The following is a 72,089-nucleotide window of genomic DNA, read 5'->3' on the forward strand; positions in this document are numbered from 1 at the left end:
GCTACGGGCCCTTATTGTATTAAAAAAGTTCCAGGCCAGCAGGTGGAAAGAGACTCCCAAACGCAGTCAGGTTGTACATTTTATTTCCCTGTATTCTTCATTTTAAATAGTATCTCATAAATAAACTCTGTTTTGATTATTTAGTTAAGAGGCTTCTTAATCTTTTGCTTATCAATTTGAGAGCAGTGTGGTGGAACTTTATAGATGGCCCATATTAAGTTAATAGCAGTCAGATAGCCAAACAGTCAACAGCCCCCAGATTAGTCCTCTAGCCAAATTAGCCCCCAAGATTAGGCTAGTCATTTACAATATTTCTACAATATGAAGGCATTTTTTGGTTCACAAAACCTCTGTCAGTGAGCACAGGCTTGGATCAATTTTACCATAATAGAGAGAAAAGAACACTGCCACTGGGAACAAAGGATGTGGGTTTGAATCTTGCCTTTGACCTTTACCTGTGTAATCTCAGGCAAGTCATTTTAGGCCTGAATTTTCCTCATTCATAACCTGAGGTGGGGAACAGATCTAGATAATTTCTTAGATTTTTTTATTTTTAAAATCACATGACTTTATGGTTTGCTGAGCCAGTTTCCTTGTGTACAAAAGGAGAATAATAATATCTACACTATTCATCTTGTAGAGTTATGAAAGACTAAGATTACATATGTGAAGACACCTTATTGCAAGATAAATGTAAGCCGTCATTACTGTCATCATCATGACAATTGTAGATCATTGATCATGACAAATGATTAATCATCATTATCATTTCAAGGACATCTATTTTAGAAAATTTTGATTTTTTTGAAGGCAATTGGGGTGTTAGAGACATTTAGCAGGATTATTCTAGCTGTAAGGGTTATTCTAGCACTCCTATATGACTTGCTAAATTTCTCCATTGCCTTGACATGTCCTCCTTAGCTGAGATGCCATCCACTCATGGAAAGAATGAGAGAGGATGCTCTTTGCCAGGCTGGTCCTGTAAAGCAGCACTTTGAAGTTCAGGGCTTGCATGTTAAGCAAATCTTGCCCATCATTTTCAGGGCCTCTTTGACCTCCTTATTTCTCAGGCTATAGATCAGGGGGTTCAGCATGGGGATGATGATGCCATAAAACACAGAGGCGATTTTATCATTCTCCTGGGATTCACTGGAAGAAGGCTGTAAATACATGTAAGAAAGAGTCCCATAGAAAATGGTGACAGCCATCAGGTGGGAGGCACAAGTGGAGAAGGCTTTGTGTCTCCCTGAAGCAGAATGCATCTTCAAGATGGCGGCCAAGATGTAAACATAGGAGAAGAACACCACCATCACAGTGCTTATCAGGTTGAAGCCCACACAGACAATTAACAACATGATGTTGATATCAATTCTGGAACAGGAAAGGGCCAGGAGTGGGGGCACATCACAGAAAAAGTGATTAATGATGTTGGAATGACAGAAGAACAGAGAAAAGGTAAAACCTGTGTGGATGGAGGCATTTAGGGACCCCATAACATAAGACCCAGCAACGAGCTGGATACATGCCCTCTGAGACATGACCACTGGGTAGTGGAGGGGGTTACAAATGGCCACATAACGGTCTATGGCCATGGCTGCAAGAAGGTAACAATCAATGGTAGCAAATGTAGCATAAACCAACAATTGGATCAGACATCCTGAGAATGAGATAGACTTGTGGGACACCAGGAAGTTTTGCAACATCTTTGGAGTGATGGCAGAGGTGTAACAGAGGTCAACAAAAGCCAAATGTTGGAGAAAAAAGTACATGGGAGTGTGAAGGTGGGAGTCAATCTTGATGATCAGAATCATACCAACATTGCCCACTACAGATGTGACATAGACAAACAGAAACACAAGGAACAGGGCATACTGCAGGTCCTGTCGTATTGCAAATCCCAGCAGGATGAATTCAGTTACTGTGGTGCTGTTTCCCTGGGTCATGACTATAGCACATATATCATCTATGGAATAGAGGTACAGAGAAAGACACCTAGAAAAGAGATAAGCTTGTTGTGACCCAGGACTAGGGATGAATGAATATTGAGTTTCAAGATTTTTAGGCGATTCACATTCTAAGTTTTGATTTGCAAGGCTAGTGTCTATAATAAACAGTTTATTTTACCCCAAATAATATGTCTTTGATTTGGATAAAGCACCATCCCAAGGGTACTTGAGCTATGTCTGAATTGAAGGGTTCCTATAGGCGTAATTGACAAATGTTGAATCACAGTATTTTCTATGTTATTTTAATTCTTTTATGTTTTTTACCTTTTTATTAAAGTGATTAATGAAACATAAAAAATAACTATATCAGAGAGTGGGATACACAATTGAAAGTTTGAAAGAAACACAAACATCTGTAAATATACCTTTCCCTCCACCGTTTAACTCCTTTCATTCACTACTCAATCTAAACCCAGTTCTAGCTCTGGAATAAGTAGAACGATTTTAAAAGAACATCCTTATTTGGAGTCAGAATCACTTTGGGACTGATTCTAGTCTGCTGTTGTTTAGGACTGCAGGACAGCTGTATATCAAAAGCCTTTTTAAGTGACTTCCTTCTTTTTTTTTCTAGTCTTTTTTTTTAAAGTGAGGCAATTGGGGTTAAGTGACTTGCCTAGGGTCACACAGCTAGTAAGTGTTAAGTGTCTGAGGCTGGATGTGAACTCAGGTCCTCCTGACTCCAGGGCCGGTGCTTTATCCACTGTGTCACCTAGCTCCCCCAAGTGACTTCCTTCTAAACCTTCACATTTCCACTTATGTAATTTCTCATGCCTCAATTGCTCAGGCTGAGAGATCAGATCCTAAGCTAGGGCAGCCTAGAGAAACTTTGGCTCATTTGTTGGATTATCCCCTCTCAATGGAGCGAACTCACTTTTCTTAGTAGCTAAGTTCAATTTTGGAATAAGACAAAATTTTTTTGGTGTCAATTTTGGGCAATAAGGTTTGGGAAGAGATCCCTTGGGGGCTATATACCTTTGTGGGTTAAAAACAAGATGAGATTACAAAACAGAACAACGAGACATATGGACTTGTGGTTAGAAACTTGGCTCTAAAAACCCACCTAGTGAGGAGTTCATACATGCATGGTTCAGACAATGGTGTCATGGGATGTAGTATTGGGGGATGAGACTGTGGCCGTCCAGGGAACTGATCAGAAGGGGTGCTTGATCTCTTATCCAACTTGATCATGACTACATTTATTAATGCAGTGCCTGCTATGACAAAGCAGAGAATAGGCAGCTATGGAGGATATGGAGAGCCTACCTCAGAGTCAAAATAGACCTTGGTTGAAGGCTTACCTTTGATTCATACTGGCTTCTCAGGGCTCTAGGTAATTCTCTATGACTATAGGCTGCAAAACGGGTGCTGCCCTGCATCTATAGAGGGATTTTCTTCACTTGTAAGTTCCCTATATTAATAAAATTGTAAGTCTCTGTCCCAGCCCCACCAATAAAAAAGCACACGGCATATGCTGGGCAAAAAGACAAAAAAAAGTGAAACAGTTTCTCCCCTCCAGGAGGTCCCATTCTACTAGCAATATGTATAGATATATAAGTACAATCTGGGTGTGAAGAGAAGAAATGAGAGATCATAGAGTCATAGGCTCAGCAATCTGGAGCTAGAAAGGGCATCAGATGCCAACAAGTCCAACCCCATCATTTTGTAGACAAGAAAACCAAGGGCCAGAAAACGGCAGTGTTTTACCCAAAGTCACAAAGTAGCAAGCATCAGATCAGACAAAAGATATGTAAGGGCTATCTATAAAAATATGTGACATAACCTTACTGATTCAGTGCACAACCATTTTTTTTTCCTCTTTGGGAAGAGTCTTGACCTGTAATATAATATGTAGAGAGGAAAATTCACCTGCCTTCATGTAGACTGACAACTTTTCTACAATCTTTAGTCTTAGAGAGTTGTTTCAGGCTCCTGAGAGGCCGCAGCACATTGTGGGAAGAGAACTGGTCATCCCCAAGTCAGGAAGACTTGAATCCAAATCTTGCCTTTGAAATATACTGGCTGTATGATCCTGAATCTGCTATACAATAGATGCCTAATAAATGTTCATTGAATTAATTTGACCTACCTTATATATCAAAACATTTGTAGAACCATTAAACAGCACTGTTGATTACTGGGAAATGCTTAGTGAAAAGGTGGGCCAATTAAAGATGTAGCTGAAGTCAGGGAACCACAGGATGTTCTGGAAGAACACTAGGAAAAGAGAAAATGGAATGTTCAAGATAAATGGCATTGTAGAGAACATCTAATCTAAATGTTTCATCTTAGCAAAGATCAAAGGACCCCAGCCTGGCAGAGGCACCTTGCCCCTAGTTGCCCAATGAGTTAGACGTAGAAGTGACAGTAGAAGCTAGGTAACATAGTCTTCTATCCAGTCTTCTTTTACCTAGACCCTGATGCCTGCATCCATATGCAGATGGCGAAAAGAGAAAAGCATTTTTGCATTTAGCAGAAGCTTCTATAAACAGCAGTTTTCTAGCACTCTTTTCGGAGATGCCTATGGAAGCAAATGCTTCACCTCTTTCATTTTAGAATCCATCTGGTCCTTTATCTGAAGGCTAGTAAGTTGCTTGACAATAGCAGAAGGGTTAATGACTCACTCCATCATCAGGGCCTCCGAATCTCTTTTTGGCTTGGTTTTGGTGAGATGAGACTCTGGGCAGCCTCAAAACCAGCCTTTTAGCTCCTGGAATGTACTAACCTAGGGACAATAGGGATTGAATGCTTCCTTGGTTTTCCAGGGCTCTCACTTGAGATTCTCCTGCTTTCACCAAATCCAGGCTGACAGGTGCACTAAGACAGCATCCTTGCATGTACAAAGGATGGAGCTATACATAAGCCAAGCCTATGGAACTGGGACCCATTCTCCTGGGCCTCTCTAGCCCTAGGGACTGTGGAGAAAAATCCTCATTGGCTGCTCTTGGGCTGTTTCAGAACTGGGCTTCCCAGAGGAGTGTTTCTATTGCTTTTCAATGCTCTTCTCTGGGATTTAGTTTGAGTAATAATTATAATGAGAGGCAGCATGTTATAGCAGAGAAAGAGCCAACTAGTGGGCCAGGAATACTTGGGTTCAAGATCTACCACCTACATATCTTTTCTGTCTAATTCTGTGCAAGCCACATGACCTCTCAGTGTTCCAGACAGGTCTCTACAACTCTAAGTTGAAGGAAAGGTGGTAACTTACATTGATAAAAGGAGCACCCTTATCCTTACCTGGGAGTTTGCTACACCAATGAAATCACCAGTCTTGTACTTATTGCAATAATTATAATACTATTGTTCAGTCATTTCAGTCATGTCCAACTCTTTGTGATCCCATTTGGGGTTTTCTTGGCAAAGATACTGGAGTGGTTTGCTATTTTATTCAGCTCATTTGACAGATGAGAAACTGAGGCATACAGGGTGAAGTGACTTGCCCAGGATCACACAGCTAGTAAGTCTCTGAGGTCAGATTTGAACTCAGGAAGATGAGGCTTCTTGACTCCAGGCCCAGCACTCTATGCACTGTGCCACCTAGCTGACCCAATAATTATAATAATTCTATAAAATATAAATAATTCTATATTGTTTTAAGGATAATTGAAGGAGATAGCACAAAAGTTACATCGATCTTATAGAAGAAGAAAGTGATGCACAGAGAGGTTGTGATTTACCCTTGGTCACACAGCTAGAAGCCATCAAAAGTGTGATTTGAACCCTGAGTTCCTGGATCCAAGACCATCATTCTTTGTATGGCATCACATTTCCTCTCATTAAACCACACAGTATTGGCATCAATACAATTTATAGACTGTAATAGAAATATCAATGCCCCAGGTGAACATAATTTAGTGAAAAGAACACTTGATTTCAACGAAGAAGGACTGAGTTCAAAGCTTAGCTCTTCTACTTTACACTCATGTGACCTTGGACAAGTCATTTCCTCTTTGAACTTCAGTTTCTCATTAGTGAGATGAAAGGGCTTTTATGAGAATGAGGTTCAGGATTTTAAGGAACAGAAGGAAAAGTGTCACATGCCAATTGATTTAAATGTGAGGTATAGTTATAGCATATCTACTTAATTAGTAGACATACACCAGAAGAGAACAAAAGTCCAAATGACAGAGCTCATTGTCATTCTGGGCCCTCAGCTGGGCTTAGTTTTTGGAAATAAAGTTATGTGTATGACTACAGCCTGGGCATCTGGCTCTATCTAGGCAAAAGACTACATTCCTGGTATGGGAAGCAGCCTTGGCAAAGGTCTGGAGGAAAGAAATGGAATGTTGCATTCACAGTATAACAAGTAGGTAATTCAGAGGGATTCCAAAGGAGAACCCCAAGTGGAGATTTCAGTGAATCCAGAGAAAGGGCAAATTGTTTTCTTTTTCCTTTCTTCCAAGGCACAATGATAAGCTCTTTTGGTAACCAGAACAGATGCTGATGATATGGAAAAAGAGACTGCCCTCCAAGAGATAGTAACAGTCTAATAACAGGGTTACACCAGGGAGGTAAATAAGCAGAATCCAAGATATATGGCAGTGGCAAAGATAAGCTATATAATACTCTAAGAAAATTAGAGGGCAGAGTAAGGGAGAACTGGATTCCCATGCTTGGGAAGGTGGTAATTCTGTCCTCTGGAAGTTTGCTTTATTCTTTTCTTCATTTATCCTGGCTCTGGCTCTTAGCTATTAACCTTGGGCAAGTCATAGTACTCAGCACCTGCAAAATGGGCACTGTAGCACTTGTACTATCTACCTCATAGGTTAACATGAGAAAGTGCTTTGCATGCCATAGACAAGTCTAAATTTCTTTTGTTCTTACATGCTTAATAAAGCCCTCTTGAGCAAAGTCTCACCTTTGTTGGGCTGAGGTGAAGGAGGAATACAGGGAATGTTAGCGTGGGACTATTAATAGCTGATGGCAGCAATAGTGACATATAGTAGGGCCGCAAGATCAAATGTAGCAGAGGTGGGAGTTTTTTGGTTTTTTTTTTTGTTTGTTTGTTTTCTTAGAGTGTACCTGTGATTGTATCAGCAAAGGGAATTCCTTAGTATGGAAACTCCCTCTACTGACTCATATGGATAATTCATTTGTAAGGTATTCAGTTGAATTGAAAAAATTTCTCTCTCTCTCTCTGTCTCTGTCTCTCTGTCTCTCTCTTATCTGTCCCAACACACACACACACACACACACACACACACACACACACATACACACACACACACACACATACACACACAATCCTGCTATACTCTAAGCACTGTTGGTGGCCTTGCATAAATAAAAGCAACAATGAAACAGCCTCCAGTTTCAAGTAGCTTAAATTTTATTGGAGAGAGTGTTTCTATAAGTGTGTAACTGTTACCTGTATGGTTAGCAACATTGATATAATTTCACACATGGGGATTAGTCACTGGGGGAGTTATTTTTAGGAGTGTGGGCTCTGGAGTTGAAGGTAGGTGGAGAGATCTTCCATTTTAGTCTCAAATCACATGAGTAGACTAATCCTAGTTATATCTCACATTGACTAACACCACTTAAATAAGCAGAGAAAAATACACTTTTGACATCACAGTGGTGCTGAGAATGTCCTTCAATCTTGTCTTCAAAGAGTTGGTAAGAATTTAACAAACTTTTAATAACCTTCTCCTATTGCAAAAGCATTGGATTAAGTACAATTGAAACAATTCCTGCCCTTAAAGAGCTTACATTTTATTGGAGGGCATAGGATATAAATAGAGACATAAATACAAGATAATTTTAGGAAAGACAATACTGATAATCCAAGGAGACAGGGAAGGGTTCTTAAGGGAGGTGAGACCTGAGTTGAGCCTTGAAGGATAAAACTATTTGACATACGTTTTCAACAATCAGACTCAACAAAATATTTATTAGGAACTTACTAGGCAGAAGGCAATGGGGATGCATAGACAAAGTGAAAAAATGGTTCTCCTCAAGGAGCTTAGATTCTCTTGGGAGGATACAGTCTATGGATAGACTAGTAGATACATGTGAAGTTGCAGACAGAAAGAACACCAAACATTAGGAAGAATGAAAAGCGGATTCCCACAGGAGAATTTGAGAGGCTGAGGTGATAAGGCTGTATAGATCCTTTGTCGTGTGACCCTGTATCTGAGCTAAGCCTTAGCTGGGTCAAGTCTTTCCAATGGTTCCAGCCCTTGCCAATTGTATGGGCTGACAAAGCATGAACACTGGCATTGTAGCCCAGGGAATTTGAGACAGAACTACATGTCTTGGAGATGATGAATTAAAAAGATTTTGTAAGGGGAATAGAGGAAACCATGTTGATTTCCACATGTTGATTTCCAACTACCTTTAAAAAATTTTTTTTTATTAATTTTTTTTTTGCAGGGCAATGGGAGTTAAGTGACTTGCCCAAGGTCACACAGCTAGTAAGTGTCAAGTGTCTGAGGCCGGATTTGAACTCAGGAACTCCTGAATCCAGGGCCAGTGCTTTATCCACTGCGCCACCTAGCCACCCCTCCAACTACCTTCTAAAAACCTTTCTCAAGCTATTGGGCCAGTTGGCATCTGGGGCTTGTGGGCCCAAGAGGCAGTGTGTCATGATGGAAAGAGCTTTGGATAGACATGGAACCAAAAGAAACCTGTTTTCGCCTCTTGCTTCCTACATTTGTGTAAGTATAACCAGCTTACTTCTTTTCTCTGTGTGTGTGTGTGTGTGTTTGTTTTTGTGGGGCAATGAGGGTTAAGTGACTTGCCCAGGGTCACACAGCTAGTAACTGTCAAGTGTCTGAGGTCAGATTTGAACTCAGGTCCTCCTGAATCCAGGGCCAGTGTTCTATCCACTGTACCACCTAGCTGTCCCCACACCACCTAGCTGCCCCCCAACTTACTTCTTTTCTCTGGGTCTCTGGTTGCTCAGATGTGAAATGCAGCTCTTAACACCAAGGTGCCTAAGTGCTTTACCAAGTGTATATAAATATCAGCTCTTTACCAAAGAATGAGAAGACTTGATTTTTCATCCCAAACAGACATGCCATAAATAGTTAGGTTCTTCTTCCTCTAAGCAATAACTCTCCCTGTTTTCCTATCTACTAACATAGTGCATTGGATCGAGTGCTGCTACCTCGATGACTAACCTCTCTGAGCCTCAGTTTCTTCATTTGCAAAATGTACATGATCATACTTGCACACATTTCTTCACAAGACTGTTGTGGGGAAAGAAAACCCTTTACACACCTCAAATACGAATTTTTATCACTTGCCTAAATGTATCTCCTTGGTCAATTCTCTGCTTTTCTGGAATGCTTTACCTTCCCTTGTATTCCCTTTCAAAGTCAATGGCCCAGACTGGGCCTGTTGAAAAGACGAAATCTTGATGTGCAGAAAACAGAATCCCACATTCCTTTCTCCCTTCTGACACTAACCAGTCTTTTCTTCCCTCTATTTCTTATTTTGAATGATAGCCCTGCAGGGCAAGGTTTGCTCCTTCTGTGTCTGTGGCCTGGACAGCAAGTTGGCATGGTCAGAGTGCTCTAATATTCAAGGACAATAAAGCAATGAAAATACCTTCCCCATCCCCCAGCCCATGCCCAAGATCCAACTGCATCTCAAGTGTAGTAGGCATTCACCCAGAGATCACCAGACTTCTTCAGTGACCTAGAAGAAACCAAAGCAAAGAGAGGTCATCTCAACCTGGGCACTCAAATTGGAAAGTAGCTATTTCACATGGGTTTGGACCATGGGCTTCCTTATTTTATTTTATTTATTTTATTATATTTTTAATTTAATTTAATTTTATTTGCATTGACTGATTTTTATTTGAAATATAAGAAAATAGCAAACCCCTCTAATATCTTTGCCAAGAAAACTGCAAATGGGGTCAATGAAGAATCAGACAGGACAGAAAAATGACTAAACAAAATGATAATGATAAAAATAACTAACATTTATATAGCACTTACCATGTACCAGGCACTATGCTAAGTACTTTATTATCCTAGTTGATTCTTACAACAACCCTGGGTGGTAGGTAGGTGCTATTATTATTATTCCCATTTTACAAATGAGGAAACTGAGTCAAGCAATGGTTAAGTGACCTGCCCAAGGTCTGGAACTGGATTTGAACTCAGGTCTTCCTGTCTTCCTGACCCTAGACTTGATACTCTATCCACTAGAAAACAAATTAAATGAAGCATCCTTGATATTGCAGTTGCATGGAGATTTTAAAAAGCATATTTTTTATTCACTAGATAGGGAAATGTATGATGTTCTAGACATTTGACTGTCCAACCAAACTGGACTTTTCTTGGATTCTCAAACATGCATGGACTTCCTTATTGTTTGCTGTCTTTCTTGCTCTCTCTCTCTCTCTCTGTCTCTATCTTTCCCTTTCTCTCTTTCTCCTTCTTTCTCTATTTATCTATCTTTCCCACTTCTAGTGTAAATTGTGTTTGTCCACTAAATAGCATAAGTCATGATCCACATAGCCATTCATGAACAGCCCCTGTTTACTTACATCAATGAAGACTTCAGGGGAGAAAAATCCAGGAGCTTAGCAGTCACTGACAGCTCCACTCATTCTGATCTATTCCATCCACCTTGAGACTGCTCAACATATCTATAGGCTAGAATGATTGATTATATACTAGCCCTTTTCCTAGTATCTTGCTCTCCCATATGTCCTAGAAATCTGCAGCCCTTGATGGAAATCCAAGTTTAGTTAGCTCAGTCTTCTGTCCTGCCCTTGTTTGACAAGAGTGCCTCCAGGGAATCACCTTCGCCTTCTTTCGTGTCTACACCACACAGAGTCCTATTCTTCCCCTTAGCCTGAAGGTGCCCAACCTTCAGGGATCAGCCCAAGGTCTGACTTCCATGTGGTGATCATTCTAATGCCTTCTTTTTGTTGATTCCTGTTTGTCCTGTATGTAGCTTGTTTGCACATAGTCCTTTGCATATCATTGTCTTCCCCGTTAGGCTGTGAGCTTCTTAAAAGTTACAGACTTTCTATGTGTCACCAGTGATCAGCACAGTGCCTGGCATGATAGTAAATACTTTATAAATATGTTATTGCCTGCCTGCCTGACGAAGCCTTTCTCTGCATTTTCAGGCTCTAATGATTTTACAGAATAATGGAACAGGGAGTGACCTCAGAGGCCATCTAGTCTAGTCCAGGGTTCTTAAGATGTGGGTTGCAACCTCAAATGGGGTCATGTAACTGAATGTGAGGGCTGCAAAAAATTTGGCAAGAATAAAAGGTTATGTATACCTATTTTATATACCTATATGCCCAGGATCATATAAACATTTCTCAGGTGAAAAGGAGTCAGGGGTGGAAAAAGTTTAAGAAGCCCTGGTCTAGACCATATTTGAAAAGGAATTTCTTTTACAAAATGGTTCTCTGGCCATTATCATTTGAATGACTCCAAAGAGGGAGGAAGCCACTACATTATGATATAGCCTATTCTACTTCTGGATAAGCCTGATTATTAATATATTTTTCATATATCAAACCTTTTTTGCCTCTCTACCTATTCAACTTATGGCTCCCAGTTCTTTCCTCTTGGGCCAAAAAAGTCAAATCGAAACCCTCTTTCAAATTCTTGATGTAAACTAACACTAGAAGACAGAAACAATAGGATTTGGCAACTGATTGAATATATTGATTAAGAATCAGGAGTTGAGGATGATGCCAGTGTTGTAAACTGTGATGATGGTGCCCTCTAGAAAAATAGAGAAGTTCATAACAGGGGTTGATTTTTTTCTTCTTCTGAGATTGGGTAGAAGTTGCTGAGTTTTTGTTTGGACAAGTAGAGTTTAAGATCTCTATAGAACATCCAATTCAAACACGAATAGGCCATTGGTAAGGCTGTGGACTGGACTTCAGATGAAACACTCTGATTTAGTCATCCACAAAGAAATGGTAATTCAACTCAATGGCAATTGATGAAGTTGTCAAGTGAGTGTATGTAGACAAGAGAAGAGGGCCCAGGACAGAACCTTGGGGTATACCTGCAGTTAGGGGGCAGGGTACTAATGATGAACCATCAAGTGATACTGTGAAGGAACAAGCAAATTGAATTAGATCCAAATACACTAGATTTTCCTGAAAAGTGTAGAGTTAGAATGAAACGATAATCCCTTCATTCCTGGATGCTATTCCTCAATGAATTAGCTCATTAGCTGTCTGGTTGCCATATCACAGTTTATCTCTACTCTGACTTCCTATTTATTTCCATGCCTTTTAACATTTAAATATATGGTCCATTTCTCTTTTCCCTCTATACTATTTCTCTTGATAATCTCATCAGCTAACAATGGATTAAATTATCATCTCTATGTGTTTGATTCTCAGATCTATTTACCTGGGACTGGCCTTCAGTCTTCCATTTTCAATTACCTATTCAATATCTCAAAATGGATGCCACATAGACATTTCAAATTCAGCAGTGTCCTAAACGGAACTTCTTATCTTTCCCTCCAAGACTTTCTTGCTTCCTGACTTCCCTAGTACTATGGAGAGCACCACCATGCTCCAAGTTACCTAGGTTCTCAGTCTAGAGGTCATCCTCTACTCCTCACTCTCTCTCACCCTCCATATAGAATTAGCTGTCTCATCCTGTTGTTTTCACCTGTGTGACATCACTCAGATATGTTCCCTGGCATTGCCAGCAGGCTAGCACAGGCCGTCATCATGGACTGCAATAGCCTGTTGGTTGGTCTCTCTGCCTCAGGTCTCTCCTCACTCCAGCATGTTCTCCACTCAGCGGTCAGACTGATCTTCCTAAAGTGTATTCAGTAAACTCCCCTCACACCCTAGGACCTCTAGGATCAAATATAAAATCCTCTTTGGCTGTTAAAGCCTTTCTAACCTGGCTCCTTTCTACCTTTCCAGTCCTCTGATACTTGATTCCCTTCTTCATATTTGCAGCTTTGTGCTGAGGAACTTGCTGTTCCTCATGCCAGATACTTCATCTCCTGACTCCATGTCTTTTCACTGGCTGTGTCTCCTGCCTGGATTTTTTCCCTCCTCATCTCTGCTCCAAGTCTCAGCTAAAATCTCACCTTTTACAAGAAGTTTTTCCCAATTCCCCTTAACACTACTGCTTTTCCTCTGAGATGACTTCACATCATCCCATACGTACCTTGTTTGTCTAATGTTGTTTGCATGATGTCTCTCCCATTAGAAGTGGGCTTGAAAGCAGACTTTTTTTTTGTCTTTACATCCCCAGCACTTTACACAGTGCTTGATAATTGCTACATGCCTCTTCACTTGGTTTTATCTGACTTTTTAATTATTACTGGTGTTGTCAAATGGTTTACTGTTTTCTCCACTATTTGATTGTGAGCTCCTCAGAATCTGCAATGTTTAATTTTTCACATTTATCTCCCATAGCAGCTATCCCTGTGCTGTGCCCCCTGTGGGTCTAGAGTGCTAAGGAACCCCTGGGCAGACCTACTGTGCAGGGAGAAGGTGATCTGTGAACTATGAGATAATCTCTTACCTGATAATGTCCCCAAATGCCTTCAACATTGGCTTGTTCACATAGTCAATTCCATGCTTGGCACATAATGACTTCACTAGTGGTGCGATTTTATAATAATTATGGCGGGGCATGGTGGGAAATAGGCTGGAGAAACAAAGGGAAGGCAAAGAATATCAAACTTTGATATCAGAAGAAGCATATTACATTTTTGCTAGGTCTGCTATGGGACTATATGGAGATGGAACACACAATTTAGCTAGTGTGAAGGAGTGTAAACTGAATTGGAGGAGGGAAAACTCTCATCTGAAAGATCTCAGATCCATCACAGTAACAATGAGAACCCAACTGTGAGCATTCATGCTTCTCTGTTCAGGGAAGTTCTAGGAACCTGTAACACTGTCACAGCCATTTGTCAAACGTCTGTGAGACAGGCAGTGGTAAGGCTTTGGGGCCTGTTTGGGTAATGCCAATGAGTTCTAATATTAGTCCAAGCCAAATATAATTATGAAAGCAATGCTCTTGAGGAGAAAGTTACATTCTATTTTATATAGAATATAAAGGACTGTTTGATTTATCTGTTCTTTTGGATTAGCTGTTAGAGTGAATGTCATTGTCTTTGGGATAGATGGACATAGTAAGCATTAGTTAATGAGACAACAGTCAGGAGACCTGCATTCTAATTCTAGTTCTTTCATTAACTGGCTATGTGATCTTGGGCAAATTATTCAGAGTTTCTGTGCTTTACTTTCTTCATCTATAAATCATAGCCAACATTGGTTTACCTCCTTGGGTGCTGTGAGAGTCACAAGACAATGGTGGCTGATGTTTATGTAGCCCTTTAAATTGTATAAAATCCTACTTATTGAGAAGGGGGCTGATGGAAAGGATAGTTTTGTACCAGTGGGAAGGAGGGACTAAAGAATATGGAAGGAAGAAACCACAAGATGGGGAATTGAGGGAAATTTTGAGCCCCATGGAAAGGAGAGGGCTAAAGGAATATGGACTGACCCCAGTTCCAGAAGCCAGTCAACTGAGGGGGCTGCTATCACAAACAAATATAATCATGAGCAGGTGGACCCTTGTTTAGCTTAATAACCGGATTAAGGAGTGATCTGCTTGAAGAGAATTTTTGCGATTTTTCCAACTTCACTAATCTGGGGACTTGGAGAATTCATTCCATCTCCACTTCTCTCTCTCTCCTCACCCCCCCCCCCCGCCATTACCCATCCCCTGTCATCCCAGCCTAATTGCTGCTCTCTTTAAACTTTCTGTACTTGCTGTCTGTATTTTAAAAATATGCTATATATTCAGATAAAAGTAAGTTGATTTTTTAAAAAAAAATGTATTCTGAATCAATGTTTGTCATAAAACAGTGGCTCACATGATGGTGAAGGGACAAAGGAAACCTGTGTACCAGCAAAAGATTCTCTGTCTCTTTCTCCCTTTCTCTGTCTGTCTGTCTCTCTGTCTATCTCCCTCCTTCCTTTGTGTCTGTCTCTTGTTCTCTCTCCCTCCAAAGAGGAGCAGCATGTTTATAATCTCATAATCTGACCCTCAGTACAACCATGTGAAGTAGGTAGTGGGTTGAATCCCCATTTTCCAAATGAGGGCTTTGAAGCTCAGAGACTGACAAATGTCAGGCAGCAAGTACATAGGAACTGTGAACTTCGGTCTTCTAAATAAATCCTCTGCATTGACCACTGTCCTCAGGCTATGCCTCTAATGTGAAGATGCTGCAAATGTGAAGGATGCCCCACCCCACATCCATCCACCATGGGGTGACACATAGAAAGGAGAGAGCAGTCAGGGAAATTTTCTCCCTAATGTGATGCCATTCCAATTTCTTCTATACCTCCACCTAGAAATCTAGTAACGGAAACATCTTAGCTGGGCCTGGGAATAGGAAATTATTTCTCAATCTCAATCATAAAAAAGCACATATCTAAATTCTAAGTACTTAGGTCATCTAAAATAAGAGTTAAGTTATCTAAATTATCAGGGGATAACATATTATTCAAGAAATCAGCTTTCCCTGGAGCTCAGCTGACAAACCACTCCTATGTCTTGCTGGTTAATGTTAATGCCATTTTCTAAGACCTCAGGAATAAATAATTATCTACTAAGGTGCTTTTCTCAAGATTGGACTGCCTTCACTATACCTTTCCTGATCCTCCATGTCCCTAAAGACCCTTCTCATCAACCCTTGAAGAGAACTTTGTTTTAGACACTCAAATGTATTTTTCCTTCAATATAACATAATGAAACTATTTATGTTTGATGTCTTATCCCTCAACTAGATTGCAAGCTTCAGCTAGGCAGGGAAGTAATTGTGTAAATTATTTATTTGCTCAGTTGATAGGCAGTGGTGTGGAACAAAGGATGTTGGAATTAGAGTCAAGAAGATAACGATTAAAATCTCACTCCAGGCACTTTCTAGCTGTGTGATCTTAGACAATTAATTCACTTAATCTCTCATGGTTTCAGTTTCCTTATCTGTAAAATGAGAGTGTTCTTGTCATTTCTGATCTCTTCTAGCTCTAAATTTGTGATCCCAGAACTAGCACAGGGCCCTATATACAGCAGGCACTTAATGAATGTCTGCTTTTGTTGAAATTTACTTCTCTTCCCCCTCTTCCAATGTTTCATACTCCACAGATTGTGAACTGTAACCACTATATTGGGGGGGGGTTATCTTGATGACTTTTTCTCTCTAGCTCCTATTGAGCAAAGTTGGGCTCTTCTCAGTGGTGTCACGTCAAAGATGTTTCCCTAGCTTAATGATGATGAGAGGCCTCATGTTGTATTAGAAGCAAGACTGGTCTAGAAGATAGACCAGGGTTCAAGTCCCATCACCTCCCCCTGCCCCAGGCAACTCTGTAAGACTCTTAGTTGTGGAGCAGCTACTAATATGAATTAGTTGAAGAAGTTGCCTAATTAAAAGGGTGTTCCCTTCACTGATGAAATCACAGGTATGGATTGACGATGACAGTGACAGTGGTGATGTCTGCCAAGGAGTAAACATAATAAACACTTGTTGATTGATGGTTAATAATAACTTTTATGGATGTAACATCTTAAGTTTTGCACTTTGTACATGTAATCTCATTAGAGGTTCGCAACAACCCTGTGAGGAAGGTACTTCGAATATTATTGTCTCCATTTTACAGGTAAAGAAATAGGTACAGACATTAAGTGACCATGTTCACACAGACCGTAAGTGTCTTAGGTGGGATTTGGTCCTTGTTAGTATGGATGATTTCATTATTTGTGCTAGAGCCTAGTCTAGCACACATTAGGTGAAGGAACTAGGAGTATTTAACCAAGAGGAGAGAAGAATTATGGGCATGATAGCTTTCTTCAAGCACTTATTTGAAAGGGTCTCATTTGGAAGAGGGATTAGACCTGGGTTTGCTTGGCTTTAGAGGACAAAACTAGGAACAGGAAGTAGAAGTGGCACCCACTTTGTACAGAGGCTGATGTATAGTAGGTAATTAATAAATACTTGTTGACAGATTAATTCCTATCTCTTAAATTCAGCCCTCCATCTTCTTCCCAGGCTGTGTTAGGGTCATCTAGATGAGGTACTCGGGAGAGGAGTTAAATTACATTTTCTATCTCTATTTAGCAAAAATTTCTTTCTTACTCACTGGTGTTCAATTTGAAAGTTGAGATGCCCAGAGAACCAGTCATTGAAGAAGGATTGCTTAACATTACAGGTGGCCAAAACCTGCCAAGAAAAAAGAAATCATGATATTTGACTTCAGTGAATGTAAGTCATGGAGTCTTGCTACTCCCATGCCTCAATGTGTCTCATGAAGAGCTTCTTGTATCACAGAATCAACGAATGTCAGAAGTAAAAGCAATAGTAAAGGGACATTGATTTCCAATTATCCATGAAGCAGAAGCAACCTCTACAAAATAGCTGACTACATTTTGCTTAAGAACATACAGTGATGGGGAATCCAATAGTTTCTCAAGATAACCGTGTCTACTTTTGGCCGGCCCTAATTATTAAGAGATTCTCCTCCCCGTTATTTTGAGCCAAAATCTCCTTTTGCCACTTTTACCAACTACATCTAGTTTGGTCCCTTTAAGGCTAGGCAGAAAGTTCTAATCCATCATCCAAGTGATAGCCTTTTAAATAATCTATCATGCCCCTATTTATTTTCTCCTCCAGGTTGAACATCCATAGTTGTTTCATTTAACCTTTATATAGCATGACCTTGATATTTACTATCCTAGTCATCTTCATGTTTTTGGTTAAGAAACATGTTTTCTAAAATTGAATGTCTAGAACTGATCCTAATGCTTCCAAGGCAGTCAGATGAGGGCAGAGCCTACCAACCAAATCCCCTTTCTAGTCCTGAACCCCATGACTCTCAATGTAACTTTTGGGAGCTGCCATAATATATTGTTGATCTGGTAGTCCACTAACTTACTACTGTCTTTTCCAGATGAACCATGGTGTAGTCATGCTTTCCTATTTTCTTGTGAAGTTGATTTTTTGAACCCAAGTATGAAACTTTATATTTTTCCTTATTGCAATTTTCATTCACACAGGGACTATTGAGTATATCCTATGTGAAAGGTATTATACCGGATTTTGAGGATTACAGAGCAGATTTTTTCCCTCTCAAAGAGATAACATCTGGGGAAACTGGGGAACTACACAAATACCATATAAAGATCTACAAGGATATACTACAACATAGGGAAATAATTAGTCAGTGTTTTGTAGGTGGTAAAGACTATTGTCCCAGAGATTCAGAGATGGGTGTCACTTCTGGTCAGGAGATCAGGGAGGCTTCACAGAGGTGGTGACATTTGAAATAGGTCTTGAAGGATAAGGTAAGATTGCACTAGGGAAGAAGTTCAAGGGTGTGTTCAGGTGTGTAGGGATGGTAAAAGGAGGGCATTATAGGAAGCCAGATCCAGAGACACATCCTTAAATGTGGAACAAGCTATATTCTCAGATAATAGAAAACCCCCTGACATTTTGTTCAAGTCTTTTCTAAGATATCATTTGACTCTAACTGTGGGGGATGTTGGTCATCTTTGGGCCATTTGTCTTCTCACATCTCTTAGAAAGTTTGTATTCTTTTAAAATCTTAGCAAAGTGAATTAAAAAATGCACAGGGGACAGAGGCTTGTCTCAGGTTCATCACAAATAAGATGTGTTACTTAGAGCAAGTACTTTGCCTAGCCAAATCTCAGTCTCAATTTTAAAACAAGGGGTTTTGACTATATAGTCACAAAGTCCCTTTCAGATCTTAGATCCTATGTTTGAAGGCCAAGACACGAAGTCATAGAACTTAAGCTGGAAGGATCCTCAAAGACTACCTAGTTCAACTAGTTCATTTTTCAGATTAGGAAATTGAAGATCAGAGAGGCTACAGAACTTAATGGTGACATTCCATTTTCTGAGGTCTCATCCGGCACTGATATTCTATGTTTTGATATCATTTCCATGCTTGGTTCTATGTTATAATTTAATCTTTGTCCAGAAATTCAGTTCCCCTCCCAGCACTCTTGTCCTAACTTTCTGGACTTCAAACCCATGCTTCAGCTGCTATTCCAACCTGGAGTTTCCCTTCGTGCCTGGGGCTCCTCACCAGGAAATATCAAAAGGTCCTTGAAGCTTTGTCATTCTAGAATATTCTTCAACTAGTTTGGGTCCCTTCTCCCATTGGTGAGTTATTCATGGGAACGCTGTTTTGTGAAGGGACCCAAGCTGGACAGCCTTCATTCTCCTGGCTCTGTTCCTGACATTTGGGACTTCAGAACTATGGCTCTCTGTGGGGACCTTTCCCTCCCTCCCACCAGCCATCCCTTTTGTGTGTTGACTTCCTTCATTAGAATGTAAACATTTTGAGAGTATGGTCTGTATTTGTATCTCCGGCACTTAGCTGAGTGCCTGCAATGAAATGATCACTTAACAATTGTTTCCTTCCTCTCTTTCTCTCTTTCCCCTGTTCTCTTTCCTCCCTCCCCCTTCCTCTGTTCTTCCACCCATCTCTCTTCCCTTCTCCTTCCCCTTCTCTTTCCCTTTACCCTTCCCTTCCCTTCCCTTCCCTTCCCTTCCCTTCCCTTCCCTTCCCTTCCCTTCCCTTCCCTTCCCTTCCCTTCCCTTCCCTTCCCTTCCCTTCCCTTCCCTTCCCTTCCCTTCCCTTCCCTTCCCTTCCCTTCCCTTCCCTTCCCTTCCTTTTTCCCTTTTTTCCTTCCCACCTTCCTTTTTGCCTTCTTACATTTTTCCCTCCCTCTTTTCCTTCTATGACCTAATATTTCTTTTCTGTCCTATATTCTAAAATTGTCACCCCCCACCATAGTCTATACTCTCAAGATTTTCCAAAACTCACACTCTATATTCTAAGTTCACAAGTCCCTTCTAGCTCTGACAATCTATGTTCTGAGTTTCTCTGAACCCTGACATTCTATGCTCTCTGTTCTAAGATCCCTCTTCCCTCTAAGAGTTGTCTTTGCTTTCAAGAGACTCCCGTATCACACAAGTCCTTTCAGCTCTATATTCTACAGTCTCTACCAACTCTCACATTCCAGACTCTTAGTTTTGTCCTAATTGACATTCTCTCCTCTACTGTCCTTTCCAGCTCTAATATTCTGTGCTCTCGGGTCCCTCCCAAATCTGACAGTCTATCATTCTCTTTATGTCTTTGATCCATTTGACAGGACACCAGGTCCCACATTCATCAACTCCGCTGATTTAGTAGTTGGTCTGGGAGGAGGTGAGCACCATTACCTGTGTGCTGAACCAGTCCTGGTTTTCCTCTTTACTCATCCTCATTGGAATGTGGCTCATCTGGGTAATTAATGCAATCCAGGGGCTTTCCAGCAGCCTTTGGAAAAAGCATTTGGACAGGCAATGAGACAGTTGGTCATTTCCACGTAGAATGTAGGTTTACTTCCCATTCATTAACAACACTTATTAAATGACCATGATGTAAAAGGCACTGTGTATACTAGGCAATTTGACAGGGTGAAGTATGAAGGGGAAAAACCAGGAATAAGACAGGAGAGGAAAGACCTTGAAAGTTACTGGATAATGCTATTTACTGGATTTGGCTGCCCTTCTATGACTAATACTATGCTGTCTTTCCCGTTCAGAGATGGTTATAATATGTAAATTCTCTTTCTACCCAGACCCCTATTACATCTCTGTGACTTGGGGCAAGTCACTTCCCCTTTTCTGAGCTTGTTACCTCTTCTAAGAGAAAAGTCCAAACTACATGGTTTCTGAGATCCCTTGCATCTAAGTCCTATGTTCCTATGGCCCCATGTACTTGGACCATTGGTTATCCATCTTCTTCCAAACAATTCAAAGAGTCTTCAAAACATTCCCATCTTAGCAGCCATACGAGGCAGGTAGTATAAGTAGTATTACCTCCATTGCAGAAACAGAAGAAACTGAGACTCAGAGAGCCAGGATTAGAACCTAGGTTTTCTGGTGTCTTGCCAATCATTCTCTCTGCCACATTAGGCTGCCTTTAAAACCCTGGTTTTATTTTCCTTTGACAGATGGAGTGGAGTATTCAATAACATTAAAGATGTAGGAAATTCTATGTTTTGAAGTAATTTCATAGAGGAATTTGAGTCAACAATAGCTAGACTTTAGAACATAGCATGTCAAGCTAGAAGCTTCAGAACACAGAAGATTAGATGTTGGAGTTTGGAAGGAAGTTTATGACACAGAATGTAAAAGATTATGGTGGGGGGGGCAGCTAGGTGGTACAGTGCATAGAGCACCGGCCCTGGATTCAGGAGGACCTGAGTTCAAATCCGACTTCAGACACTTGACACTTACTAGCTGTGTGACCCTGGGCAAGTCACTTAACCCCAATTGCTTCACCAAAAAAAAAATTATGGTTGGAAGTGATATTAGAACACAGATCATAGCCTTTTAGAGCTGGAAAGGCTCCCTACAAATCGTCAAATCCAATCTATTCCCTTTACAAGTTAGAGTGGCTATGGTGGTTGTCCCTTCTCAAAGAGGACCAAAATAACATCCCTATGTTGGGATCAAGGGACAGTGTATCCACCTGTGGCTGATCAGTCTAATATGGAGGCTCTAGCACAGGTTGGACACAAATAGTCCATATGAAGAGCAGCTATAGTGATTTCTTCAAAGTAACACAGAACTGGTAGTCTAAGAAGTGGGTTCATCTCTAAATACTGTTATTCTAACTTCTTGCCTTTAGGTGATTCATTGCCCATCTCTGTACCTCAGTTTCTTCAGCTGTGAAATAAGTAGAAACTTCTGTCATTTTTCCTTTGTGATTTGGCTTAACCAAGTCCCACCATTGCTGTAGCTCCCACTGGACATCTCAATCTGTCAATCAACCAGCATTTATAAAGTGCTTACTATATATGATTTTACCTCAGTGTTACACTATGTATACTGTCTCAGGGCTGGAGATATAAGAAAAAGCAAAAATATGGTTCCTGTCCTCAAAGAACTCACATTCCAATGGGGAAGACACTATTCAAATAACTGTGTATGTACAAGACAGATGGTAAATGGAGGTAATCTCAATGGGAAAGCACTAGCAGGAGGGACATCTGGAAAAACTTCATGCAGATGGTAGAAATTGATCTGAGTCTTAAAGGAAACCAGGAAGTCAAGGAGAGGAGGAAGAGCATTGATAGCCAACAAAGAGACAATTGACACACTCACGTCTGTTTAAACCATTTCAAAAGCTAGTCTTTGATGAATTCCAAATCAAATGAAGAGTAGGAACAGGGGAAAGCTTGCTCAGTGGGGACTGGAGCATACTCCACAAATGCAATAGAAGAAATATTAGACAATCAATCTCATTATTTTAGTGTTTTTTTTTAAGGTCTGAGATATACAATTCTTAGGTAACCTCTCGGATGTGTGTGTGTGTGTGTGTGTGTGTGTGTGTGTGTGCGTGTGTGCGTGCGCGCGCAAGCAGGGGTCACCATGGGCTTTGTTGGGATCCTTGAAGCCTAACTCTGGGATAAAGGAGCCAGTAGATTGGGCCAAAACAGGGTTTCTTCACTTTGTGTCATGGATTCATTTATCAGTCTAGGAAAGCTTATGACATCTTTCTCAGCATAATGCATTTAAATGCATAAAAATAAATACATAGGACTACATGGGGAACCAATTTTGTACATGTACAATTTTATAAATATACATTTATCAAAATATTAATAATAACAGATAATATTCATATAGCACTTTAAGTACAGCAAAACACTTTACATATGTTATCTCCTTTGATCTTCACAATAACTCTGGGAGTAGGTGCTATCACTGCCCACATTTTATGGATGACCAAACTGAGGCCAAAGAATCAAATGACTTGTGAGGGTCACATAGCTTTTAAGGGGCTCAGATGGCCTTCCCAACTCCAAGTCCAGCACTCTAGGCCCTGTTTAACTGCCTCTGTTTTAGAACAAAAAACAAAACGAAACCAGGTTTAAAGACCCTAGGTTAAGATCCTTAACCTGGGAGAGAGGAATGAAAACAATTCTTTGATTCACTTACTTGACCAGATATATGAGAAGTACTGTCCCAATAATTCCATAGTAAGATCTGTAGGTGATGAAATAACGGATATAAAAGCTACTGATCCAGGCAAGTTCCTAAAAGAGAAAAAAACTTCAGGTGGAATGGGGTTGAAGTCATGTACAGTGAAAAATTTAGAGCTGAAAGAGCCTTGGAGGCCCTGAAATCCAGCCTCATCATTTGGCAGGTAATGAATGGCTAAAAGAGATCAGGGAATGGGTTCAGTGTCACAGAGCTTATAGGTATTTGAGGTAGGGTTTACACTTCCTTCCCAATTCCAATTTTTATCATTTTACCCTCTGTGCCACCTAGATTCCTCAAAAAGTTAGATTCCCATCAGAACACAGAGCTCCAGACTGTTGAAAAGGTTGATGCTCTACCGAGTAGCTAGCAGCCTCCACCCTAGGCTTGGCTACATCCCTTTTCAAGGTAAGTGTTCCCTGCCTCTGTCACCAAGGAAACTTGAGGAGTGGTCTGTACCCTCCATTGGCCTTGTCCCTTGCCAAGGGCAAGGTTGTCACTCACCCCCCATTCCTTCCGAAGAAACGTCACTTGGATGGACTGCATGTTGAAATAGACTGGCATGAGGAGGGGAAGCCCAACTAGAAGGGAAGAGAAGGTGTTGAGTAAGACAAGGAAATTCTAGTACAATATACAGATAAGTTGGCATCCACTCTTTCATTGGGCACCCTGCACCTTGGTTACTGGCTGATCTGGCAGTATGCAAGAAGTGGCAGCAGTTTCCAGAAAATTACTATTCTAAGATGACTATTTATGGGATCATATGATATCAGTATTGGAACCTAAGAACGTATCATGTTAGAGTAAAGTGACCCCTTGGAGCACAACGTAGAGTGCCAGAGTTAGAAGAACACAAAGCATAGAATGTCAAAGGGGGAAAGATCCTAGAACTTAGAATGTTAAAACCAGGAGGGGCCCTAGAACATAGACCTTTAGAGGTGGAAGGGATCTTAAAACATGAGATTTCACAACTGGGGAGGGCTGTAGAATGTAGAACAAATGCCAGAGACAGAAGATACCTTTTAAACTCAGAACATGGGGTATTAGATAAACTCACCTACATAGAAGTATAGATGTTGCTTTTCATAATCAATATACTTTATTTTTTTCTTGCCATACTGAATGGAGAAAGAAAAAAAAAAACAGAAATAGAAATTGCTCTAGTTATTACAGTGTGCTATATAGTAAAGGGTAGTTTGTGGTGCTGTGAATGTTCACGCTAGCTTTGGAGGCAGTGGTTTGAGTACAAATCCCAGCCCAGGCACTTACTCCCTATTTACTCCTAGATGAGTTATTAACCTCTTTGGGCCTCAATTTCCTCATGGGTGGTAAATGTAAAATAGAGTGCTGGACCAGATGATGGTGACAGTAGTAGTAGTAGCAGTGGTGGTAGTAGTAGTAGTAGTAGTAGTAGTAGTAGTAGTAGTAGTGGTGGTGGTGGTGGTAGCGGTGGTAATAACAACAACAACATTCATAATAATAACAAGTGGCATTTGAAGTTTGTCAAGCTCTTTACAAATTTAATCTCATTAGATCCTCACAATTTAATCCCATTGGATCCTCCTACCTCTATGAGGTAGGTGCTATTATTATCCCATTTTACAGTTAAGGAGACTGAGGAAGACAGGTTAAGTGATATGGTCAGAGTCACTGTGTAAAGTGCTGGGGATATAAAGATAAAAAAATCTGCTTTCGAGCTCACTTCTAATGGCAAACAATGTTGGACAAACAAGGTACATATGGGATGATGTAAATCATCTCAGAGGAAAAGCAGTAGTGTTAAGGGGAATTGGGAAAGACTTCTTGTAAAAGGTGAGATTTTAGCTGAGACTAGGAGGAAGCCAAGGAGCAGAGATGAGGAGGGAGAAAATCCAGGCAGGAGACACAGCCAGTGAAAAGACATGGAGTCAGGAGATGAAATATCTCGTGTGAGGAACAGCAAGTTCCTCAACACATAGTGGCACAGTATGAAGAAGGGAGTCAAGTATCAGAAGACTGGAAAGGTAGAAAGGGATATAAGAAAAGATGAAGTTAGAAATAGAATGGAAAACAGGACAGAATCACAGAATCTTAGCATTGTAGAATACCACAGAGGTCATCTGGTCTAATTGGTATCTGAACAAGAATTCCTCTTTCTACCTGACAAGTGGCCATTTAGATTTTTTTTTTTAAGTCTTCTAGTGAAGGCAGTCTATTATCCCTCAAGGGAACCCATTCTGATTTTTGGAACACTCTAATTGTCAGGAAATCATTCCTTACAATTACCCTAAGTTCATTTCTCTGTAACATATCATTCAGAAATAGAAGGGATCTTGAAATTGTCTAGTTGAGTCACCTCATTTAATGGACAAGGAAACTCAGCCTCAGAGAGGCTAGGTTGAGGCTCTCACAAGAAGTGAGTGGATGAGCTAGATTTAACCCCTGCTCTTCTGATTCAAAATCCAACCCACTTACCCCATGCTACTACATTCAACACTTTGTTCTTATTTTTTTTCCCCCCCTGGAGCTAAGTGGAACTACTTAATTCTTTCTTTAGTCCTTCAACTACTTAAAAGCATCCATCATGGAAATGGATTGTTGAAATACAGAACAAAGGATTTCAGAGTTGGCAAAGACATTACAACATAGAATGTCCCACTGTGACAGCTACCAGAGGCCTTAGAATATTGAATGTGGAGGAATTGTAGAGCCTTTACCAAGGTTCAAACATCAAACAGCCAATGACTGGAAGAGCAAGCTCACTACTTGACTCAGAATGCATCCCTGCCCATTAACCCATGAACCAAGGTTCTGAATTATGATCTCAATATGTGATCTCAGCAAGTGAACAAGATGCAGCCCTTGGTAATTTGGCGGAAGGCCAGAAAAAATGCCTTCTACAGCCAGAAAAACCTGTTTTCCTAAAAGAGTTGGACTTTTGCCTTTGAATTTCAATGGGCAGGTATCCTCTGACACCCTTCTTTTTCTTTTGAAATTTTGATGAGAACTTTTAATGTTTGCCTTCTGGGATAGAGAGCAACCTCAGTTCAGTAACTTGCACCTCTGGTGCCCAGCCCTCCACCTTAGGGGGAGGGCTGGTAGTCCTTTGAGATCACCCGTGTCTTGGCTTCATTGAAGGCAAGTGGTTGTAAAGTTTGCAAATCAAGGAAAACTTTTGTTGCTGAGATGTTAAGTCAAGTCAATGAAAAGTGTCCAAATTCTTTGGGGGTAGCTTTAAAAAATACTTGCTAATGTGCATAAAAAGACTAGCTTAAAAGATGTACTTTCCATGTTACTACTTCAGACCATGAAACCATGTGATGTCAAAATAAAAAAAATCCCCATAAAACAAAAAACCCCAAACCTAGCAACCCAAAGAACAGAATATCAGAGCCAGAGAAATTTTGGAACACTCATTATTAGAGCTAGGAGAAACCTTAGTCCACAAAATGTCAGAGCTAGAGAGGGCCATAGAACATTGATATAAAGTAAGACCTGTGATGGACTTTGGAAAATAAAACATAGACCATAGAACGCTAGAACTGTCCAGGTATTAAAACACAACATGTTGGAAATGGAAGGAACTTGGAACATAAGAGGCTGACTTGGAAGGGTCTATGGAATATTAAATATAGAACACAGAATGTGAGACATGCAAAGGCATTAGAACACAAAATTCTAGAGATGGAAGGGACATTAGGACATAGAAATTCAGAACTAGAAAGAGCCTTAGAGGGCAGCTAGGTGGCGCAGTGGATAGAGCACCGGCCCTGGAGCCAGGAGGACCTGAGTTCAAATCCAGCCTCAGACACTTAACACATTAGCTGTGTGACCCTGGGCAAGTCACTTAACCCCAATTGCCTCACTAAAAAAAAAAAAATTAAAAGAAAAAAGAAAGAGCCTTAGAATCTAGAATGCAGAACATTAGAGGCTAAAGATATCTTATAGATCACCTAGGTCAACCTTTTCATTCTCATATTTATGTCAAGGATGTAAGGCCCAGAGAGGTGAAAGCCAATAAGGAAAAAGAATCATTAGGACGAATTTTTTCCTTGAATTGGTATTACACAATGAGAGCACAAGAACGTGAGCATCTCTGTCCTATATAATGAATGAAGAATTGGCCATGATATCAGATCCTGTGGTAGGCAGTGCTAGTTCTAAGACCTCTGTCTTCCCTAAATGAGTCTAACAGTGTGGTCCTTAAACTTCTCACAACCCTTACCAACTCTGGATCAACCAGTCCTTGAGTTTGACAATGGAAAGGGCTTTCCCGTATAGTAATGAGGCCTGGAAATGTTTAAAAAGAGACTATCTGATCTTGTTAGGATTGTTATAGAAGAGATTCTTGAATTGGGTGGGAATGTTGTATTGGGTAACCTTTAACACCCTTCCTAACTTGAATTATAGGATCATGGAGCTTTGAGGGCCTTGGAACATAAAACATGTTAAATAGAATGCTACATCTGGAAGGAAGACATTGGAATTACAAAATATGAGAGCAGGACAGGACTTAGACTATAGAATGTCAGAACTAGGAAGTATTTAGAGTATAAGATGTCAGAAGTTGGAGAGACCATTAGAACCCTTTCCCTTTAGATGAGGGAGTACAGACCCTGACAGATGAAGTGTTTTATCCAAGATCAAACAGTTAGTAAGCATTGGAGCCCAGATTTAAACCTGGATCCTTTGACACCAAATACAACTCTCTTTCCACTTTGCAATGTCCTCATCTTCTACCATACTCCTATCATTCTGTGAGCTCCATGAAAGTAGGCACCTTGTCTTATCTAAATGTTGTATGTTCTCCAGTGCCAAGTCTAGGGCTAAGTATACAGTAAGTGCTTAATGAATTTTTTTGAATAAACAGATGCATAAATTGACTCATCAAACATTTATTTGGTGCCTATGTGTACGGCCCTAATCTAGAGATACAAAGGGAAAACTGAAACAGCCTCTGCATTCTACAAAAACCCTACATTCTACAAGGGAGAAAGAGCATGCAAATAGATAAAGAAAATACAAGTTAATTTCAGGGTGGTATGGGAGAACACTAAAAACCAATGGAGAATTCACTTGAGCTAAGTTGTGAAAGGAGACTGATTCCAGCAGGTGAAGGTGAGAAGGGATAGCATTTCAGAAAAAGGAGAAAGCCTATACAAAGGCATGAAGGTAGGTGTCACAGAATATAACATACCCATGAGTGCAAGTAGTCCAGTTTTGCTAGAACATAGAGTATGTGAAGGGGAAGAATTTGAAGCCAGTCTGAAAATTTGCCTGGAGTCAGAGTATAAAGGGCTTTAAATTTCATACAAGTTTGTATTTTATATAAGGGCCACTGAAGTTTCTTGAATTGCTGTTTAGTTGTTTGAGTAATGTCTGACTCTTTGTGAGCCCATTTGGAATTTTCTTGGCAGAGATACTAAAGTAGTTTGCCATTTCTTCAGCTCATTTTTTTTACAGATGAGGAAACTGAGGCAAATATGGTTAAGTGACTTGTCCAGGGTCACATAGCTAGTAAGTATCTGAGGCTGGATTTGAACTCAGGTCTTTCTGATTCTAGGCCCAGCATTCTTATCCATCATGCCACCTAGCTGTACCAAATGTGAAATTACATGATTTAATTAGCCTGCAGGCATGTCTTCAATATGGTATAAGGAGGGGGTTGTTTTCTTTAAAGTCTCTTGAAGCCTAGTAGTCTATGGATTTCTTTTAGGATATCTTCAGTTCTTTTAATTATGTCTTTGAATTTCTATATGCTAGTGTGATGACTCTAAACATACCTTGATTGGTTGTGATTCTCCAAGCACAAAAAGTGGTCCCATGTCAATATCTGGGTCTTTGGGATAGATATTGGGCTTTGCATGATGCTGGAAATGACGATAATTCCACCACTTTGCTGACATGCCCTTAGGAAGAAAGAAGATTCAGTAACAGGAAAATTTTGCTTGAATCCAAGATATAATCCCATCCCATCCCAAGCCATCCTGTCCCATCCCATCCCGTCCCGTCCCATCCCATCCCATCCCATTCCATTCCATTCCATTCCATCCCATCCCATCCCATCCCATCCCATCCTATCTCCTCCCTTTCCCTTCCATTCCCTGCCTTTCCCATCTAATAAATATCCTTGTATATAACTATGACCTGCCATTAGAAACCTCCATTCACTTCTGCCTAGTCAAAAGTACATGTGGATCCTACGCCTCTCAAACCCTAACCTGTTGTAATGTTCAAATAATCTATTGGGAGGGGCATTGATATAGCTTGATAACAAATGATAGTTATCTGGACATGTGACTTCAGGCTAATATAACACTCCCTTATGTGTACAGAACAACTTTCCCAGATGTAGTTGTTCTAACTCCCACAGTACTGTGATCTAGATAGGGCAGTTATTAGTATGTCTTTATGGACATATAGGGAAACTGAGGCTCATAGAAGTTAATTAGTGACAATGATAGAGCAGTACCCAGGTATTATGGTACAGCAGGAATGTTTCAGAAAACTGTAGCCTCTAAAACAGGAAGGGATCCATAGAGTTCATCTAGCCCAGGGATTCTTAACATGGGGTCCATGAACTTATACACACACAAACCACATACACATACATACATATATAATTATACATAACTATATATTATCACATATAGGGTTATACCATATATATATATATGATTATACTTTAATATAATTGATTTCCTTTGTAATCTTATATAATTTTAAACCTTTAGATATCTCATTCTGAGAAGGGGTCCATAGGATTCATCAGACTATTAAAGAAGTTTATGTACCAAAAAGATTAAGAATTCCTGATCTAGGGGCAGCTAGGTGGCACAGTGGATAGAGCACCAGCCCTGGATTCAGGAGGACCTGAGTTCAAATGTGGCCTCAGACACTTAACACTTAGTAGCTGTGTGACCCTGGGTAAGTCACTTAACCCCAATTGCCTCACCAAAAAAAAAAAAAAAAAAAGAATTCCTGATTTAGTTCAACTCTCCTAATTTTAATAAGAAGGAAACTGAGAGCCAGACAGGGGAATCAATTTGCACTGGGTCAGGCAGCTAATTGATGGCAGCTCTCAGACTCCTGCATTGCTGTTTGGACTACATCTTCCACTCTAATGGTCTTTTCACCATGCATCTTCCTTCTTTATATGGAGCCAAAGAGACCTCGAAACCTTTCCTGGCCCAGTTCTTGGATTTTGGAAAACAAATAGGTCATTCATTTATCAATGAGTAAGCATGCTATTTGGAAACAACTCCAGGGTAAGAAAGTCCACAGTCTGAACAAGCTTGCATCATGTCCATTTCCCTGGTCTTACAATGTTTTTCTCTGTCCTCATATTATTTTCTCCTTGGAAAATGTTGCTAAAATCCTAGTTTGCTGTTTTGCTGGGAGATTTTCCCAATAACGGCTCTAATTCAAACCGAACTAGATAAATGACGGACTATAGATTTGTAAATTTTTCAGACTGTAATTGACCTTAGACCAGAGAGTGTTGTAGCTGGAAGGGAGCTGAGGGAACATATGGTTCAAACTTATTTACCACTGATGTGACTATGGGCAAGTCACTTTATGTCTCTGAGCCTCATTCTTCTCATCTGCAAAATGGGGCGGTGGGAATAGATGATCCCTAAGGTCCCTTTCAACTCGGAATTTTTGATCCTGTACACTGGGATTCAGCATTTCCATGGCCCCATCTTGTGGCCAATTCCACCTTTAGTGAGCAAACAGTCAGGCTGCGACTCCTTTGGCCTATAATAGAGGTGGGATAGGGCTCTGGGCTATGTTGCTTCTTACAAAGGTCCAAAGCCACTGTAGGGTGTGGGTCAGCAAGGAGAGAAGCATCCAGCTCTAGCTTTAAGGCCTTATTTCTCTCTAGCCAGTGGTCTAGACAAGCACATTTAGAACAGAAGACTCTTCCACTGGTTATTATGAAAGCAGTATGGGAAACATTCACGGGGAGCTGTCAGATAATTTCAAAACAAGTTGATACCGAGCCCTATTCACTCCCTAGCATACACATGGCACTTGGGTTGTTCCCTTAAAGAGGAACAGGGGAGAGAGGTGACTTGGCATCAACAATTCTGCAAGATCATTTCACTAGAGGGTACTTAATTTCTCCATCTATAAATTGGGAACTATGATCCTTTCTCTGTCTGCATCATAGGGCTATTGTGAGAATAGCATGAGATAATGAGAATGAAGTCCCTGGCAAATAAATATAGAGTAGGAGTGGTGGTTATTGAGAGTCCTTGTAGTGTGTCTAAGACAAAAGGCCTGGGCTGGACTACTCGATCTGCTACTTAGTAGTTGAGAGAACCTGCACAAGTCATGACCCTTTACTTCCTCATCTGTATTATGGACATAATGTTATGACTTCAGTCAGCAAATATAGATTTCAATTTCATTGTTGATATTTACTCTTCATGTCATTGAGGACAAGCCTCAGATTAGATTTAGATGTTTTATTTTTGAGCTAAAAGGGACCAGAGAAGTCTAACTGCTTCATTTTGCAGATTGGGAATGTGAGACTTAGAGAGGTGGTGGTGGTGGCGATGATAAATATGTAGCATTTTATCGTTTGTAAAGTGCTTTACAATTATTATCTCATTTAATCTTCACAACAACTCTAAGAAGTAGGTACTATTATCACTCCCATTTTATAGATGAAGATACTGTGGTTGAGAGCAGTTAAATGACTGACTTGCCCAGGGGGGTCCTACAGTGGTACTTGAACATGTAGTAAGTGAAAGGCAGATTTTGAACCAAATTCTTTACTATTTCCACTCTTCCATTAGTTCATTTTACAAAGACCTTTCCTCATTTAGAAAGAACTAGTATTAACATCTTTATTTTATAAATGAGGAAACTGAGGCTCACAGAGATGAATGATTTGTGAATGATTGCCCAGTAAGCTAGACTTCATGTTTGTTTGTTTTTGTTTTTGTTTTTTGTTTTTTGTTTTTTTTTTTTTTTTTAATGAGGCAATTGGGGTTAAGTGACTTGCCCAGGGTCACACAACTAGTAAGTGTCAAGTGTCTGAGGCCAGATTTGAACTCAGGTACTCCTGACTCCAGGGCCGGTGCTCTATCCACTGCGCCACCTAGCTGCCCCTAGACTCCATGTTTTAAAGGAGTATGAAGAGATTTTCTCACACTAGATTTGATACCATTTGGTAGATAAGGAAACTGACTTCAAGGTTGAGTGACCTTCTCATGTTCACACAGAAAATAAGCCAGGCATCAAAGTTAGATCTTCAGACTCTAAATTCAAGCCTCATTCACTTAAACTACCCTTTCACAGAACAATTGTGAGAATATCCAAACCCAACGCTCTTTCTTTTACATTACATTGTATTCATTAGGAGAGAATATTGGTCCTCTTTATATTGGGGGACTATTTGGATTTTTCAAGGCAACTGTAAATGAGAATCAATGAAATTCATCATATGTGTGCAGTATATCACTTCATCACTCTTGGTCTTGGAGTTCTCATCTCTCTCTCTCTCTCTCTCTCGCTCTCGTTCTCGCTCTCGCTCTCTCTTTTTTTTTTTTTGGTGAGGCAATGGGGGTTAAGTGACTTTCCCAGGGTCACACTGCTAGTAAGTGTCAAGGATCTGAGGCCGGATTTGAACTCAGGTCCTCCTGAATCCAGGGCCAGTGCTCTTCCACTGCGCCACCTAGCTGCTCCTTCTCATATCTTAAATAGAGGCAATATTTATATTTTTTGCCTCATAGGGCTATTGGGTATAAAGCTCTCTATAAAGATAAGCTATTAGTACTAGGTATTTAGATACTTTGTTTTTCCCATTCTTTCTGTAATGACTCAGAAAAATAAGCAAGCTTGTTTAGAATGTTGTATTAAGTATGAATGAGTAGGAGCAGAGTGATTATGTCTTAAACATGCATGACTGGGCTGGGATTTTTCAATTGTCATCTCAAGTGTTCTGAGAACCTGTTGTTCCTTCCCAGTTCAGAAGGGTTAAGGGAATGCTTATGAACCTCCTCTTAATTGTCCATACCTTCAGTTGCCCCATTACCAGCTTATGCATAAGATGATTCCACTTGGATTTCTTAAAAACGGAGAGATGTCCCGCATCATGCTGCAAAAACGAAGCTTGAGCCTAAGGGACAAAAGTCAGAATTGTAATGAGGCTGAAAGCAGACCTGGGAAAGCTTGGCAGGGCATTTCTGTCTAAATATCTGTTGTGGACAGACCAGAATGACTAAGTTTGGAGTTACCCATCATGAGGCAGGCCATAGGATAACAACTTTTTTTGGCTGTTGCAACTCCAAAAAATTATTTTCTAAATAACCAAGGAATTGTCATCTGCATTGATGGAATAGTTATGTTATTATTAAATTGTTAGATCATTTAGACCCAAAAGGAGACTTAGAGGCCATTAAGTTGAAACCCCTAATTTCTCTCTCTCTCTCTCTCTCTCTTTTAGTGAGGCAATTGGGGTTAAGTGACTTGCCCAGGGTCACACAGCTAGTAAGTGTCAAGTGTCTGAGGCTGGATTTGAACTTAGGTACTGCTGACTCCAGGGCCAGTGCTCTATCCACTGTGCCACCTAGATGCCCCGAACCCCTTAATTTCTCAAATGAAGAAACAGAGGCACAGAGAGGGAACATGTCATGCACAAGGACATACAGTAAGCAGCAGAGCTGGGATAAGAACCTCAATTCTCTGGCTCCCAACCCAATATTCTTTCCTTCACATCATGCTGAATTCATTAGGGGGGGAATATTTGGCTTAACGATCTTGGGGTTGTTGTTGTTTAGTCATTTTCAGTTGTGTCTGACTGTTTGTGATCCCATTTGGGATTTTCTTGGCAAAGACACTGGAGTGGTTTGTCATTTCCTTTTCCAACTCATTTTACAGATGAGGAAACTGAGGCAAACAGGGTTAAGTGGCCTGCCCAGGGTAACTTAGCTAGTAGTTAAAATTGGATTTTATCTCAGATCCTCCTGACTCTAGGCCTGGCCTTCTATCCATTAGCTGCCCTAATGATCTTGGGGACAATTCTGAATTTCAAGGTAGCTATCAAAGAAATTAAATTCAACTCAATTTAACAAATTCCTACTGTCTGCCTACTTTTTCTAAGAGTTGTGCTCAGTGCTTGGGAAAGAAAAATGAGACAACAGAATTGATATCTTCAAGTAGATTATCTGACATACTAATGGATGTAGAGAGAACATGGAATATATATAAAAATATATGACAAAAACTAGAGTTTGATAAGGGCAAGGAATAGAGGAAAACCACCTTGGTGTTATCATGTATCAAGATTGCAGGGAGAAAAGTCTGTGGTTATGGAGGGTTCAGTGGAGCCAGGTAAAAACATTTGCATATATTTGGTGGCTAGTGACAGCAGAAGGCCTGGGCCTAGGCAAGGAAAAGGGGTACTATACCTTCTGCCCAAGCTTTATTTTTTTCAGAGAATTTCTTACCTGGGAAACTGTGAGTAGAAAGGAAATAAGTGCTGTAATGAGCCAGCCATTGCCAAAGCTTCTTAGTATGAACCAAACCAAAGCTTCCAAAAATAGAATCTGGATGAGGTGCATGAAGAAAAAAGGGAGACTGGGCTCCAACAAGTTCAGGTCCTCAACTGTCCTCCTCAGGACCCTGAAATCTTCCACCAGCTGGGCCTGAAGAGGAAAAAAAATGAGTCAGTGGGATTTAGAATGGCTTTGACTTAATTGATATCCTTGATTCAAGTCTTTTCAATTAAAAACAAAACCAAAAATACTTTCCCGAACTTCTAGAGTTAGGTAGTCAATTAACACTCATTAAGCACATACTAGATGCCAAGTAAAAAGTCCAGAACCTTTTTTTCTGAGAGACATGTAATCGGAGAATTTCAGAGCTACAATGGCTTTTAGTGCCCACTTGACCTAACCTATGCTTGAAAAGATACCATCTTTAACAGACTTCACAAAGGTTCACACAGTCTTTACTTGAAGACTTTCAGTGAAGGTAATTCACTATCTCCTGACAGCAGATATTTTTTTTTTTTTGTGGGGCTATGGGGGTTAAGTGACTTGCCCAGGGTCACACAGCTAGTAAGTGTCAAGTGTCTGAGGCCAGATTTGAACTCAGGTACTCCTGAATCCAGGGCCAGTGCTTTATCCACTGCACCACCTAGCTGCTCCCGACAGCAGATAATTTTACTTATTCAAAGGGTGGGGGTGTCTTCCCCTATCTCTTTTGTGGAGCCACTTCATGTTTTTGGTAATTTTGTGATATTCACTTATGAATTTCCTTTTTCAAATAATATTTTATCCTCCTCAGTATATGTAAAAACATTTAAAAACATTTGTTGGGGTTTTTAGTTCCAAATTCTATCCCTCCCTCCTTCCCTTCTCTCCCCCCTCCCTGAGATGGTAAACAATATGATATAGATTATACGTGTGTAATCATGTAAAACATTTCTATATTAGTTATTTTGTGCAAGAAGATGAATAAAAAAGAGACCAAAAGGAAGGAAGGAAGGAAGGAAGAAAGAAAGAAAGAAAGAAAGAAAGAAAGAAAGAAAGAAAGAAAGAAAGAAAGAAAGAAAGAGAAAAGAAAGAAAGAAAGAGAAAGAAAGAAAAAAGAGAGAAAAAAGAAAGAGAGAAATAGAATGCTTCAGTCTGTATTCAGACAATATCATTCTTTGGAGCTAAATGGGGTTTTTCATCATGTCCCTTGTGGGACTGTCTTGGATCATCGTATTTGTGAAAGTAGCTGTCATTCACATTTCTTCATCGTACAGTATTACTGTTACTGTGTACAATGTTCTCTTGGTTCTGCTTACTTCACTTTGTATCAGTTCATATAAGTTTTTCCTGGTTTTCCTGAAGTCATGCTGCTTGTCATTTCTTATAGCACAATAATATTCCATTACAATTTTATATCACAACTTGTTCAGCCATTGCCCAGCTGATGGCATCCCCTTGATTTCCAGTTTTTGGTCACCACAAAAAGATTTGCTATAAATATTTTTGTATAAATGGATTCTTTTCCCTTTAAAAAATGTGGTGGTGTTCCTGGATCAAAGAGTATGCATAATTTTATATAACCCTTTGGGCATAGTTCTAAATTGTTCTCCAGAATGGGTGGGTAAGTTCACAATGCCACCAACAGTGCATTGATGTCTTAGTTTCATTTATGGATTTCTTTAATGGTCATTTTTCCACATTTACTTTGTTTTTTTGATGAGGCAATTGGGGTTAAGTGACTTGTCCAGGGTCACACAGCTAGTAAGTGTCAAGTGTCTGAGGCTGGATTTGAACTCAGGTCCTCCTGAATCCAGGGCTGGTGCTCTATCCACTGTGCCACCTAGCTGCCCCTCCATATTTACATTTTGCAGTTTTTGTGTATAATGTTTTTTTTTTTTGGGGGGGGGGAAGGATCTGCTTATTTCTCTGTATCAATTCATATAGATCTTTTCTTGCTTCTCTATATTCATCATATTTGCCATTTTTTTTTGCAGGGCAATGAGGGTTAAGTGACTTGCCCAGGGTCACACAGCTATTAAGTGTCAATTGTCTGAGGCCACATTTGAACTCAGGTCCTCCTGAATCTAGGGCCAGTGTTTTGTCCACTGTGCCACCTAGTTGACCCCATATTTGCCATTTCTGACAGCACAGTAATATTTTGTTACATTCATGTATGATAATTTGTTTAGCTATTACCCAGTCAAAATGTATCTACATTGCTTCCAATTCTTTGCTATCACAAAAAGTGATGCTTTAAAGATTTTGGTGGATATGGGGACTTTCTTCTTATTGGAAGCATCCTTGGAGTATAATTCCAATAATAGAGTCTCTGGTTCAAATGTTATGGATATTTTAGTTACTTTATTATCATAATTCCAATTATCTTTGCAAAATGGTTGTACTGTTGATAGCTCTGCCAACAATGGAACAGTGTGCCTCTCCCCACAATGTTGAAAATGCTCATCTTTTGTTGTCTTTGCCAATTTCAGGGTTTGTGGTGTAATATTAGTGTTGTTTTTGTTTGCATTTCTCTTGTTATTTGTGATTTTGAACATTCTTTCACATTTATGAATATTTTGCAATCCCTTGCTTATCTACTGGAAATAAATTTTATTTTTTAAATGTATGTTTTATATGTATACATATATATGTATTATAATATATACATATGTTATTGTTGTTGTTGCTTGTACTTTGTTTTAGAAGAAGACCAATGACATCACTGGGTGATATCTTTACTTGTCTATAACTTGTATTTAAGTGAAGCAACGTTAAACAAAGTCATCAGCCTCACTTCCTCTTCCAAAGTCACTGAAGCCCAGTGGCAAGATAACAGTCGGTATGACTGGTGATGACCTGGGATGCAGACATCTTTGATGTCTGACCAAGTTCTGTGTTCCACAGAGCCTGCTTCAGCTACCTTCAAGGCTGTTGGAACAAATTATTCTCATCCATCCAGTCCACTAAAGGAAATTTTCACATGGTTGGGGCAGATACCCCCCTAAACTCACTAATGGATTTGATGCCCATCAATTACTGTCAATCTGGTTTAACCGGTCTTCTGAGACAGTTTACCAAGGTGTGGCTTCTACACATGCAACAGCTTCTTGGAGTCACAAGTGAGAATTGAATACCAGATAGACACCAAAGGTAGGTGAGCAGCCCTGAAAAGGACTCAGCAAGCCCTCATACTGGAAGTCCTAGTCCTCCTTGAACACCTTATACACTCCATATATTTATCCAAACATATATACATTATATATATATATATATATATAATAACAAACCCTTATATGAGAAATTAGTTACAAAGATATTTTTTCCCCATTCAACAACCAACTCTTTTATCCTAATTTTGTTTATACAGAAGATCTTCAGTTTTATATAACCAATGTTATTTCTTTTATCTTTTGCAATTGGTTTATCCCTTATTTGGTAAAGATTACATATGCTACCCATAGGTGTGTGAGAGAGATCAATTTCTTTTCTACTTTTTTTTAACACTATGAACTTAATATTAAGATCACAAATACATCTAAATTGTATCGTAGAATATAGTATAAAGAGTTAATATGTTTAGTTCCTACAAACTGCTTTCTGTTTTTCCCAGATATTGAAAAAACATTTTTCCTAAATATTTGTTTTCTATTTAACACTGTTACTGAATTCCATTTTTTTTCTAATTCCCTCTTGTCAAATCTGCTCCAATGACCTACCTCTCTACTTTTTAGTTAAAAGCAGAGGGTTTTAGTGAATGTAGTTTTATAATGTAGTTTGAGGTTTGGAATTGCTATTCCTCCTTCTCCCCTCCCTCCTTTCATTGTTTCCCTTCATATTACAGATTTTTTTCCCAAAAGAATTTATCTTATCTAGCTCTGTAAGTTTTTTTTTTTATAATTCGATTGGAACATTAAAAAATCTAATTTTGGTAGTGTTGTTATTTTTATTATATTGACATGGCCTAGTCATGAGCACTGAATATTATGTTAGCTATTTGAGTTTTTTTATTCTTTAAGGAATATTTTGTAATTGAATCTTTACAAGTCTTCTGTGTGCTTTGGTAGATTGTTCCCCAGATGTTTTATGGATTTTACAGTTATTTAGAATGGGATTTCCATTTTTATCATTGCTTCTTGGATTTGCTGTTACAGTATGTTATCATGTAGTTAATTTTTGAGGTTTTATTTTGTAGCATGTAACATTGCTGAAGCTATAAATATTCTTACTATCCTTGCTGATTCAAAGTATACATCATGTTATTTCATCTTTGCCTATGTTTATGCCTTTAATATCTTTCTCTTGTTTTGTTGCTAACATTTCTAGAACTATTTAAAGCAATAGTGGGCCACCTTGCTTTATTCATGTATTTATTGGGAAAACTAGTGCATCCTCATGCCATATGGTTTTCTTGTGGTTTTAGACATATACTTTTTAAGATATTAAAAATCCCTTTATATCTATAATTTGTAGTTGTTTTTAAGGCATAAATAAGTGTTTCCCTTTGTCAAAGATTTTTTCTATATCTATTGAGAAGATAATGTGATTTTGGTTGTTTTTGTTTTAAATATGATTTATTATGTTGGTGTTTTCTTAATGTTACATTGTTCTTGTATCTCTGGGATAACTCCAACTTTCTAATAATGAATGATTTTTTTGAGAATGAATCACTGTGGTCTGATGTTTTGTTTAAATTTTTTCATCAATATTCATTAATGATATGGGTCTATAGTTCACTTATGTTTTATTCTTACCTGACTTAGGTATTAGGAATATATTTATCTCATAAAAGGAGTACAGTAGGGTGCTTTCTTTGTCAATTGTGAGAATACTGGTACTCATTGTTCTTTTTTTTGGGGGGGGGTGAGGCAATTGGGGTTAAGTGACTTGCCCAGGGTCACACAGCTAATACATGTCAAGTGTCTGAGGCCGGATTTGAACTCAGGTCTTCCTGACTCCAGGGCTGGTGCTCTATCCACTTTGCCACCTAGCTGCCCCTCTCATTGTTCTTTAAAAGTTGGTAGAATTCTCCTGTGAGTCTATCTGGACAAGGAATTCTATCACTTTGCTTATCCCTTTACCACTTTTGGTAGAATCATTATATTTAATTTTATTTTTTAAACAAAATTGGACTAATATCTCCATTTGGTCTTATGTTTATTAGAATATTTTATACTTTGAATGCATTCCTCTATTTCTTTTGTGTTCTCATGTTTGGTAGCATACAACTAATCCCCCAGAATTTGCTTGGGAGCAACAACTAGATCAGATTCTGACATTTTTATTTCTTCTGGTTTTGTTTTGATTTTACTTTGCTATTTTGATGATTTGATTTTTCTGCTCTCCTTTAAAAAATCAGATTTGCTAAAGTTTCATCAATTTTATTAGTCTTTTCAAAGACTACTTTTAGTTTCAAAGACCAACTTTTAGTTTTATTTATCACTTCTATAGTTCTATTGTTTCTAGTTTATTTTTCTTATAATTTCTAATGTTTTCTGTTTTGTGTTTATTTTAGGTTCATTTGTCTGCTTTCTAAAACTTTAAAATGCATATTCATTTCACTTCCTTTTCTATTTTGTTAATGTGGGTTTTAGAGATAAAGTTTTTCCCCTTAAGAATTACTTTAGCTAGGGGAGAGCTAGGTGACACAATGGATAAAACACTGGCCCTGGATTCATGAGGACCTGAGTTCAAATCCAGCCTCAGACACTTGACACTTACTAGCTGTGTGACCTTGGGCAAGTCACTTAACCCTTATTGCCCAGGCCCCCCCCCCAAAAAAAGAATTACTTTAGATGCACCCTAGAATTTTGGTATTTGTTTCTTCAGGAGTTTTAGCTTGAACTACTTTAAAGCAATGTTATTTCCTTCATTGTAAAGCTTCACTCCTTCCATTTGTTACCTCTTTCACTAGTTCTTGGGTTCCTTTATTTGTTCATTTTTTTCTTCTTTTACATAGTTTTCTAATTCTATTTTTTCAGTTAGGTGGTGAAGTTAAATCACCCTTCCTATGCTCCCTCAGATAGTTTTGTTCATCAGTTTCATAATTTCATTCTTTGTGTCTTTTTCTAAAATTGATTTATTTCTTTGATTCTCTTCTCTTCATTATTTCCATTCTCTTTCTGCTCTTCAAGACTTTGATTCATGTACCTTAAATTTATTTAATTTTTGATATCTGCATTCTTCATATAATTTGTTTATATTTTAAGTTTTCTCTTCTAAACAGTTTCTATGTCATTGTCTTATATATCTTGTCCCTTGATCCTGTTGTCCTTTAGTCTTAGAAATACTAATTCCTGAAGACGACAAAGAAAATAGAAGTATTTCCTCATGGTGGGTATTCTTCTGTGTTTCTTATTATACAGTTTGTTATTATGCTATCACAAGATGAATGGTCTCTTTAAGCACCAAATCTCTGCAGATTATAACCTTTATAAGATTCCTCTACTATCACTTTTATTTAAAAATTGCTTTCCCTTTTGTTTCCTTGTGTACTTTTAGGAAGAAAATTCTTAATGGTCTCTCTGGTGATATTTTGTTGCTAACACCTAAGAGTCTTTTGTTTTGGGGGGTTTTTGTTTGTTTTCTTAGAATAATGCATTTTGTTACCCATATCTTCCCTGGTTGCTGCACTCATTTACCTTTCTTGTATTTTTGTTGTCTTCAGCCTTTGCAAGGAAAGAACTTTTGTGAGGATAAAAAGGCAATATTCTAAAGTACTTTGCAAACCTTAGTACACTATACAAATTAGATCATGATCCCTCTTGAGGTCTTTGGTCATTTCAGTTTTTTTTCCCTTTATATCTCTATATTGCTAACTTTCTGACTCCTCCTTTGATGGCAGTAGCTAGACCTCAGATTTTTCTTGCCCTCTTCCCACACTAGGTAATTTGCATTTCACTAGCCTTCGTTTGTGCTCCCAAGCAACTTATGGGGAATCAGAACTAATACCAGCTGTATGCCAGTTCTCTTTGCTTCAGGACTAGGGGATTCAGACACGCATTGGCATCCTTCTCATATCAGTTCCTTCTCTTCCTCAGTTCTCTGTATAAATAATGTTGTAGCAAAGAGTGCTGTCACATAGGAAGTCTAAAGCAAAACAAGCTTCTGTAAAGTCAAATCAAGTCAACAAGCATTTATCAGGCTATTTCAATGTGTCAATCATTGAATTGATGTGTCAATCACAAAATCTAGAAATGTGGGCAGAAAGAAAGTCCATGACCCTGAGCATCTGACCTTAAGGAGGGAAATCATTACATAAAAGGAAGCTGGAAGGGTATGTGTGTGGGAGGAAGGTACTGTATGCAAACACATTTTAGAGAAAGTCTGGGAGGAGAGGAGAGTTAGTCAGGAGTGGAATGAAGACATACTCCTTAAAATGGATTTTCTTGGGAGACCAGCCAATCAGAGGGAGAGGACACGGAGACAGAGGGTATTTTTAATATGTGAAGTCTTGGGCTAGAGCGAATTCAAGTATTATTTGTTGTTGTTTTTTGTCCTTTGTTCTTGGAGAGAGCCATGATGTTGGGGTGATGGCATGATTTGCAGTAAATTTTATTTAAGTTAAGAGAGGGCTGTGCAAAATGTTGAACCTCACTCTCTCCTCCAGAGCTATCTGGGTCCAGAAGCAAGATACATGTCAGGATGACTGAAAATGGCCCCAGATGTTTAAGGCAATTGGGGTTAAGTGACTTGCCCAGGGTCACAGAGCTGAGGTGAAATTTGAACTCAGATCCTCCCAACTTCAGGGACAGTGCTCTATGCAAAACATAATACAGAGAAACCAGAAGAGTTTTAGAAGCCATGAGCCTCTGGTTCATCTGAACTAGGAATACAACAGTCATGATATAAACACGATAGTGAAAAACAACTGCAAAAAAATTTTGAACTCTTATCATTGTAATGATAAACCATGAGTCCAAAAGATTGGAGATACAACGCGCCATTCATCTCCTGTCAGGGAGGCGATAGACTTAAAATTCATTCAAACAGAAGCATACAATTTGGACATGGCCAATGTAGGGATTTGTTTTGCCATATTAAGGGACATATTAAGGGATTTGTTTTTCTTTCCTTTTCCTTTTAACTTGTTCAGTTTGGAGGGAATAGAGGGGAATGGAGAAGATTAGTCAAAAATATTTGTTTAGTTTTAAAAAAAGAATCCATTTAGTCCAACCCTTGAGGAACCAAGGCTGTTCTTTTCTTTGTATTTTCAGCACTTAGCATGAGGCCTGGCATGGTATAGCTGGTTAATTAACTTATAGTTTTTGATTGATTGGTTGATCTCAAGACATCTCTAGAAATAGGAGAGATTCTCCTCCTTCTGAGGTTTGTCAATGTTTTGTCTGGTGGAGGGAGGAGTCAGGTAACTTGGATCCCATCCCTAGCTGTGACCTTAACTTGGGTAAATTAGCCAGGCTTTCCGAGATGTAATTTTCCTATCTATAAAAAGAGGACAATAATACTTGCACAATTTGTTTCTCCATACTTTTATGAGAAGATGAGATAATGCATGTAAACATACTCTCTAAAGAGCAGTATGGTGTAGTGACTTACTAGTCGGTTATAAACCAGGACAAATAGGGTTCAAGTCCTTCATATGACACAAAATGGACTCTATGAACTTTGGGAATTTGCTTAACTTTTCAGGACCCCAATCTCATGCTGGTAGAGCCATGGCCCATCTTTATTGGTAGAGAGAGATTTCCTATACCAATATCATCAGATTTGGACAAAGGAGGTATATAAATGTTAGCTATAAGCATGATAATTTTCTCTCTTTTTTAGATTTCATCTGTGATTTGATCTATGTGCTATTAGGGAACTCCTCAACTTATTCTATTCATATCAGCATTTCCCCTACAATTCATCACTTAGAGAGATGGGATTTAAATTTTTTGGAAGCAATTGAGGTTAAGTGACTTGCCCAGGGTCACACAGCTATTGTCTGAGGCCAGATTTGAATTCAGGTCCTCTTGACTCCCGGGCCTATCCTCTATCAAGTGCACCACTAAGCTGTCCTGTAGAGTTTCTTAGGGGCATCGGGACTTTACATGACTCATCTCAGGTCTCAAAGCCAGTAGGTTCTGGAGGCAGGACATCCTGACACTGAATCCAACTTTCTATTCCCTGTGAAACGGTTTCTCTCATGATCACCAAGAATAAAAACCTAATTGTTGAACAAACTCACTTTGGGAGGATTAATAGTATATGCGATATCCCCTTTTCCTTAGAGAGCAGTATTCTAGAATGCTCCATTCAAGCAGTCATAGACACATGATGATACAATGCTTTTTGCCGTGCTCCAAGAACAATGACTATAATCCATGACTTGCAGGCTTGGGAGATGATATATGTGAAAGTACATTAAAGTGTAAACATATAGCTTCCCTCCCTTCCTTCTTTCTTCCTTTCCTCCCTCTGTCTCTGAAAAGTAAATATAATATTTGTTAAAGCTAATTGGTTGGTTAAATTGGACTGAGGTGTTCATTACTGGTGGCTAGCAATGAGTTAAAACATACCAGAATGGGGAATGAGATAAAAGCATTAGGAAAGTGATATTCCAACATAACAGAATAAATGTGGCCATTACCTTCGAGAACTTTCAAGTCTCATATTCATTTCCTTCTACATCAAATACCATGAGACCAAATCCTAGTTGTTCTGCCCTCTGATAGATAGCTCTGGGTTTTTCATTAATGCTCAGCAGCAGTTGTATTCAGAGGGACCCAAAGAAATTCCTAGCACCCAAATGGCTCCTGGAGAATTTCCTGAGAAGTTACTACCCATTGGAATGGAGATTTCACTTACGTCTTTGTTTTTTTCCTGACTTGGTTCCCCAGGGGCCAGTTCCCCAATCAGCAGGGGCTTTAGATACTTCTGCACCACCTCCTGGTCCAGATGCATGGCCAAGAACACATCCTGAAATAGGAAGAACAGAGGAACAAAAAAAGAAACATTAATTTTCCAGTGATCAATTTGACTTGTATCATCATCATCCTTGTAGGTTTTCCCCTTCTTGGAGGTTTAACTCAGTGCCATCACAGATCATTAGGGAATCCTCTAGAGTCTCTCTTTGTTCAAATGATGAATAAATTCAGCTTGAGGCATTGACAATATAATGATCTGAAGACTAAGCTCCTAAAAATGTAAAAATATGTCTGATCCCAGTCACTTTATTCAATGGAGTCAGGATGAATAGTCTTTGCAAAATGTAGGTAAAACTACCTTGAAAGAATTTACTACATGAAAATCTGCTAAAATGGAGAGAATATCCTCTTATTACAAAATGATTCTTCAAAGAAAGTTCTTATGAAATAATTCTTCATTGTATAGAAAATTCTTTTGGCAAAAGGATTCTTTGCTTTAAGAACTCACCAGTTTCCTCTAATATACCAAGGTTCTCCATTGGATTTTAAATAGAAAATGTGACACGATGGATACAGGATCAGATTTAGAATCAAGAAATATAGTCTGTCTAGGATGGTATAGGGGGAGATCATGTGCCATAGAGTAAAAAGCAATGAATTTGGAGTTAGAAGAAATATGTATTTGAACCCTGTATCTGACAGTCACAAGCTGTGTAACCCTCAGCAAATCCCTTAACTCTTTGGAACATCAGTTTCCATTTTTATAAAAAATCAGGATAAGAAGATTCACACTAACTTAATCACATGAGTTTCGATGGGGAATGTTTTATACTTTATAAGGCATAAAGCAAACTGGAGAAGTGAACTATAAATTTTTTTTTTTGGTGAGACAAGTGGGGTTAAGTGACTTGCCCAGGGTCACACAGCTGGTATGTGTTAAGTGTCTGAGGCTGGATTTGAACTCAGGTCCTCCTGACTCCAGGGCCAGTGCTCTATCCACTGTGCCACCTAGCTGCCCCAGAAGTGAACTATTCTTATCAGTGAAATGAAAACTGGATTAGGAAGCAAGACACATCCCACTAACTAGCTTTGTGACCTTGGATAAGATTTTTTAGATGTCCAGAACTCAAAGGAGGGTGTTGGCTCTCTTTCAGCTTTGACATTCTGTATTTTATGTTCAACATTCCCTCCTACCTCTGTCATTTTCTTTTCTAATGTATTTTCTAGCTCTAACATTCTGTCTTCTATGTTAAGGCCCCTTTCAGGAATTATAATACTATTTAAAATTCATATAGTTGCTATTATTGCCAGACTGTTCTAAACTCTTTTTACAAATATCTCATTTGATCATCCCCCAAACCATAAAAGGTATACAATGTTATGATCCCCATTTTGCAGATGAAGAAATTGAAGTAGGCAGAGGTTAAGAGACTTGCCCAAACAACTAGTAAATGACAGAGACAAAACTTGAAATCCAGTCTTCTTAATTCTAGGCCTGGCACTCAATCCACTTTGCCACCCATTCTATGACTCACATTCCAATCTAGAAGCCATGTAATGCTAATTGTGTCCCAGATAAAGTGAGCAAGCAACATAATCAGATAGAACACTCCTGAACTTCTGAATAAAAGCACAGTCTTGCATCTGAGTGTGATGGGGCAAAAAGATGGCTGGACTTGATTAAGAAGACATGGCTTCGGGCCTCAGCTCTACAACTTCCTTGTAAAGCCTCAATTTCCTCACCTACAAAGTTGGAATGATAATACTTGTACAGTGTTGTGTAAGGCCCAAATTAATAATGGCATACAAGGAGCATTTTATAAACATAAGTTCTTAATTTGGGCACTCATCCATAGTGATAGTGCAATACATGGGCATGAGAATGCATCTGTTTTCATTGTTTCTTCAGTTACTATGGGGATGGTTGGTCAATTTCATTATGACCAATATCTTTCCTTTCCACATTTTTCCATAACAGAAAGATTTTTAGGCATAGTCACACTTCTGGAACAATATTCACTACAATGAAATTCCAGGATAAGAAGATAATTTGGATAGTCTCACAACAAGACACTCGATGTAAAGGGATTCTACATTTTAAGAATACAATTCTGGCTTTTCCTTTCAAGATGGCACCTAAGGTGAAGAAGGAAACAATTGCCCCTCCCAAGAAAGAAGCCAGGTAAAAGGCACCGAAGGCCAAAAAGTCAAGGCTGAAGAATGTACATATCACAAAAAGGGACAAAAATAAAGGGAAAATTTCTTATTGGAAAAACAACGAATGTAGAAAATAATTGAAGAATTATTGAATTGCTTGAAAATCATGATTTAAAAAAAGAATCTGGACATCATATTTCAAGAAATTGTCAAGGAAGACTGTCCTAATATCTAGAACCAGAAGGTAAAACAGAAAGTAAAAGAATCCACCAATCACCTTCTAAAAGAGATCCCAAAATGAAAACACCCAGGTATATTATAGCCAAATTCCAGAGCTCCCAGGTCAAGGAGAAAATACTTCAAGTAGCCAGAAAGAAACAATTCAAATGTTGTTGGGCCATAGTCAGGACTACACAGGATTTAGCAGCTTTTACATTAGAAGATCAAAGGACTTGGACAATGATTTTCATAGTCGTGGCAAAGGAGCTGGGATTAGAAACAAGAATCACATACCCAGGGAAACTGAGTATAATCCTTCAGGGAAAAATTGGAAACTCCATGAAATAGAGGACTTTTAATTTGTTGTTGTTTGTCCTTTGTTCTCAAAGAGGACCATGACATTAGTTGATGCCATGACTTGCACTGAATTGGATTTAAGTGAGGGTGGGTTATGTAAGGTCACCAACTTCACTATCTCCTTCAGAGTCATCTGGGTCCATTGGTAAGATATACATCAGGATGACTGGAGATGACCCCTGATGTTTTAAAAGCAATTGGGGTTAAGTGACTTGCCCAGAGTCACACAGATAGTATCTGTGGCAAGATTTGAACTTGGGTCCTCCTGACTCCAGGACTGGTGCTTTATCCACTGTGCCACCTAGTTGTCCTTACAGATGAGGAAGCTGAGGCTGAAGAGTCAAATATCAATAATAAAATGAACAGAAATCATATGATTATCTCAATAGGTGAAGAAAAAGCTTTCAACAAGAAAATACCCCTTCCTATTAAAAACACCATAAAGCGTAGGAGTAAATAGAGCTTTTCTTAAAATGGTAAGTAATATCTATCTGAAATCATTAGCAAGCATTTTCTGTAAAGCAGATAAGCTAAAGCCTTCCCAATAAGATCAGGGGTAAAGCAAAGATGACCACTATTGTTCAATATTGTACTAGAAATGTTAGCTATAGCAATATGAGAAGAAAAAGAAATTGAAGCAATTAGAATAGGCAATGAGGAAATAAACCATCACTTTTTTCAGATTATATGATGATATACTTAGAGAATCCTAGAAAATCAACTAAAAACTTCTTGAAATAATTATTTTTAGCAAAGTTGCAGGATATAAACTAAACCCACATAAATCATCAGCATTTCTATATATTACCAACAAAATTCAGCAGAGAGTTATAAAGAGAAAATCTATTTAAAGTAAGTGTAGACAAAATAAAATACTTGGAAGTCCACCTGCTAAAACAAACCCAGGAACTAAATGAACACAATTACAAAACACTTTTCTCTTTTTTTTCCTTCCCCCCCCCCAGGCTAATGAGGGTTAAGTGACTTGCCTAGGGTCATACAGCTAGTTAAGTGTCAAGTTTCTAAGGCTGGATTTGAACTCAGGTCCTCCTGAATCCAAGGCCAGTGCTTTATCCACTGCACCACCTAGCTGCCCCCTACAAAACACTTTTCACACAAATAAAGTCAGATCTAAACAACTGGAAAAATATCAGTTGCTCATGGGTAGGCCAAGCCAATATAATAAAAATGATAATTATGCCTAAATTAATTTATTTATTCAGTGCCATGCTAATCAAACTACCAAGAAAATATTTATGGAGCTAGAAATAATGATGGCAAAATTCATCTAGAAAAACAAAAGATAAAGAATATCTAGGAGAATTAATGAAAGAATGAGAGGGAGATGGCCTAACCACGCCAAATATAAAATTATATAAAGCAATAATCATCAAAACTGTCTAGTACAGGCTAAGAAATAGAGAGGTGGATGAAGAGAATAGACTAGGTACATATGACACAGTCGTAAATGACCATAGTAATCTAGTATTCGATAAACCCAAAGACCCAAGCTTTTGGGACAAGAACTCACTATTTGACAAAAACTAATGGAAAACAGGAAAACAGAATGGCAGAAACTGGGTATTTCTCACACCATATACCAAAGTAAAGTCAAAATGGGTACATGATTTAGACAAAAAGGAGGAAAAAAATGTCATTAGGCCATTATCAATTTTTCCCTTAGCAACAAGTCTTCTCAAAAAATTGAGGATAACCTGACTCTGGCATTAATTGTTTTTTTATTTTTATTTTTATTTTTTTGGTGAGGCAGTTGGGGGTTAAGTGACTTGCCCAGAGTCACACAGCTAGTAAGTGTCAAGTGTCTGAGGTTGGATTTGAACTCAGGTCCTCCTGAATCCAAGGCCCAGTGCTTTATCCACTGTGCCACCTAGCTGCCCCTCTGGCATTAATTGTTAATGTTAATGCCAACAAACTTTAGATAAAACATGCTCTAGAGAAGCTATATACCATCATTGTGACCACTGATCTCCCCGATAGAAAGAAGGGCTATGTCTAACTAGACTCAAAGTAAAATGCTGTGGACTTTACGAACAAAACTGAAATAATTTAAATTACATTCAGTTTGTTAGTTTCTCATACGATAAAGTTTTCTAACATTAGAGAATAATATAAAAAAACATTTGAACTACTCAGGAGAATATCCTCATATAGAGATTGTTAGATATTGAGATGAGTTACTGGGAAGCCTATAGTTCTGCCCTCCCCCCCCCCATAATTTTTGGTTTGTGTTTTTTTTTGTTTTTGTTTTTATTTTTGTTTTGTTTTGTTTGTTTGTTTGTTTGTTTTTTGCAGGGCAATGAGGGTTAAGTGACTTGCCCAGGGTCACACAGCTAGTAAGTGTCAAGTGTCTGAGGCCGGATTTGAACTCAGGTCCTCCCGAATCCAAGGCCAGTGCTCTATCTACTGCGCCACCTAGCTGCCTCCCCCCCATAATTTTTAAAAATTAAACTTATAAAACTTATAGAAATGGTTTATATTTCAATTTCCCATTATTTTGTGGAAGAGGACTTAGTTTCTTCAGGGGATGACAACGGAGCACTAACAACCAGACTGAGAAAACTTTGATTATTATCCACACTGTAAACTGTGTGATGTCCAATGGAAAGAAGCTCATTTCTGGAAGGCTAGCCACTAAGATAGCAATTATTTGGCCAAGCTGACCTCTGTACTACATTCATCTTGTACATGCCTTGTTTGTACATAACTTTTACATACTGTCCCCCCTTAAATTGTAGGCCGGTTTCTTGAGATCACAGCCTGGTTTCTACCTCTGTTTGTATCCTGTCTGCCATGCTATAGATACTTAGTAAAAATAATAGCTGGCATTTATACAATACTTACCATATGACAGGTACTATTCTGAGTGTTCATCTGACCCTCACACCAACACCAGGAGGTAGGTGCTATCATTATTCCCATGTTACAAATGAGAAAAATGAGACAAACAGCAGTTAAGTGATCTGCTGGCACTGGGCTTGGAATCAGGAAGCCTCCCCTCCCTGAGTTCAAATCTGACCTTAGACACTTAATAGCTGTGTGACCCTGGGCAAGTCACTTAACCTTGTTTGCCTTGGTTTCTTCATTTGTAAAATGAGCTGGAGTAGGAAGTATCTTTGCCAAGGAAAACCCCGGATGGGGTCACAAAGAGTCAGATACAACTGAACAACAACAGCAATAACAAACAGAACTAGCAAATGAATGAGGCTGGATTTGAATGCAGGTCTTTGTGACATCAGACCTAGAACTCTCTCCACTGTGCCATCAGTTGCCCCTAAATTCCAGTGGACTCACTGATTGCCCCTCTGTAATAGCCTTATTATGTCTTATAGTTATCTATGTGTGCTGTGGTATGCATGCATGTAACTATATGTGCATATTTGCTTACCCCAATAGAACATAAGCTCCTTGGGCAGGCAGCTTCACTTTTGTCTCTGTATCCTCACCACCTCGCTCTGTGCTTTGTGCCCAGTATGAGCTCAATACGTGCTTGTGGACCCTTAAATTTCCCAGGAGCCTCCAAGTTTGTCTTTTCTAAACTCTGTAATTTCCCAGGCCTTTGCACAATCCTCTGTAGTAAAGCAAGGTTTTGAGGAGTGTTTATGAGTTTGCAGTTTTGAAACTTTGAATGTAACTTAAAGTTTACAGAATGATTTCCTGGCAATAATCCTATGAAAGGGGGAGTGGCAAGTATCTCATTCCAATTTTACCTATGATGAAACTGAAGCCAAGTCAGGTGAAATGATTTGCCCACAGTCACATAACTTGGAAGAGTCAGAGCTACCCACACTTTGGACTCCAAAGACCTGGGTTTACGTATTATACTCTTCCCACTATACTATGATTTCTGGAAATGGGCTGGACAAAAACAACATAATTACAGATCACATTTAGGGAATTCTCCAGGGTTTTCAAGGCCCTGTACCAACATTATTGTACCAACATTATCTCACTTTATTGTCTTAACAGCACTAGGTGCCATTTTTGTTTTTTTGTTTTTTTGCGGGGCAATGAGGGTTAAGTGACTTGCCCAGGGTCACACAGATAGTCCAGGTACCATTTTTGACATTTTACGGAGAGGAACAAAGATTGAAAAGGTTAAGGGCCTTCATTATAATTGCAGAGTAGCACCCAAACCCAGGTTTTCCCAACCAACACCCTATTCCCCTCCAGCCTATGTCCTTAGGATTCTTTTCTCAGAAAGACGTCATGAGGGATGCTATAGAGGTCATATATGGGCGGTACCTGAGTTAGCATTCATCTTCTGGATTAATGTACCACCCTTAGTGCTTTTCATCAAGTCATGTTTCTCTACTGGAAGGTTGGGATTCCTAGGGAGTCACCCAGGATATAAGGTAGAGTTGTGTTTGTATGTAGAGGGGTGGGCCATAGAGAATTGTTTTGGACATCAACAGCAGGACTTCCTTTCTGATAGTTGTCAAGAAACTCGCTGCCCTCCGTCCTATTCTACCAAGGCCAACCTCCTTTGGATGGTCTCCACCATCCCCTCCTAATCTTGGCTCTTCTCTTGCTGCTATAGAGACAAGTGATATAATAAACAGAGTGCTAGACCTAGAGTCAGGAAGATCAGAGTTCAAATTTTGCTTGCCTCAGACAAACAAGTCACTTAATCTCAGTTTCCTCATTTTTAAAATAGGCATAATATCACCTCCCTCTCAGGGTTGTTGTGAGAACCAAATGACATAATGTATGTAAAGTGCTTTGTTAACCCTAAAGCACTATATAAATTCTAGCTATTATTTGGTCAATCAGGGCTTCCTTGGTGTGATGTCTGTGAACTTGGGTCTTAATTCTTTTTTTCATAACTTCTGTTGTTCAGTTGTCTTCAGTCATATCTGATTCTTTGGAACCCCATTTGGGGTTTTCTTGGCAAAGATAATGGAGTCATTGCTTTCTTTTATAATCTTATATATTTTATTTTATGAATTTAAAAAGAGTATTCAGAAAAAGGATGCAAAGTCTTCCTTAGACTAACTTTTCATAGATTTGCTTAAGAATGTCTACTATAGTGTAATCATCAGATAGAAAGTATTAAAGTCACTGAATGTCTGAGTGGGAAGAGAGTTCAGAAAACATCTAGGCCTGTGAGGACCTGAAGAGGAATCTTTTTTTATAATTTACCTGACAAGTGACCACTCAGATTATGATTGAACACCTCTAGGAAGGAGGCACCCTCTGCTTCCTGAAACATATGGGCCCTACCCAAGAGCAGAACCTGATCATTTACCAGAGAAGAGAAACTCAGACAAATCAATAAGCATTTACTGAGTCCCCACTGTGTGTTAGGCCCTTTGCAAGATTATGGAGGTACAAAGACAAATGAAACAGTCTCTGACCTGAGGATGCTTGTATTCCATCAAATAATCATTGTTCCAGAGATCTGCAATATTTTGCCTTCAGAAAATAAGATTTGATGGAGGGGGGAGAGGTTCACAATAGATATATTCAAGGTTGTCACCTAGAAAAGGGATTTGACTTGTTTTAATGGACAATGGGGCTACCTAAGGAGGTCATGAGTTCTCCATCACTAGAAGTCCTTAAGAAAAGACTGAGTGGAGACTGCTAGGTTGCACAGTGGACAAAGCACTGGCCCTGAACTTAGGAAGACTTGAGTTCACATCTGGCCTCAGACACTTGACATGTACTGTGTGACTCTGGGTAAGTATTTTAACCCTGGTTGCCTCTGAAAAGGAGGAGGAGGAGAAGGAGAAGAAGAAGAAGAAAAAGAAGTAGAAGGAGAAGAAAAAGAAGGAGAAGGAGAAGAAGGAGAAAGAGAAGGAGAAGGAGAAGGAGAAGAAGAAGATGAAGATGAAGATGAAGAAGAAGAAGAAGAAGAAGAGGAGGAGGAGGAGGAGAAGAAGAAGAAAAAGAAGAAGGAGAAGAAAAAGAAGGAGAAGGAGAAGAAGGAGAAGAAGAAGAAGAAGAAGAAGAAGAAGGAGAAGGAGAAGAAGAAGAAGAAGAAGAAGAAGAAGAAGAGGGGGGAGGGAGAGGGGGAGGAGGAAGCTAGATTATCACTTGTTGGATATATTGGAGGGAGGATTCTTGGTCAGAAATGGGTTGAATTCTGGGGGTCTCTGGGGACCTTTCTCATTTTGTGAGACTGTGACGAAATGATTTCAGTAATATATGAAGAATATTTAAAGTATGTAAAGTGTGTAATTCAAGATTTCTTTTCTTGAGGCATTAGCCCAGCCATCCTAAAGAACTGGTTTTTGGTGGTCATGGTGGCAATGGTGGGATAATGTCATAGAGAAATGTCATGGAAAGAAGAAGGTTGCCAATCTGAGGTATACCCACAGAAGACAAACGAACCAAGTTAGGGAGACCTGGAATATTTCATTTTGGGCCACTTACAATTAAGAGCGCCATCTGTGTGTGAGTTAGGAAACGCAGTTTTTGGACATTAATTAGTGCTGTGACATTGAGCAAGTTCTCTGCTCTCTCTGGGCTTTCACTTCTTTACTGTAGCAAGATGGACTAGATCATATCAATGGTTTGAATCTTGAAATTTATGATTGAGAATTAAGGGTTTGTCATTTGCCCTTCACATGACATGACTGGCCTCACCTTCCTGTTCGGTCCCTCGCATTGTTGTTCTTTGTCCTTCATTCTCGAAGAGGACCATGGCATTGGGGTGATTTTATGACTTGCACTGAATTGGATTTGTGAGGGAGAACTGTGCAAAGTCACCAACCTCACTCTCTTCTCCAGAGACATCTGGGTTCAGTGGCAAGACATATATCAGGACAACTGGAGATGGCCCTGAATGTTTAAGGCAATTGGAGTAAGTGACTTGCCCAGGGTCACACAGCTAGTAAGTGTCTGAAATTAGATTCAAACTCAGGTCTTCTTGACTCCATGGTCAGTGTTCTATCTACTGCCCCACCTAGCTTCCCAAGATCCCTCATGGAAAACTAGAAATGTAGGTAACAAGTGCATGAAGACTTTAGGGACATTTTGTATTTTCATATCAGTTCATATTCATGTCAAGCAATGAGGTGGCATCATGGAAAGAGTGAATGACTTTAGAGTCAGGAAGACCTGAGTTCAAATTCAGCCTCAAGCACTCTCTGAGCAGGGCATTTAACCCAGTACAGGGCCTGTACGTAGTGTATTCCTAATCAGTGTGTGTTGCTGCAGATGGAAGATTGGCCCTTAAGATCTTAGATTTCAATCTGGAAGAGACCTCAGAAGCCACCTAATACTACCCCCCTCCATTTTAAGGATGAGGAAACTAAAGTTAAATAACTTGTTCTCGGTCACAAAGGTAGGAAGTGACTAGCTTTTAAACCTGAATTCTCTGACATCAGATTGTTGTTATTCAGTTGTTTCAGACTCTCCATGACCCAATTTGGAGCTTTCTTGGCAAAGATGCTGGAACGGTTTGGCCATTTACTTCTCCAGCTCATTTTACAAATAAGGAAACTGAGGTAAACAGGCTTGAGTGACTTGCCCCAAGTCGGATGTCTAGTATATGTCTGAAGTTGGATTTGAACTCAGGAGGATGAGTCTTCCTGACTCCAGGTCTGGTGCTCTATCTAATGCACTACCTAACCACAGCTCTGATATTCAGCATCTATTCCCTAATGCTAATGCCCTCCCCCTAAGAGTATCTCCAATTTGCCCTATATGTATCTTGTTTGTACCTAATTCTTTGTGTATTATTTATGGCATTAGTCTATGATGGCAGAGACTTTTGGAGGTGCCTTTTTATGTATCCCCCATACTTAGATCAGTGCCTGGCATCTGGTAGGTGCTTAATAAATGCTTATCATCTTGAATTTATTTGATTTGACCACTTCTATAGAACCATGCTACACCCACTTTGGGTATTTACCTAAAGATTCTAGGATATTAATTTTTGAGCTGAAAGGGACTTTTACAAGACATCTGGTCAAGCCCTTCTCATCTTACAGCTGAAGAAACCAAGGTTAAGATAGGCCATGAGTTGTGGCCATTGGTGCTGGTTGAGGTAGTAGTAGCAGCAGCATTAGGAAGTGACTTGCCCAAGGACACATGGGTAATAACAGCTAGCATTTATATAGAATCTTGAGCTTTACAAAGTGCCTTGACACAGCCGATTATACAGAACATATTCCAGTGTCTAAAGTAGGGTTCAAATCCAATTTTTTTTTACCCTAAGCCCTTCATTCAATTTACTATCATGCCATGGAAAGGTAGATGGGCAACATGTAAACTAGACCAAGCACCTTAAGAAAAATAAAGGAAAGTTGGGGCAGCTAGGTGGCAAAGTAGATAGAGCACCAGCCCTGGATTCAGGAGGACCCGAGTTCAAATCCGGCCTCAGACACTTATCACTTACTAGCTGTGTAACCCTGGGGAAGTCACTTAACCCCAACTGCCCTGCAAAAATGAAAGAAAGAAATATAAGGGAAAGCGCTCACTGTCAGCTGAACGAATGGGGAATGTTAATACTTTCTCATTCTCCAAGAGGCAAATATTTAAGAAATATTTCTAGGAATGCATGCCATGCAGTAAGTGCTGTAATTATAGAGAGAGGCAGAGGGAAGAGGTCACTCTTTGGGTGGTTCATTTAAGAGAGGTGTGTCAGGAAAGGAGAAATATGACCCCACTGATGATGAATTCCTTCTAAGCTCTCCCCACCTGTCACGAATTGAGAAAATTTGACAAGCTCATGCAAAAATAAATGCAAATAAAACAATGCAAAAATAAATGCAAATAAAATAATGCAAAAAATGACAAAAATACAAAATGGCAGGATAAACCCTGTTGGGGCCATGGCTAATAAAAACCAAATAATAAAAACCCTCCTGGGGGTGGAGCATGTGAGTGAAACTAATGGTTGGTGGGAGAAAGGAATCCCCTTCTTTAAATGTCAGTAGACATGGTTTCTTGGTCCAATTTTGCTTCTAACTAGCTATGATAGACTTAGGAACACAGAATGCTCAAGTTGGAAAGGACTGTGTACTCAGAAACCAAGCAGTCCTTTGAGAGCCTCTCGTTCAGTCCTCTGGGCATCTAGAGGGTTCAGGGGATGGAGTGGAGGGCCTTCGATCAGGAAGACTCCTCTTCCTGAATTTAAAACTGACCTCAAACACTAGCTGTGTGACCTTGGGAAAATCACTTAACCCTGTTTGTCTCAGTTTCCTCATCTGTAAAAGGAGTTGGAGAAGGAAATGGCAAATCACCCTAATATCTTTGCCATGAAAATTCCAAATGGGGTCGCCAAGAGTTGGACACGACTGACAGGACTAAACGCAATTCAGTCCCTTCCTTTTCGGAGAAGGGAACCAAAGTTTGGAAGGGGAATGGATTTCCTCAAGGTCACACAGTTAGCAGCAGGTAGCAGACATGGTATTTGAACCCAAATTCTCTGATTTTAATTCAAGTGATTTTTTTCATTACAATACCTTAAAAAGGATTTTAGAGCACAACTTTCTCTTAAAGAAGAGGAATCAGATAAAGGAACTGATTTTCCCAAGGTCATATAACTAATGTGGCAGAAGCCAAGTTTTGTCATTACAAGTCCTCAGTTTCCTTGATTGCAAAAGTAAAGGGCTAGACTAGAGGAATTATGGTTTTCAGAGCTGAAAAAGGTACCACAGACAGCTTGTCCCACTTCCTCATTTTACACTGGAAGAAAATGAGGCTTTAAGAGGGGAAATGACTCACTCAAAGTCACAGGCTCCTTGAATGATCAAGCCTGAATCAGTGAGCTTAGGTCTCCTGACTTTAAATCTAATGCCCTTCTTTTACTTCATGGGGATCTCTGAAATTATTCTACATTCAAATATTCTATGATTCTAGTCATGTTATTTGAAAAAAAATCCTTGGTTATGCCCAGCTTTTCTTTTTAATTATTAGAGTTGAGATAAGGAAGGAAGGTTCTTTTTAGTCATGTATATTCAGGGGTGCACTGGAGCCGGCTCTAACTGAATTGTACCAGATTGTTAAATTTTCATTGTGAACATTTATATTATGAATTGGGACAGAATCACTGTTTTGTTGATTGTCTAAACTTCAGAAAGTGATAGAGAAAATGTTAATAATACAGGTGAAACTTAAAAGTGTTTCCTATATACATTTCTTTTTTCTGGAGAGCCAATTGTTAAATATTTACCAACATACCAATGTTTTTTATAAGGTCTATTCAAATCCCTTAAATATCCTGGCCCCTTCTATCCTTGCTTTTCTGAGCTGTCCTGTGGGGATTAAAGCAATTCAGTTTGCTGTTAAGATCATCCACCAAAGGGTAAAAGGCAAAATAGCTCAATAATACACAAAGACAATGCAGAGTGCTTTAAATGTTTGCAGCCTGTTTTACATAGATTTCTGTTATGCAGCTAGTTGGCACAATGAATGAGTGCTCAATTTAGGGTAAGAAAGACCAGAGTGCCCTCACTGTCCCTCAGAAAGAAAGAAAGAAAGAAAGAAAGAAAGAAAGAAAGAAAGAAAGAAAGAAAGAAAGAAAGAAAGAAAGAAAGGAAGGAAGAAAGTAAGTAAGGAAGGAAGGAAGAAAGAAAGAAAGAAAGAAAGAAAGAAAGAAAGAAAGAAAGAAAGAAAGAAAGAAAGAAAGAAAGAAAGAAAGAAAGAAAGAAAGAAAGAAAGAAAGAAAGAAAGAAAGAAAGAAAAGAATAGAAAAAAAGACCAGAGTTCAAATTTTACTTGTGTGACCCTGGGAAAATCACTTAAGTTTCAGTTTCCTCATTTGTAAAGTGAAGATAATTTGTAAAATCAAATGAAATAATTTATGGAAAATACTTTAGGTGAATGGGAGAGAATATGCATTTATATAGTACCTACTATGGGCCAGGCACATGCTAGGTGCTTTGCAAATATCTCCTTTGATCCACACAACCATTCTAGGAGGTAGGTGAGGAAACTGTGACTTGCTCTGGATCACACAGCTAGTAAATGTCTAAAGTCGGATTTTAACTCAGGTCTTCCTGACTCCAAGTCCAGGACTCTATCTGCTGTGCCAAGCTGCTTTAGGGTTGCCTTTTCAATTCTTAGAGCACTATTTCAATGTTTATTATTATTATTATTATTATTATTATTTTCTCATCTGATTCTGACTACAACTATATGAGCTCAGTGTCATTCCATTCCATTTTATAGATGAGGAAACAAAAGGTCAGAGAAATTAAACTGATTGTGGTTCCAGAGTAAATGTGTGGGATGGTGTTGGTTCAGTGAAAGGGCACTGGCTCTGGAGACAAAGGGTTCAAGGCCCACCTTAGATACTTATTATCTGGGCCTCAGTTCCCTCATCTGTAAAATGAGGGGTTTACAACTGACGGACTCCTAAATCCCTTCCAGTTTTAGAGCAACGATTCTGAGAAAACTTGAGTTAGAACGTCAGCTGTGCTCCTTAAGACTTAGCCGCGTCATTACTGGTCCTGAGGCCTCAGTTTCCTCTTCTGTAAAGTGACCACCATGGTCTAGCTGATCTCCCTTGCTCCTTTTAGCTGAGATTATAGGATTAGCCCAAATGCTGCATATGGCTTTTAGGCCTGGAAGCTTATTACATTCCCATTTCTGGCTCGGCCAAATCCTACAAAATCAGTCTTGGAATGGGTGAGACCAATTCAAGCCTGAACATGTCTTTGCAGTGCCTTCGGGCCAAGGGCTGAGCCATTTCTGTCTTCCCTTTACCCCACCCCCAAAACACACATGAGCAATACACACACACACACACACACACACACACATACACACAAACACCACACACACATAAGCAACACATACACATACTCACACACATAAACACTCACCTACACACACATGAGCAATGCGCACACACATAAACACTCACCTACACACACACATTCACATACTCACATACACAGGCACACAGATAAACTTACAAAGTCATGTACACACATGTATACACTCATATGCACACTCACACAGTCAGGCACATATACCCACAAACTCACATACACGCACCCCAGACATTCAGACACACTCAGAGTTTTATATACACATATACTTATTCACATATATATCCACATACATATGTACACACTCATAAGGTGACACACATTTATACACTCACACAGACACACATCACATACACATTCACACACACATATACACACTCACATACACATTCATGAGCACGCACTGACACATCTACACACTCACACAGACACACAATGTCATACCCACATCCACACCCATATGTACGCACTCATAAGCACACACTGACACACATTTACACACAGACACAACTTAACATACACATTCACACAGATACATATACACATTCATAAGCACACACTGACACACATTTACACACAGACACACAACTTCACATACACATTCACACACATATATACATGCTCATAAGCACGCACACACACATACTCACACGCCCCCAGCACTGCTGAGGGATTCTTGGAAGTCACAGCTCCATATCCCTTACCGTGGCATCTTCACCAGCATAGTGGTTGAGGACCCTGCAGCCCCCGGGATGCCTCTCTGCCCACTGGGTGACATTGTAGACCTTCCGCCTGATCACCAGCCACTGGTCTGTCTGCAGGCTGTGCTTCCGGATTTCCGCCCAGCTGTACACGGGCAGTCCGCTGCTGTCTGCCGGAGGCTTGCCACAGGTGTCTTGCTTCCCCTGAGGCTGGCCATTGGCTGCTGCTTTCCCATTGCTCTCACCTTTCCCATTCACCTTCCAGCATCTCTTAATCTCGTGCACCCCATTGACCTTCAGTTTTTCTTCACAGTCCTTTATTCTCAGCCCCATGCTGCCTTTCTAGATTGACGCCTCAAAGCCTTTTCAATCCTGCTCTCATTGAACAAGCAAGCAAACTCTCCCTTCACCCTTCCCTAGAAAAGTCCCTTCACCCTTTCTGCACCTCTGTTCCCCCAGCCTCCAGCATTGCAGGCTGTCCTGAAGGAAACTTTACTTCTCTTTCCTCAGTGAATGGATAGCAGTCTATGTCAAGACGTGCCTCCTTTCCCTCTGGCTGAGTGTTTCCCTCTCAGCATCCTCTACCCTGATCATCTTTAACTGTTTCTCACAGAGACTAACGCCTTAGTAACCAATCCCAACCCTTGCCTTTAAGGCCAGGAGGCGGGGAGGTGTAGCTGAATTTTGGCCAGGATAGGGGAGTAGGTTCTGCCGAAACCTCCCAATTCTCTGGCCCTGCCTCCTGATGGGCGGTTTCCTCTGCTTTCTAAGGGCTGGGGAAAGGAGCGATCCAAAGTCTGATTCATCTCCCTGCATCCAGACTTTCCACTTCTTTCTCACTTGATTAGATTTTTTTTTTTTTTTTTTTGGTGAGGCAATTGGAGTTAAGTGACTTGCCCAGGGTCACACAGCTAGTAAGTTTCAAGTGTCTGAGGTCGGAGTTGAACTCAGGTCCTCCTGAATCCAAAGCCAGAGCTCTATCCACTGAACCACCTAGCTGCCCCAGACTTTCCACTTCTTGAGAATGATGAGATATCAAAGAACTTGGGAAGTGTCCCTCTTTTGTATCTATTCTTCATTGGGAAAGTTTCCAGCTTTTTCTTTAAAAATGTAATATACTTAGTTTTTAATGTCACCTTTGTTTCCAAATCAGTATGGAGTTGACTCACAGGTAGAACTGCGTTCTCTGTGAGGGGTCGCCTTATTGGGGGATATTGTTACAGTGCTGTGTTGTGCTTGTTTTTCTACAATATGGCCCAGCCAGATTGCTTCAAGATTGGTCCCTAGGGAAGGAGGAGCCCAGAGACTCTTTTTAATTAGGGTGTTTAAACCTCCTGGGTTTGATAGGATAGTCCTGTTTTTCTCCTTCTTGACTAAATCATGTGGCAATTACAGAAAAAAAAATCCCAAGGTCAGGGGTTGTCCCCTGATAAAACATATACATACACACACACACACACAAACACACAAACACACACATAACCCACCAAAAGCTTAGACTCTAGGAGGGTAAGCCTCAATTCCTTCTGGAAGACCTCAGGTGAAGGAAGAAGAGAAATCAAAGAAACAAGTATGCTAGACACAGAACTGTTCTTTGTTAGAGCTGATGGTATATTAACTAATGTTACAGGCAAGTAGGTGGTACAGTGGAGAAAGTGCTGGTCCTAGACTTAGGAAGACATGAGTTCATATCCAGCCTTAGATACTAGCAGTGTGATGTTGGGTAAGTCACTTAACTTATGTTTCCTTATCTGTGAAATGGGGAGAATATTAGCATTTACCACCCAGGGTGGTCGTAAGGATAAAGTGAGAGATTTATAAGGTACATTGTAAACCTTAAATTGCTATGTAGATCCTAGATATTGTTATAAGTTTTTTTCAAATCCCTAAACCATTTTGTTTTCAAATTGTGTTTGCACCTTGGCTATATTGACATCTGCACAATGTGCAGCTGTGGTGTAGTGGAAATAGTGATTTAATGATAACTACAGTGACAGTTCACACTTATATATCTATTTAGGGTTTTCAAAGTGCTTTCCAAATGTTACCTATGTTTATCCTCATAACAATCCTATGAATTAGGTACTATTATTATCTCCAAGTTGATCCCAATCAGCCCTTGTACTTCACCAGCACCACGGGACGAGAGGGCAGATAGATGACTCAGTGGATAGAGCACTGGGCTTAGAGGCAGGAAGACCCAAGTTCAAATCTGTCCTTAGACACTAAACTAGCTGTGTAACCCTGATCAAGTGACTTAACCCTGTTTGCCTCAGTTTCCTCACCTGTAAAATGAGTTGGAGAAGGAAATGGCAAACCACTCCAGTATCTTTGCCAAGAAAACCTCAGGTGAGGTCATGAACTATTCTGGACATGAGTTAATAACAACAAATGGGATGGGAAATACTTTTTCAATCACTCTTAGGAACTTGTGGGAAATTGCTCCATAGATCTCAGGATTTCTGGGCTTTTTCCACACCCTGAAGATGCTGATGGATGCCTCTGCTGTTCCCCATCACTGCTTCCTGTGCTGGTTGCATGTAGCACCACCAATGACTGCTCTATGTGCTTCTGCTTAAATTCTTCAGTAAGTAGATAAGACCTGGCTATTCTTGTCTCCACCCTGAACTTTTGTCTTTCCAACTCTGCTGTTGTTTTCTGTCTTGGGTAATATGCCTTCCATCCTCTGACCACAAAAATAAATAAAGAAATAAATCTACATGACAGTATCCTCCTCCTCCTCCTCCTGAAACTATAGAAGGTGGATGAGCATCACCTTGCTGGGGATCTAGCACACAGGATTATGGGGGATGTAGTGTCCAAATAAAACCTGATCTCCAATCCAGTCACACACAGCCTCCCCCTAAAACAAAGCAAAACAAAACAAAACAAAACTTTTTTTAGCGGCAAATCTTATTCTCCGTCACCTGTGGGCACTTTTTCAAAAAGTCCTCAGCCAATTGATTTCTATAGAAGTAAATATATATTAAAATCTTATAGAAATTTGATGTCATAAAATTGAAAAAATCTAAACACTCTAAGTACTTTGACTTATTCTAATTCTGATTTTGTTTTGTTTTCCCCTTAAATCTTGGGTTTGATCATGCCACTCACCAGTGAACACCACTGGAGCTCTTTCCGGAATCCATTAGCAAAAAGCCTCTCTCTCTTTGGCATTCAAAGTTCTTCCTAACCTGGTCCCTTGTACCTTTCCAGCCTTGTTATACCTTGTTCCTCTCTAAGGCTTTGTGACCCAACCACACAGCCTGCTTGTAGTTCTTCAAGAATAGTACTCTGGGGACAGCTAGGTGGTAGAGTGGATAGAGCACTGCCCTGGAGTCAGAAAAAGGACCTGAGTTCAAATGTGGCCTCAGACACTTGACAGATACTAGCTGTGTGACCCTGGGCAAGTCACTTAACCCCAATTGCCTCAACAACAACAACGACAACAACAACAAAAAGAATAATGCTCCATCTCTCATCTCTGTGCCATGCCTGAGATGTTCCTTTATATCCACTTCTTATATTGACCACCCAGCTACTAATGCCTTTCTCTTTTCTTTTACCTTCATCTGCTCTTTATGTATTTTTATGCACCTAGTTAATTTCATGTTGTCTCCCACATTAGAATATGGGCTCCTTGAGGGAAGGATTTTCTTTTAAATAGTATTTAATTATCTCCCAATTACATATAAAGATGGTTTTCAACATTCATTTTTGTAAGATATTGAGTTCCAAATTTTTCTCCCTCCCTTTCTTCCCTTCTTCCCAAGACAGAAAACAGTCTGATATAGGTTATACAGTACAATCATGTTAAACATATTTACATATTAGTTATGTTGTGAAAGAAAAATCTGAACAAAAGGGAAAAACCATGAGAAAGAAAAAACAAAAACCAAAAAAGTGAAAATAGTAAGGTTAGATCTGCATTCAGACTCCATAGTTCTTTTTCTAGATGTAGAGAACATTTTCCATCATGAGATTTTTGGAAATGTCTTCATTCATTGTATTGCTGAGAGGAGCTAAATCTATTATAGTTGATCATCACACGATTTTGCTGTTGCTGTGTATATTGTTCTCCTGGTTCTGCTCACTTCACCTAACATCAGTTCATGTAAGTCTTTCCAGGTTTTTCTGAAATCTGCCTGCTCATCATTTCTTATAGCACAATGGTATTCCATTACCTTCATATACCACAACTTGTTCAGCCATTCCACATCTGATGGGCATCTCCTCAATTTCCAATTCTTTGTCACCACAAAAAGAGCTGCTATAAATATTTTTTGTACATGGGTCCTTTCCCCTTTTTTAATGATCACTTTGGGATACAAACCTAGTAGTGGTATTGCTAGACCAACGGTATGCACAGTTTTATCGTCCTTTGGGCATCGGCAGGAACCATTTGTTTTTTTTTTTGCCTTTGTATACTCAGCACTGACACATAGTAGGTGCTTTTTAAGTGTTTGTTGACTGACTTTTGCTTACTTGCAAAACAAATACACATTTGTTTTTGCTCATCTATCACTTCCTCCTCCACATATTAGAATCCCTTGGGTCACCTGTCTATCCAAATGAGATCATCATAGGATTGATATCTCTGCTTGCATGCCAAGGTCTGAGCTTTTGAGCTCTCTTATTTCTGCCTATTGGTATGCTTGGGAGTCTTCTCCAGCTGCTGATCCAGCAGCAGGCAAAGACTTGGCCAAGGTGTTTTCATACAAGGAGGAGATCTATGAGTCTCTGGGTACTCTTACATCACAAATCCCTCTTGGTGAATAATGGTATCAGAGGTCCCTGCGTCACCCTCCTTTGGTAGCCATGGTTAGAGATTACCAGAAGTAAGCACTGACCACAACTCTCCATGATGTCACAGACTTGCCCACTGAATGTTGAATAAAGACCACTAAGCTCCCAGGGAGAAATCACTTCATTTTGAGGGGAAAAGTCATGGGTGGATGAAGTGCACTGATTTACGGGAGTGTTTGGAGGAGAACAAATAGTACAGTGTCTCAAGATCCTATGGGATGAGGACAGGTTGAAAAATTGAGAATATTTAGCCTTGAGAAGAGAAAAGTAGGGTGGGGACCTGGCATAATAGCTACATTCAAGCATATCTATAATGGATATCTATAATCCTATGATCCTGTTTGAAAGGCTGTCATGCAGAAGAGGGATAAGACTTGTTCTACTTGAAGTTGGAGAACAGAACTAGAAGAACTACATAGGAGCTAGATAAGTGCAAGCACACATATACAGATGCAAAGATACATGCATGGATACATATATAGATGCAATGATATAGTCATGGATACACAGAGATATGTACATATATGAATATACATACAGGTACATAGATACACAATGCACAAAAACACCGATATATGCACACATGTACAGATACATAGATACTTGCATGCATACATATACAGATGCAAAGGTATATGAGTAGATGCATATGCAGATGCATAAATACATACATAAATACATAAATGTACAGATACATAGGATACATACACGAATACATATACAGATGCAAAGATATATGTATGATACATATACAGATGCATAGATACATGAATGCATACAAATACAGCCACATAGATACATGCACACATATACAGATAGATACATACATGCAAATAGATACAAATACACACAAATATAAAAGCATATATGAATGATTTATTAAGCACTTACTATGTAGTAAGCACTGAAAATAAAAATGCAAACTCCAAAGTCAGTCTCTTTCCTCAAGGAGTTTCCACTCTTCTGGAAAGGACAAGATGTAAAGTAGAGCTAGAAAGCAGAGGGTAAAGGGGAAGGAAACCCACATTGGGGAAAGACTGCCAGTAAGGAAGGGGAGAAGTCTAGAGAATGAGGAGAGGAGCTGGGAGAGCAATGGTTGGAAGTTACACAGACCGGAAATTCCAAAGGTTAAAAATTATGGAATCAGTTAATCAATCAATCAAGAATTCTTCTTTAAATATTTACTGTGTGCCCGACACTGTGGTAGGTGCTGAGGAACCAAATACAAAGAAAGAAATGATCTCTTAAGAGTTTACATTCTAATGATAGGTTAAAACTTCCTGACAATTGGATGCTGTCAGAAAAACCTGGAAAGACCAGCACGAGCTGATGCAATGTGAAATGTACTGTATACAAAATAACAGCAAAACTACAAGATGATCTGCTGTGAATGACTTGGTTATTTTCCGCACTGCAGTGATCCAAGGCAACTCTGAAGGTCTTATGAAAAATTTGGTCCATTTACAGATTGAAGCATAATTGTTAGTTCCTTTATCTGAAATTTTGTTTTTGTCTGTTTTCTTTCACAACCTGGCTAATGTGAAAATGTTTTGCATGACAGCTCATTTATAGCTTATATTGAATTTCTTGAGTTCTTGGGGTGGAGGGAGGGAGAGAATTTGGAACACAAAGGTTTTTTTAAAAATTGATGTCAAAATTGTATTTACATATAATTTGGGAGAGGTAAAATTCTAAATAAACAATTTTTAAAAAAATTAAAAATATCAGAAAAAACAAAAAACTAACAAAACCCCCCCAAAACCTTCCTGACAATTTGAAGGTATCAAGAGGAGATTGGAATGCCCTGGAAGGTAGTAGGCCACCCATCAAAGGTGGTTTTTGAGAAGACCCCTGTTAATTCTTTATCAGGGGGGTCCTGTTCAACACTGATACTAGGTGATGACTAGGACATTTAAAACAGAAAATCATGATCTGGCCACTATAAAGTGGTTTTCATGCTCCAAAGGACAGGGAGTAGAAAGTGTTAAAGTTCTATTGCCCACTACAAGTATCCAGGCTGACAATGGGAGCCAATCATGGGGAAAATAGGAAAAGCAATAGATCTATTAGCAGAACTTGTGATCAAATAAAGGCTTTGGCACTTACTATTGACCTTGGGTGTGCCACTGACTTCTTCTGCATGCCATTTTTCTCATCAGTATTAAATACGGGGTGTTTCCTTGATGAAACAGATGGCTGAACTAGATGATTTCAAGGTTCCTTTCAGCTCTTTTAAATTGATGATTGTATGAATACTCATTTTTATCCTAACAAGTTTTTATCCTAACAAAGCTCTAGCAAGTCACTTCCCTCCCCCTATCCTTGAATCCTTTATGAACTCTGTAAAATTTTTTAAGCAAAATAGAAAGAGCAAGCATGTTATATGAAAAAATTATTTCCAACCTGGAAAGGTTTTTTCCTCTTTTAAAAAAAAAGATATGAAAATAATTCTGAGCATAGGAACTTCTGAGGTATCTATTCTTAGAGTCCTTGAAAATTCTGATGAGCTCTCCAGGAATTTCTCTTTAAATACCTGTAGTCCCAGAACCCTGGTTCAGCCTTGGCTCCCAGACAACTCTCTTTTATGTTCAAACAAATGCAAGATATATTTTTTGAGATAAAAGCATTCTTTCCCACAGAATATTGATATGTTTCCAAATATGATGTGAAATAAGGATCCTTGACTTCTAGAAAATATACTTCAGATCCTGGAGACATCTTGAATGTGGGATAGCCTCTATTCACTTTCAAGTAGCTTGATCACATCTTTTGGATGCCTACCAGAAGACTTAATGTCAACAGATTAGAACGCTTCTCCATGTGTGAATAGTTTGTTGCTAACTTGGAGGGAAAGCTGAGCCAAAAACACAGCTGGCAACAGTGGAACAGACAAAGACTGGGCAGCTTTCATAGATTTGGTGTACTTTACTGCATTTACTCATTTAGGCCAGAATACTCATAAATATCAGGAATGATTTGGTAAAAATGATGGGGAAATTCAGAAGTAATTAAATGAAAAGCGAGAACTCAGAGGGTTAACCAGGAGGATAGTTTGTCTCTAAGATGGCAGCATTTAACTCCATCAAAAATAAAGTGCAGGTGAAACTCAGAGAAATGCAGGATTCTTGGCTAAGAAGGCAGATGAAGTCCAGTTTTATGCTGACAGTAATGATTCAAAATACTTTTATGATTCCCTGAAGACTATTTATAGGCCAAAGACCCATGGAACTTTTCAACTACTCAAGTGCTGATGGAATCGCATTGATTTGTGATATGGACATGATCCTGGGGGGATGGGCTGAACACTTCCATAGTGTTCTCAACAGACGATTTGTCATCCAAAGTTGAAGCCACTGACCATAAACCTCGGGCTTCAGTCAATCCCTCTCTAACCAAATTTTTAACTGAAGAAGAGGCTTTCAATGCCCCTAGACTCCTCTTCAGTGGCAAAGCACCTGTGCCGATTCTATTCCAGCTGAGATTTACAAGGTAGGGGGTTCACTGCTTGGACAAAAGCTGGCTGAAATCTTCCAGATTATCCCATATGAGTTCAAGGATTCCTCCATAGTCCATCTCTATGAAGGATAAGGAAATAGGATGTCCTGTAACAATCATGGGGTGGTGGTAGTGGTAGTGGTGTTTCCCTCTTAAAGAGGGAATTCTCTTTAATAGGCTGATCATTTGCCTGGAAGATGGACATCTGCCTGAGAACCAGTGTGACTTCAAAAAGGGCCCAGGAATGGTCAATGTGTTGTTTGTTTCCTGACAACTCTGGGAGAAATGCTGGCAGCAGAGCAGAGATCTGTACACAACCTTCATCGATCTGACCAAGCCCCCTGCTACTGTCAGTCATGAGGGATTGTGGAAGCTCTTGGCAAAATTTGATGGCCTGGAGAAGATTACAGCCTTTTGAGCTCATATGGAATGATCAGCCACAGTCAGCCACATTGTACATAGACCCCGACAGAGGGACATCATTTTGGTCCTGTTCAAGTACAAAGGACAACAATTGGGCAGGGGGAGATGGGATATTATTAAGCTTAAGAGCTCCTTTCTTCAAATTAAAATGTTCCAGTGTTAAGGATTTCTTGCTTCTCCTCAAAGAAATCACATGTTCACATTTCTGTAGCAGGCTAAAACTCATGTCTTTCCTCAAAACAACTCAGTGAAGTAGGTTCACATATGAATTATTATCATGAACATTCCCAAATTACAGATGAGAAAACTGAGACTCTGAGAGGTAAAATTCAAGTTCATATTTATACAGCAATGCAAGGTTAGGATCACAACTCAAATTCTGATCTTTTGGTTGTAAACTCAGTGCTCTTTCCATTAGGCAGCACTGCTTCCTCCTGTATTTATAGTTGAAAAAAAAAACTTCTTCCCCTCTTCCAACATTTCCTCCTCTGCATCCTTTCATACTAGTGTGATCTGTTTTTCAACTTTTATCCCCCCAGGACAATGAGGGTTAAGTGACTTGCCCAGGGTCACATAGCTAGTAAGTGTCAAGTGTCTGAGGCCAGATTTGAACTCAGGTCTTTCTGCATCCAGGGCCGGTGCTTTATCCACTGCACCACCCAGCTGCCCCCATGTTTTTCAACTTTAAAAAAATTGGACTAGTCTAAGTGTCAATGACACTTAGAAAACATAGCTGAAAACTGCCTTCTTTTAGCAATAGGAGGCTAGCAATTATTTTTCAATTAAAGAATAGGTTCAGAGGGCATTTGGGGATAGAATTTAATGTTCTGTCATTAAGTTAAAGTGTTTATTTTGGAGGTAAATCATCCTTTGCTATTGTTCAGTTGCTGTTCAGTCACAGTTAACTCTTTGTGACCCCATTTGGGTTTTCTTGACAAAGATACTGGAGTAGTTTGTCATTTTCCTCTCCAGCTCATTTTACAGATGAGAAAACTGAGGCAAACAGGGTTAAGGTTCCAGGGTCACATAGCCAGGAAGTGTCTGAGGGCAGATTGCACTCAGGAAGATGAGTCTTCCTGACTTCAGGCTCGTCACTCTATTCACCATATCACCTAGCTGTCCCAAATCATCTTAGGTAAGTTAAAATATTAAAGAACATTTCTAAAACCAATGATACAAAATTAGCCTAATATGGAAATGAGCAACATAAGGCTAATATCTATTTGACTTAGCATATTCAGAAGTAGGCAATTAGGGGTGGTGAAAGGACCAGAGATGAGATCACACGATAATTAATTGAAGGACTGGGACCTTTTAGTATGAGGAAGAGGAGACTCGGGGAACATGAACACCCTTGTCAAAAATAGGAGTGAAAAACCACCAGAAATCTACACAAATCCAAGTCATTCTTCCTCCATCAGAGAAATTACACTATTTCCACCTAACAGCCCTTCATATTCTTTACTATAGCAGTCATATTTCCTTGAGTCTCCTCATCTTTTCTTCCATCTAGATCAGGCCTTTTTATTTAGAGTTTTATTTTCCCCCAAGTACATGTAAAAACAATTTTAAACATCCATTTTTAAAACTTTGCACTCCAAATTCTCTTCCTTCCTCCCTCCCCACACTCCTTGAAGAAGGTAAGCAATTCAATATAAGTTATATGTGTGTAGTCTTGCAACACATTTTCATATTAGTTAGGTTATGAAAGAAAACAGACAAAAAACTCAAGAAAAATAAAGTTAAAAGAATGATGGGGTAGAGGGACGAGAGAGAGAACAAAAACCAAAAACAAATAAGCCTAATAAGTCATGGGGACAGTGGAGAAAGAGATAAAGCATTTTAATGGCAGCTAAGTAGCAAAGTGGATAGAGAGCAAGGCCTGGAGTTGGGAAGACCCGAGTTCAAATCTGGCCTCAGACACTTAGCTGTGTGATCCTAGGCAAGTCCTCCTTTTTTGCCTCAGTCTCCTCATCTGTAAAATGAGATAGAGAAGCAAATTGTAAACACAGTGTCTTTGCCAAGAAAACCCCATATGGGGTCATGAAGAGTTGGGCACAACTGGAATGACCAAACAACAACTTTAGGGGAACTTGATGGGGGATAGATGGCTTTAAGAATCCTAGAGGAGGGAGAGAGTACGGCCAGCTGGAAGCACAATTTGCACCTTTGTAAAAGGATCTTAATCATTTGCAGAGTTTGTGTCACTCAAATATTATGAGGTGTGTAGTCTTGCAACACATTTTCATATTAGTTAGGTTATGAAAGAAAACAGACAAAAAACTCAAGAAAAATAAAGTTAAAAGAATGATGCTTCAAATGGTATTCAGACACCATTAGTTATTTCTGGGGATAGATAGCATTTTTCATCATAACTCCTTCAAAGTTTTCTTGGAACATTGTATTTCTGAGAATAGCCAAGTCTTTCACAGCTGATTATCTTACAGTATTGCTGTTACTTTGTATACAGATGCACATGTAAGTGCATCAGCTCATGTAAGTCTCTCCAGGTTTTTCTGAGAGCATCCTTAGAGCAGGGCTTCTTAAACTTTTTCTACTCATGACCCCTTTTCACCTGAGAAATTTTTATGTGAGCTCGAGTATATAAGTATATAAGATAGGAATGCATAACCCTTTACTATTGCCAAATTTTTTGCGACCCCCACATTCAGTTATGCTGCCCCATATGGGGTCATGACCCACAGTTTAAGAAAATTTACTCTAAAGAAGCCATTATGAAAGGATTGTTCTGCTAAACCCTCTTTCCTCTATACTATTTCTTTTTATGATCTTATTAACTCTTATGGTTTCAATTATGATCTTTTTTTTCCAGGGCAATGAAGGTTAAGTGACTTGCCCAGGGTCACACAGCTAGTAAGTGTCAAGTGTCTGAGGCCAGATTTAAACTCAGGTCCTCCTGAATCCAGGGCTGGTGCTTTATCCACTGTGCCACCTAGCTGTCCCTCAATTATGATCTTTATGCAGATGATTCTCAGATTTATTTCTCCAGCCCTAACCTTTCTCTTAACTGCTTGTCTCCTGTCTTCACCTTTCTATTGAATATTTAAAACTAGACATCTTATACATCTTAAATTCCACATGTCCAAAGCTGAATTTATCATCCTTTCTCCCAAAACCTTCCCTCTCCTTAACTTCCCTATTACTGTACCACCATCTTCCCAGTTACCCAGGTTCACTCCCAAGGGAGCATCCTCTAATCTTTATCTCCCCATATACATTAGCTGCTAATTCTTGTTGCTTCTACAGTTACATTTGTACCATCTCTTGAACATACATCTTTTCCTTTTCTGATACTATCATGACCCTAGTGCAAGTTCTCATCACCTCACACTTAGACTATTGAAATAACATATTGATTGATTTCTCTGCCTCAAGTCTCATCCCATTCCAGCTCAGCATCCACTCAGTTGTCAAAGTGATCTTCCTAAAGAATAGGTCAGAATGTCCTCCCCCAACCACAACCGCACTTATTTGATGAACTCTAGTGGCTCCCTATTAGCTCTAAGATCAAATGTAAACTCATCTGATTTTTTTCCCTCTCTGGTTTTTAAAGCCCTTCATCACCTGGTCCTTTCCTATCCTTCTAGTTTTTTGACATCTTACTATCCTCTACATACTTTGTGACCCAGTGACACTGGCTTCCTCAAAGTTCCTCACAGAAGACATTCCATTTCCCAACTCAACATTTTTACTGGGTATCAGCTATACCTGGAATGTTCTCACTCCTCATAACCACTTGGTATCTCTGGCTTTTTTCAGGTCTCAGTTAAGATCTTACCTTTTGCAATCAGCC

At 39.4% G+C, this 72,089-nt stretch overlaps 2 protein-coding genes across 2 annotated transcripts; both read right to left on the bottom strand.

Moving 5' to 3' along the window:
* Nucleotides 1–1,001: 1,001 nt before the first annotated feature.
* On the bottom strand, nucleotides 1,002–1,943 carry LOC122731848 (putative olfactory receptor 5AK3). Its single transcript, XM_043972110.1, has one exon. The coding sequence runs from the start codon at nucleotides 1,941–1,943 to the stop codon at nucleotides 1,002–1,004; it is 942 nt and encodes a 313-aa protein (XP_043828045.1).
* A 5,396-nt stretch (nucleotides 1,944–7,339) lies between these two features.
* Nucleotides 7,340–60,152, bottom strand: LOC122731374 (fatty acid desaturase 2-like protein FADS2B). Its single transcript, XM_043971428.1, has 12 exons — nucleotides 59,555–60,152; nucleotides 44,315–44,425; nucleotides 34,478–34,675; nucleotides 33,046–33,147; nucleotides 28,802–28,927; nucleotides 24,097–24,157; nucleotides 23,544–23,620; nucleotides 22,998–23,095; nucleotides 20,229–20,325; nucleotides 17,122–17,201; nucleotides 13,493–13,618; nucleotides 7,340–9,647 (listed from the first exon to the last, which is right to left on the bottom strand). Exons 1-12 carry the CDS (start codon nucleotides 59,882–59,884, stop codon nucleotides 9,599–9,601), a joined length of 1,455 nt encoding a protein of 484 aa, XP_043827363.1. The 5' UTR covers nucleotides 59,885–60,152; the 3' UTR covers nucleotides 7,340–9,598.
* Nucleotides 60,153–72,089: the final 11,937 nt, after the last annotated feature.

This window comes from Dromiciops gliroides, chromosome 6 (genome assembly GCF_019393635.1).
Source record: "Dromiciops gliroides isolate mDroGli1 chromosome 6, mDroGli1.pri, whole genome shotgun sequence".
In the NCBI taxonomy this organism is placed as follows: Eukaryota; Metazoa; Chordata; class Mammalia; order Microbiotheria; family Microbiotheriidae; genus Dromiciops; species Dromiciops gliroides.

What these genes read in the sequence shown, in the direction of transcription:
- LOC122731848 (XM_043972110.1), bottom strand. Translation starts at nt 1,943, where the DNA reads ATGACCCAGGGAAACAGCACCACAGTAACTGAATTCATCCTGCTGGGA.
- LOC122731374 (XM_043971428.1), bottom strand. Translation starts at nt 59,884, where the DNA reads ATGGGGCTGAGAATAAAGGACTGTGAAGAAAAACTGAAGGTCAATGGG. An exon ending in ACATCTATACTTCTATGTAG is followed by an intron (nt 23,621 to 24,096) that starts GTGAGTTTATCT and finishes CTTCCCTTCTAG; the next exon opens with TTGGGCTTCCCCTCCTCATG. An exon ending in GCATTTGGGGACATTATCAG is followed by an intron (nt 9,648 to 13,492) that starts GTAAGAGATTAT and finishes GGTTTCTTCTAG; the next exon opens with GTCACTGAAGAAGTCTGGTG.